Genomic DNA, 60,948 nt, shown 5'->3' with positions numbered 1-60,948 from the left:
TTTGGTGCTTAAACTCAAGTGCCTTACTTTTCACACCAAGGCAAGGCAGGAGCATTACACGCTTTGGTGTGATACCGGGCAAGTTTATAAAGATTTAAGATGATGTTTTCATTAAATTGCATTCACGTCATAAGAATTTGATTGTAACAGAATCTGAGAGAAACTTTCACACCCTCTCTATGAGATAAATCATAATGACGTGTCGGGAGTTCAACCATGAACACTTACACAAGCTGCACGTCACTCTATCTTCATTTATCTTTCTATTTCATTTCCTCCCTTTTATTTTTCTCAAATGCCCTCACTCCTGAAAGATTTTTATCTTTCTTTTTCTTCTTGTTCTTATTCATCTTCTCATGCTTCACATTGACCACTCCACCACTGCATCATCCACAATATATGTTGCCTTACTTACATACTGTATACAACCTCTCCATCTTTAACTGTCTTAATCTCTGTCTCTCCCTGTCTCTGTCTCTCTGCTTGAGTCTCTTGAGTATCTACCCTCACTGCAGTTTCTCTCTCCCTCCCGCTGTTTGGCTTAAACTCCCTCTGCTTCACTGAAGATTCAGAGGCCGATGCCCAAGGACAAAACACTCTTAAAAGCACTGCCTTTATACTAAACACTGTATTTGTATTTAGCATACACCTGGGAAAAGCAGGAGAAAATGCAGACTCAGACTAGCTGCTACAAAATGGGAGAGAAATCAAATGCTCTGTTCACAGTTTAAATAAAATCCTGAACTGAATCTATCTCTATAAATTCTACAGTCGATTTTTTTTACTGTGTTTTTCTGCTAGGAGGAAATGTGCGTGCGTGTGTGTGTGTGTGTGTGTGTGTGTGTGTGTGTGTGTGTGTGTGTGTGTGTGTGTGTGTGTGTGTGTGTGTGTGTGCGTGCGCGCGCGAAAACCAGGGAGTGGATCCTCAGGAAGACAGGGCTCAGCTCTTCAGCCCACAGGGCTTCTTTCTTTGTTGCCCTCCACTTAAAGCAGCAAAAAGAAAAACAACTGAAGCACTTTTATATTGGTAAAAATGCTCATGTCTCCAGTGGCCTTCTCTGGACTCAGCTGCCTTAAGAAGGATGCTGTAATATTCACCAGGAAATTCACAGTGTAGGATCTTTCTGGTATCTTCTTGCATTATACTGTAACTTGCCTCTTATCCATGAGATCTATACAATGTGAACTGTGCACTCTAACGGGATCAAAACTCTGCCACCTGAAACTGTAATCATTGCGATGCCACTTGCGAATACGATTTTGACAAGTAGGCCATGCTATACTGAGCTACATCATACTTTAAGATTGACATGCTTGTAGTTCAACACTTACTAATCTTTTCTGTTTGAAATAAACCCCACAGCCACCAAACAGATGAACTCAGTGCTTCTCTATATCAGCACCACCCACATTGTTCATTGAGCCAAATGAGACCTTTTCAATTGATTTGTAACTCGATCGTGTTAAAAGTCTACATTGATCTATATGTAAATGTATGTAAAATCCAATCTGTGAGTGTTTTGTTTGATCAGTTTGGTGCCATGTACTGTATACTACCAGCATTTTGAGAGGCAGAGCCTGCCTTTCAACAATTTACTTACACAAGCACTTTACTTGCCTATTTTAACTTTGAATTATCATTCTAATAAGGAGAGATCATTAGGAGTGGAAATTTGTTTTTGAAGTAATGACAGTTTGACAAAATTCTGGTGATGAGAGGCTGCTTCGTTGAACAGTGTCCCAGATGGGTGGAGGCGACAGAGAACCCCCGGATTTCAAACTTTTTATTTTGGTCGCGCCAAATCACGACACAAAACATGTCAGGGCACTTAAGACAGGAACCCAACAATTCCCACATGAGCGACAGCTGGAAGGAAACACTCCATTTTAACAGGAAGAAAAACCTCCTACAGCAGGAAGGAAGTCTGAAAGGCAGAATGACAGAATAAGTTATGATATTTTAAAAACGGGGATGAGAAACTGATTGGCTCAAAAACACAGGCAGAGAGATCATTGGGAAAATAGGGTGACAAGATTATGAATGAGTGATTTGACAACGTGGGAAGCAGAGAAGATATTATCTCCTACAGAGGGGCTCTCATCATGCATGATGACCACTCCCAAATAGACCCCCTGATTTACAGTGTCATCTATGTCCATAAATATAACGGAAAGTGATGACACTGCACTTGTGATGCTTTATTATTAGGGCTGAAAACATAGCCATAATCCTAATGGTCATTTAAATTGTTCCATTAAGATTCAGATCAATTAAGGTCTGAATGGCTGTGCATTTCACCGCGAATAAAATGTGTTTAACTAACACCACATGAACCAGCATAGAGGAACTATGAATCTTTACAGCTGAGTCATTCTCTTCTTAGGGCCTCTGCAGAGGTGAATCTTATGAATATGTTTCACTGTGCTACATGCATTGATGGCAGCTACCTTGCACATAAATAAAGATATCTATTACACTCTTGCAGTAACTTGAGAATATACAGCAGACTCAGTCTGATTAATATTTAAAATGTGTATATCCTGCTTGGCTGACTGTGCCAGCTCAGCAGCACAAGTTCACAAGGACTGTAGCTTTCAGTCAAAATGTGGGAGGCTCACCGTTTTCATTGATGTATATAAAGCAATCAACGTTGTGTGAGAGCTGGATTGGATGGGGAAAATGCCAGTTTAAATTTCAGGGCAGTTTTGAGTGACTGTTGGCCACTTTGCACTTTGGAATGTATTCATTTGACAGCTGCTTAACAAGGTACAGATCTGTTAATGATTTCAAAGCGGACACCGTTTATTAAAATATAATGTACAGGTGAACAAAACAACATAGCCAAACATCTTTTTTAAGGAGCGTCTCTTTTAAATGGAGACAAACCCACCATTTACAAGGAAAACATCTGAAGAATTGGCTGTGGGGTTAAAAAGTTGAGGTTATAGTGCAGCGTTTGTTGGGATCTGAAAGACAATATGGATCTATGGATGCATTCCTTTTAGGGAATTGGTTCCTTCTTTAGACATCTTTCATTTATTTCATGTGGAAAAGAGTATTTTAAAGGCTTCAGAGCAGAAGTGAAGAAAAGTTTTAAATTGAGCATATCCTTTTCCAACATTGGCAGCCGTCTCCATCCCTGCTGTGCAGGTTTGCAAATTATCAGCACCCAAAGCAGGGAAGGGAGTGAGGAGAAAAGTTTGAGTCTTGAATCTAATTAGGATGGAGGACTGGCCCTCAGGTTACGCAAAACATCTGTCCCAAACTGTTATGTGAGGAAAATTCACACCTTGAATCAGTCACTGCACACCGGAAGGGTCGGAACTCTGAACAATGTTTACCTGCCATCACATCCAGTTTGATGTCAAAGAAAAGGGGAAGAAATACAAAAAAAAAAAAAAATGATGTAATGTCAACATGCAAGCAGGGTTTTATTAAGATTTATACAATATAATGTATCATCAATTGTGTAGGCAACAGACTTTGAAGTAAAAACTGAACAGTACAAACTGAAACCGCACTGAAACTGAAAAAAGTCAAATAAAATGAAGAGCAGTTATAAAAATATGAGGTTTACCAAGCCGTTTGTTTTCCTTCAGCCTTCCTGCTGTGCTGTACTTTGGTATACACTTTTTTTTTCTATTATTCTGCAGACCAGTGCAGGCAGACACAAGCTGTTCTTATGTACAAATACGATTCTGACAAATCAAAGACACTCATCATTATGGGAGCTTCTTTCTTTGTGCTTCACATTGTACCTTCATCCATCTCAGTCCCTCGTTCCTCCTCGTGCTGTTTCTGCTTTTCCGGCCTGTGTGCTTCCTTCACCAGACATTCCTCATCTGTCCACCGGGTGTCCTCAGTGTGCACCTTTCCCCCACACACCTGTGGCTCATCAATCATCCTTAACCTGCTACCTGATTTCCCACCTGCTTTCTGTCTCCAATTACCACCTTTACACAATAACTGGAAGTTTCTGTGTGCCAAAATGTTTTAAAGCTAAATCCCTCACTTGCTTTCCTGCCTCAACCTGTTGCCAGTTTATCTGCCTATTCATGGCAGATTTATAGCAACCGAAACAGATTTACCCCTTCAGGTATCAGTTGTTACCCAATGTGTGCTTGCCTGTAAGTGTCCTAATACTTATGTATGCAAATTATCTTCAGAGTGAGTTTAAATGTATGTTACTATTGTTACATTTGAACTGATTCAAATCTGTAGTGTTTTTTTATTTTTTATTCTTTGTTAGCCTTTTCCAGATGAGTATCATTGTGATACTTTGGGGTGTCCCATTGTGCTAAATTACATGGTGTTCCACATAATTTAGTCCATTGTATGAAGCACAGTGTATGAACTTTTCTATACAGTTAGGTGTTCTCTATTCATGTGATTTATACAAGTGCTCAACTTGTCCTTAAATTGATGGTTTATAGATCTGTAATGATAAGGGTGCCAAAAGGTTTCTTACTAATGAAAACAGGTGATGCATTTTGCCATCCTTATCAAACAGTATTTGGAGAAGTCTGGATGATATCTTTTCAACAGTATTTGCCAAATGTTTCCAGCTAATTTCTTGCTTTTATCTTTTAAATCAGGCCTTTTTTATTCACATGCTGTATAGCTCTGAAAATAGTGAAAGCACTTAAAGTCCAATACTATTGTTGCTGTAATTTAGAGAGAAACAGGGTGTTAATTATAGATTACAATAGGCAACACAACTGGAACCTTTTTGTTTTGTCCTTTGTTTAGGTCCTTATAGTAATGTTTACACTGAATATGAGTCTGTTCGCAGATTTTTTTTCTATTTGGTTTTTAAATGACAAAGTTCAATTATTTAAGGGAAAAAAAGGGAGGGGGGCTGTTGCTACACACCCCTCTTTAGTGTTCAGGAATAGTCTGCTACAGAGGGGCTCCACTTTCCTTTGGTACCACTGTCTGTGTCCATGTGAATTTATTAGAATAAAAAAAAATTACAAATTAAAAAAAGAAGCTATGGCTGATAAAGACATTTTGAAAACACATTCAGTGTGGAAAATATATATGTGAAACTGGATTCTTTTGTAAGATAAAAAAAATATATTATTTGCAGGTATAAAATGGATGTAATGTCACCAGGACAGACATAAACACACACACACACTCACAGCTCGACCTTAGAAATCCACTTAGAAATCTTATTCCTAATTTAATTACAGCCTGAACTGTTTGTTCTTTTGGCATTGTGGTTACATTCCAGGTCAAGTTGTGACAGCGCAACAAAATTCAGCTTCACAAGAAGATTTTCCAATTTTCTGAACAAATATCAGCTGACTTACAAGTGGAGACGCTGCTTCTTTCCTGAAGTTACTGTTAATTCAGTCTGGAACACCCAGTCTTCCCAGCACTGCCTTAAAGAAAGGTTAAACCTTTTTGGCATCTCTTTCCAGAGACTTGTGGTTTGAATAAGTCACAGCAAGATAAACATGAACCGTAAATAGTCTACCTATGAAAAATAAACTGATACACAACCAGCTGTAACTCCACACAACAGAGAGACATGTGTCTCATGCTGTGTATCAGAATAAAACAGGTCAAATCTATGTCCTTTCTTTAAAACTAAATAATGATGAAAGTTAATGTTTTGTCATAATATCTACATATTATATATACAGATCTACATATTCAGAAACCAGGAAAGTAAAAGACTTTCATTTCACTGGTGTGTTTAAGCAATCATCCATTCCAGGGCAAGTCTGCTCATGTTCAGGTGAAATCGTGACACCACTCCACCCTCACTCAAAGTTTCTTTTAAAACGCAGAGGATGAGTCGGTGGTTCTTCTTCCATCAGATACGTGCCCCAGAGCTCCAAACTCCAAAGAAATCTCCACTGGATGAAAGACATTGACCAGGTGCGTGTTCAGGAGAACATCATGGTAGGTATAGATTAACTTTTTTTTACCGTGTGTACAGCAGCGCTCTGTGTTTTGTCTAATGTGATCAACATTGATTATGATGCAGATAAAAGCGATGACTTTCCCCTCCACTGCGAGGAGACATCACGTTTTTGCCTGGGTTTCCATTTTCTGGTTCAGCATTACTGGTGAGTCTCAGAGCATGAAAAGTAAATCAAAAGACATTTTTACAAAGCCAGTTCTTGTTAAGTGATTTAAAAGGATAGAGTATTGAGTTTTACAAAAAAAAAAAGAAAAATGTGCTCATCATTACATAACGTTGATACAATTCTCTGGTATTAGAAAAAGCCACATTGAAAATGATTGAAAATGCAACCAGGAGACCTCCAGCTGAGACGGTAGCACTGTATCTGCACACTCTAATATTGATTACTCAGTCAGCTTCCTGTATTTCTGGTAAACCTTCTCATCTTCAACACCATTCTGGAATGAAAAGAACCGCTTGACATTTTGGGAGCCACGCTAATTTACTTTTTTGACAGTTTGAAAATGAGTGAAATGCTTGAGACAGGAAATTAATAAGAACTTACCCAGTCTATAGACTTTAGATCAAACCTAATGTATGTTATTGAAAACTTGCAATGCTTCCATTGATTTGGTAAGTCTTGTTTTGTAAATCGCATTTGTGTTTTGTCTTGCATTTGAGAGGCTACAGGCAACTGTCTTCTGTGGAAAGACAACTTTAAAAAGTCCAAGAAGACCACAATCCATTGATTAGCACATCTCTAACTGTTGAAGAGGACAGTTTCATGTTTGATTGAAATGAAATCTGCACTCTCAGCCTTGAATAGAAGCTTATAATTCCACACCCAACACTTTGATCTTTAAAAACAACAACTCCCCCACTCATAGCAGCACAGCATTTATAGCAGTTATAATTGTTTCTCTATTTGTGCTAAGCTAAGCTAACTGGAAGTTGGTATCAGCTGTCCAGGAGCAGACATGAAACAGGAAAGTGGTCTAGTCTTCATCATACTCTTTGCAAGAAAATAGATTACCATATTTCCCAAAATGACAAAGTCTTCCTTCCATAAAGTTTGATTAACATGACCATATAGATGGTTTAAATTGTTTTGCCCTAAATCAGAATTGAATGTAACCCAGACACCAAATGTCCGCTGACTACTTTCACTATTATTGCCATTTAAAACTTAATTGTCATATTGCGAACCCTTTTAATTACTTAAAATTGCTGTGTATCCATATGATTTTCCAAATAAAATGTGACCAAAAATAGATCAGTGATGTGATTTGAAGGGATTATTCATGTTTTGCTCTTCGACCTTGTCATCTCTCTTTGATAACTCAGTCTGTGAAGGTGTAGAGCTGCAGACCGAGTCCCAGGTGGCAGCCCGGTGTGGAGAAAACGTGACACTGACATGTGATGCCATCTTGTCAAACCAGACGCAAATCAAATTACTTTCCTGGGTGGCTTGGAATCGAACTGTGTGTCAATATGGAAGTGACCAAGCTGACCATGAGTTTCAGTGTGAAAGCACAAACGAGTCTTCCAGTCGCAGACTCACTCTGAAACTCATCAACATTATGCCGGTCAATGAGGGACAATATCTCTGCAAGGCACGCTCCAATAAAGGAACAAAGTCCAATACGACTGTTCTTACAGTAGGAGGTGAGTTAGCCATGTTTTAACATGTTTTTTGTATTCTTTTATCCGTCTAAAACTCCTTGATATTTGCAGAGTGCCGCGGACGTTCTGGCTCCTCCCTGAATGATTTGTATGCCAAGTGCTGGTTCGATGGAGTTTACCCCAGGGGCGTGGTCCACTGGTTCCAAGAAGAAACTAACTTAACGGACTCTGCCAGCACACAGGAGAAGGAGGACCAACATGGACTTTATAATGTACTGAGTACAATAAATGTAAAGAAAGGACACTCGAGCCAGCCTTATCACTGCTCGCTGTGGATACCTTCTCTCAACAAGCATCTCTTTAGTCAAGAACTACCTCTTGGTAAGTCACAGACTTCATCAGGAAGTGTAGTCAATCTGCAATGGATATGTATAGCGGTGGAAATCGTAATGGTGATTTGTATGATGTAAACAAAACGGCATAACTTGACTTGAGAAATTTGAAATAAGCCAATAACTGAGACAGGGAATTATAATAGGTTCGGTGTGTTCGACTACGTTTTATCCTACCTATTGCATGTTTTTTTTTTTTTAATTTAATTGGTGTACAATACTGCTGCTATAATGATTGTTTCGGTCTTAAGTGGTTATACTTCAACAGATAAAGATAATTCACCGATTAGCAAAATTCTAGCTGGAGAGGAGGATGACTGCCTTGAATGGAAGCTTTGATACACTGATCTCTGAAAACAAACACCCCCACTTGATGGCAACACAGCAATTAATAGTGCACCGTGGGAAACCTGTTTTCCCACAGTCTGATTTACTGTTATCATTTGATCTCATGACTGCACTCACGGTTAGCAGATTCTAAAGACATAAAATACTTCCTGCTGGTCGACTTTAGAAAAAATCCCCACTTTGCAGATCCAGCAAATCAAAAAACGTTCAGTCTTGTTTTACTGGTGTCTTTATGCTTACTGTATCAGTAATTCAATGCATTTGTTTACCAGATGGTCGGAAGAGGGCAGTATTTCCATTCAAGAATAAAAGAACTGATTTAGTGCCTTCACACACACCTCCCAAATACAGTACATTGTGTGAAGGAAAGCTCTGTTCAGTGCTCTCATTTGATTGCAAATACATGAAACTGGAAGAAAATGTGATCTGACTTCTACTCAAGGAAATGCCAAAGCTCCGTAGTGCAGACATGATTCATGAATGTCTTGGCATCTGTTAATTTTCTGAAAAGATCCCTTGCAAGGACTCAAATTAAAGTAATACACTGGAGATTTGTGATGAGCAGTGGTGGAATGTAACCAAGTATATGTACTTAAATAAAGGGTTCAAGGGCTGTTTTAAGAAGCATTTATTATGTTGACCTCCTTTGCTTTGATTTGTCTGTTAAAATATTTCTCATATTTGTATTTGCCACTGACATACTGCTCATGATGTATAGTTTAAGTGAGCACTAATCTGTAACCCAGTTCCTGATGATGATAATCGTTGTACAAAATACAGTTGATATTGTGTAGATTATGTTATTTTTGTAATGTCTGCTTTGAAATTATGTTGCATTAAAATTGAAATGCAATAAATTTGATCAACGTGAGCTTTATGAGAATAAGACATGCATTTTCTCTTCTTTCACTTTACATCTCTACTAAAGCCCTCCATCCAGTCTGTGGGTGTACACCTGACCTCCTGGCCAGATGTGTTTGCTCTTCTGTGGTGCAACTATGCTTCTGTGTGTGAAAAGGTCGATCTGTTTTGCAAGTTCAGAGAACTGTACGCTTCTTTCTCTGATCTGTGGGGCGAGGGTTAAATTGCAAGCAGATTTTTTTTTCTCAGGTGGAAGCTGAGAAGTAAACAATAAGGATTGGTCTGTTATGGGTTTTTTTTTTGTAATTCAGCCTGGGTATGGTAATTCATTTCTGGTCAAGTCAAGTCAATCAAGTGGCTCACATTTAGTTGAATACAGTTACAATAATGAGTCACCGACATACGATCAACAGTCGGTGAGCCGAGCTGTCAGGCAGGAACATGTTTAGGCATTATTTTGCACAGTTCTGTTCTTACTTGTGTGAGTGATGGTTACACAAACAGGGGCAAATGGCATTAAGAGACATTTAAGATTAACATCAAGGACCAAACTGAAGAAAGTCAATACCAACACACCAGTGCAAAAGATAAAACTGTTCTTTCTGCAATAAAGTCAACGTGTGGATGTTAAGATAAATGACAGTGATGACAGCCTGTTTGTACAACAATACGAAATGTGCCTTTCTAATATGCTCCACGGAGGAAGACAGAAAACCTTCATTAGGGAGTTTTGGTAACCCAACAGACTGGAGCAGGAGATAACAGGCAAGAAAACATGACCTGAGGAGGCACTCACTCCAGATTAGTTACTGAAGACAGAACACAGAGACGAGACTAAATTAGTCTCATTGGAGTTCAATGAGACTGGGAAGCAGGCAGTAGATCGTTTCTATAAACATGTACTGCACATTAGAAGAAGGGTGTTTATTGTAAACTACACTGTGCTTGAGCCGGTAACCAGAGAATAAAATCTATCACTTTCATTTAAACCTCATTTTCCAAAGGCACACTCAAGCCTGCATGTGGAAAAGCACACTCAACACAGCATTATCAGCCCGGAGAAGAACAATTTGACCTTTTGGGAAATATGCACATTCACTTTCCTGTCCAGAGTGCTGTAAAGCAAATTCCAAGATTTGCTTCTCAGTACATTATATACACGTGTGAAATGAGTTGCTGAAAGCATGTGCAAAGCTTTTAAACTTTGTAATGTGGAATGTGGAGAAATGTGGAGTTAGACCATTAAACAGTTTCTCACCAGTCTTCAGCTCACGTTTTGTTTAGGCGGAGCTAAAACCTAACCTATCTACGTCAGTCTCTGCCGCTACCATCGGCAGTCTCGTCCAACACTCAGCCTAAGTTCTGTGTCCTTGTTATAATTATACTGGAGAACTTTTCCACAGTAACTCTGCTACATTTAGTCCGCGGTGCAAACCGCTAACGTGATTTTATTCAGTGTAGAATAACTTTATTTTGGTGAAATGGGAGCTAATGTGCTAATTAGCGTCTATTGAGCTCGTAGCAGAGCAGAGTTCAAAGGAAAATGCTCCGATGTTTTATGCGTCTCAATATAGCTCCGATGAGGAACTATAATATATGTAACTCTGTATTTTACATGTCGGGGTGATGGTGAACATGGACCAGAGGAGATCTAGTCCTCCCGATTAATGAGGGTTGTTGTTTTTGTACTCCGGTGTAATGTTACGATCACCGACCCTCTCGGTTACATGTACCGGTACCGGTCCGGATAAACGAGCCTGACTGCATGTGGAGGAGGCTGCAGAGAGCAGGAGGAGGTGGAAGAGGAGGAGGAGGAGGAGGAGGAGGTGGAGGAGGAGGAGGAGGAGGTGGAGGGACATCAGTGGAAGAGTATGATGTAATGAATTGACATGTGATGTAATGCACCGTTGTTCATGTTGTAGTCATTACAGAACTAAATCAACTCCTCCGCTCTTATTATCTCCACTGTTGTAATGCAGGTCGTTAGAAGTAGTTGGAGACTCACTGTCTTCTGTCTCTGGTGTCCAGTTTGACTCCTGTGTTACAGCTCAGGCGGACAAGCTGGATTTGATTGCATCTGGATGTTTCTCTCATTGGACAGATAAATTCTAATTTTATTCTGTTTTCATAAATCAGGCTGCTCCGTCCACCAGAGAGACAGAGGACCAGTGGGACATCATGCATGAAGTCACCGAGAGGTTGGATGTCAGACGGACCGCTTAGTGGGGAAAAGAACTGCAGCCACAGGACTGTCATACAGAGCACTGAACACCTTCCAGCGAGGGGGCGGAGCTTCAGCTCCTTCAGGACACGCCCCCCCAGTCTCAGAGCAGAGAGGACTGTTGATTTTCTCACGATTTCAAAGCCTAATTTAACAAACTTGTCTGTGTTTTTTTTTTTCATTCAAATTTGGATGGGTAGTTAACAACCCATACTTCTGTGGTGTGATGAACTTAAAACTCATTTTCATTTCTACTTTACAGCATCTTTAAAAGAACCATACCAGTCATGTCAGAACAGTAATCATGGAGCGCAAACGGTTAGGTCAGAGTAGCACTTTCGGTTATCTTTCGACAGAGCCTCGCTAGCCGTTTCCACTGGTTTTCAGTCTTTATGCTAAGCCAGATCACGTGTCTGCTGGCTGTAGTTACCATACAGACAGGATTGTTACCGATCTTCTAATCTGCAGTAACCTTTGTTAAGGAAGCAAATGTTTCCTGAAAAGTGTCAAACTGGCAGCGAAGCTACTATAAGAGGTTTTCCTCTTAAGAAAAGTGAGAACAGCCGTGTTGCAACGGGCCGACAAGAGGCTGGGCATAAATGCACGACTCGGGATAATAAAAATGCAAAGCCTTTACTTAGGTTATGTTCAGAGTACAACACAGAAGAAGCAAATCAGGCAAAGGCAAAATCTAGAAGGCAATGGTAAAAAAAAATCAGAAGTACAAAAAGGGAAAAACAAAGCTCAGAGTCAAAAACACAGATAGGGATCAGAAATTTGGAAAACTCACAAGAACACTAAAAACAGTGGGAAAAACACCTGGACAACAGGAAAATGGCACTGACTGACAAAAACACAGAGATTACATATGCTGCATTCAAATGTGGTCGGGTTTACCATGTAGGTACACGAGAAGAGTCCATATGAACCTCATGTGGTATTCACAATTTCTTAACTCAAGATTTTCTATGAGCCCCGAGTTCACAAGTTGTGACATGTTTGTTGACATTTACAGAAATGCCAGAGACCAAGAAAGTTCAGTTTTCATTGGATGTTAAGCTAATATTTTGTAATTTTGGGTCATGTATAGTTTGTCTTCATAACTTCGATATTAGCCTACGTCTGAGGAAGATGTTGATCTTCTCAATGGCCTCATTTTTTTCCTCTGTGCATTTGCATTTCCTGCATTACATTACCTGCATGCTGGCTTGATAAGTCGTTGGCGTCTGTGACTTCTTGACGCCCTTCATGGGGCAACAGTGTTTTTACGACTTAACCACTTGAACGCCAAGCATATGATGCACACGACTTCCCATATTCTAACCACAAGCTCATAAGTTCCATTTGAAAGCAGCAATAAACAGGAGGGCGGGAAGACAATTGGACACAGGTAGAAACAATCAGGGTGGAAGTGAGTAATCACACACGAGGGCAGGAAGTCAAAATACCTGAAACGAGAGAAGATTGAGAAACCAAAATAAAACTTGAAATAAAGTTAACGAACAGAAAATATGACCTAGAGTTCGATGAATTTCACAAAATGCCCTGAAAAGTTTATTTCTTCTAACATTCAAGTAACAAAACAAAAAAAACTTTGGTTCACAAAAAAGTTTCAATGTTCCACTATAATTGAATCACTAATATTCACATAAAATGATATCTTAAAGCAGAGAATGTTTACCAGTCTGACACTGTCCAGATGTGTCAGAAATTATGAAACACAGTTAATTACAAGAGCCAAGTGTGGGTGTCTGTTTGTGCTGTCATACAGAGCAATGCATGAAATTATGTGGGCATTCATCAGAAAGGCAGTTTTGTAAAGTAATTATTGGAGTTATGAAAATGTAAGCTGTTGATTTTGTTTCACTTGAGAAGAAACATGTCACTAGTTTTCTCTCACTGGACAGGAACTGTGCAGCGGTGCGATTCAACACCCACACACACATGAACCTGTCTGAAGTTGTTTAGAATAGGAGAAGTACACTGCGGAAAGTTTCCTTCTGTGTGTGATTCACAGGTGAGCCATGTCATCGCCTCCTGTTTAAAGGCATCCTGGTACTGTAGAGCTATAAAAACAATGACGCAAACCACAAGAGGATCCATGGTTACATACTATCCAGATGTTCAGTGTTAGTTTAGCCACATCGCATGAAAGATTCCTTCAGCTTTAGAATCAGAAGTGCAGTACAGACGGCTCAGAGGTGCCAAAGGGGCAAGATTGTGTGACATGATAATGGTCAGAGGACTGGATCAACTCAAACCTGAGCTCACAGCCCCCCTTACCCGATTCTAAGAATAACACACTTCTCTATGACATTCAGTCTGTTATTTGCTCTCTCTCTCTCTCTCTCTCTCTCTCTCTCTCTCTCTCTCACACACACACACACACAAGCATTACATAGATTGAGACTCAAACATAGCAACATTTTTAATGAAAAACCTGAAACCAGCTGCAAGTCATGCAACATGAATTTGAGAGAAGAAGTAACAGAAAACAAAAAGTACAAAACAAATTGTTTCAGATTAACCTGACACATAAGGTGCTACCCCTGAAATGCGAAAGTATGTTCAGCCACACATCTGTATGAGTTGTGTGTGCAGATGGCTGGTCACACTTGATGCATTTAGGAAACGTTGGTGGTAGCATCTAGAGCTAGCCTGCTTGTGGTGTTTAGGTGACATCTGTTAACTTGCTACAGAAAACAACCTGGGTTACACTCTCCCCCTCTAAACTGCATGGAAATTAAGAATATGTACGTGTAATATAATTGTCTTTCTATGAAAATGGATTTTATAAATTGGTGTCGAAAAAAAAGTATTGTTCAGGTACTGACAGTGAAGTCAAGGAATTGGTACTGACATTTTTTTTTACCAATACCCAAATCATATATATGCATCATATACTTTCACAGAGATTTTGATTCGTCACAGCAGAAAAAGAACAGTTGTAAATAATATAATTGATGATGGAAGATAACTGCTTGAGTTTCAGGGTCCTGGTCCTGTCACACTGTCAGAACTTATGGGGCTACTTGACTAACGTGTTACTATCTCATCATGCAGGAAAACCACAGGTTTCGACACCAAATGTCAAATGTCTACTTTAGAAGGCATTCAGCAATGCAAATGTTTCTGGTTGTAAATGTCCCCCCCATTCAACTAAAAAACAGATTTAACTTCAACTTGTCCCTAAAATAAATTTGACAGTGATTATAGGTATCATATTTTTTAGTCACAGTGACAGTTTTGACATTGAAACACGAACATGAACATAATACGTAATCAGTAATTGAAGCACAGCCGCAGGAGCCCCATAAAAAAAACATCAAACATTTAACAGTTACATAAGCTTCCAATTATTTTATGTAACAGAGGTTGTTGAGGCTCCTCCTCGTTGATCCGATTCCCCGGCATTCTTCCATCTGAGGACGCTGAGCACCATTACCTCATACAGCACATCCTCAACTACATCTACTGTGTACGCACTTTACAGGTCTACTGTGAGCAGCGTGGAGGAAGAGGTAACACCGGCAAAAGAAATGAAGAGAGCAATCTCTGCCAGTAAAACAGCTATTTAAACCGTGCATTGACCCAGGACTCATACAGAGACTGATACAGAACAATAACAAGAAATATGTCAATGTATTTGGCTTCCTTGGACAATAATAATGTGTTACAGTTTCCAGGTCTCTACAAGGTGTGTATAAAAAGTGTTTGTATTAAAGAACTATTACTTTTGAGCATCTAAACTACGTTATCATATTGGTGAGTGAATATAAGGCAATCTATCTTCATTCATTTCAAATATGTAAAAATATTTTTTTCTAATTAACGCTGTTTAATTATGATAGATCTGGGTGCTCTAATTATGAAATATAGGTGTTCATAGTAATTCATCTTTTACTGTCACTTGGCAAATGTTTGGTTTTGATATGTCTATTATGCTGTAATCCTAGTGTTTGTATTATTAACTGTGTTTACTGTATGCAAACATGTTAACTGTGGTGTGTATTAAGTATGGGGCCCGGATAGGTAGCTGTTTTTAAGGTAATTACTGAGGCTCCAAATGAAGAATTATTTCATGACAGAATTATTAGTTCATGACACTCGAGGGTTTTCACAAGCCTGCCTTGGAGACAGAGTGCAGTGTGTGTGTGTGTGTGTGTGTGTGTGTGTGTGTGTGTGTGTGTGTGTGTGTGTGTGTGTGTGTGTGTGTGTGTGTGTGTGTGTGTGTGCGCTTTCAGTGCAATGGATGTGGGACAAACTAAAGAGTACCTTCAGCAACAGAGTCATCCATTCGAGCGATACGGGAGGTCCTTCTTACCGGGTGCCATCAGACTCTACAATTCATCAGCTTTTGCTCGACATGTGGTCACAGAACTGGACTAAACTTGTTTTTGCACTAACTACTGCTTAGATAATGAAGGTTATTGAGAGGCAGGTGGAGATTTTGTCCATAACCTCCACCGCTCAGCACTTGTGTGACAGAAGTCAGAATCTTTGTACTTTGGCACATTTAAATGTTGTACTGACCTGTACATTCACACAGTGTACTGCGTATTATGTATATTTTTAACTCTGCACTTAAATCGTATTTTGCCTTGTATTAACTGTGTTGTATTTTACATACCTGGCAGCTACGACACTTTAATTTCCCTCAAAGGATTAATAAAATAATCTGTTTATCTATCAGCCTCCAGTCATGGCTGCCAATAGCGCAAAGGCATACAAATTATAAAATTGTAAAAAAAAAAAGAACAGCATTGGCAGAGCCTTCCTCCATTTCAGTCGCACTGAGGCAAATAACACCAAGGTTGCTGAGTGCCTGAAGTTATCTACAGTGCTGGAAGAATGAATTCACTTTGAAGAAGGTCTTAAGAGGAACGATGCAAAGCTGAGGCCTTCAAAACAAAAGCTGAGAGGATATCTTTATCTCTGGGTAGAATGTGCTTAGAGATAGAAAACAGACTCTCGCATCTATTTGGTGATTCATGGTGAAGTCCCCATGGGACTTATTATTCAACATTTCAACAACATAGCTTTTTGCATAACTTGCTAATGGTTGACTCTGGTGAGAGGGTCATTGACGTCACTGAGATTCTGTAGCTGGCAAACATTTTTCCATCACCCAAAAATGGACATTCGAGAGGCAATCAGAAAATTCGGAGACAGCTCGTGTTGCACGCATATGGTGCAGAGCACTGTCAGGTAGTGTTGGGGGGAGCAACGATTGTGTCGTGGCGGGCGAGAAAGTTGCATATTTTCAATGCTTTGTGAGCGGGCGCGTTCCCATGTTGGAGAAACCCAAGTGCCATCGTGCCAAAGTTCCTGTCCTTTGCACCAAGTGTTTTCCCTTTGACGCCTCAAAACATCACAGCTGAACCCGACGCTCACAGTCTGATGCTGGAGGACAAATTCACTGTGCACAACAACGCCAATGACAAAGAAAACTCACCTGGTTGCGCTCCTCTGATGAATTCTAGACTTTCTTTTAATCTTGGACAGCTGCTTCATTGCTGTAGGCTCTCTGAAGCATTTCAAGGGTCTCAGTTGCAGATTTCCCAAGATTGACACAAATGTGTTATGCACCCTGGAGAAATCATAAATGCACCTGGATCAATGATTACAAAAGAATGTGTTACTCAGGTGCTGATGTTGATCAAATGATGAAACTTGGAGTACTTATGCTGCATGTAGTGAACCATTTAACTAGCGCAGGTCAGGACACCGAGACTAAAATTTCTTCAGCAGAACTTTACTGAGGTTAAAGGCATCGGGTACACATGCAGACACAATTGTTTACAGTCTCTTAAATCCAACACTCGAGCCATGTGTGTGTGTGTGTGTGTGTGTGTGTGTGTGTGTGTGTGTGTGTGTGTGTGTGTGTGTGTGTGGTCTGTACAAAGAAGAAATTATGATTACTGACTGGATAAACAAAAATACACTGAAATGGTACAATTTACTTACTTTAGGTCATCTACACACACAACAGGGACAGTTTAGTCTTTAACTGATCCAGCTGCGGAGACTGTCTGGTCTGGGGAGTTCCAACGCACAGATCAGTAAAGTCCTCTCTTTAAAGGTGATGTAGAGACATTACCAACCCATGAAATTAGCTTCTGTTAAATGATTTCCCTGACAGATCTAAAAGTCAGGTGGTTCTTTGTGGATCTTCTAAATCCTCAAACTTCTCATATCCACGTTATGGCCGAGTACCATTATTTCTTTAAGTCTGAATGTTAAGGCTGTACACTGTGCATCCCAAGGTTATGCAATCAGATTCATGCACGCAACCTGAAAGGAACATTTTGGTAAACTTAGGACCCTATTTTCTCGTCGGTTTGGGTCTACGTGAATGATGGGGTCAACATTTTCTCTCCAACTCTTACTCACATTTTTAACATTGCCTTCTTGATGCAACTCACCTCTTGTGAGATTTCAGAGACTTCTGGTTGAGTTTATTAATCTTTTAATAATGTTGTCAGAGAATTACATTAAGAATCTGAACCTGTGTCTGTGGCAAACAGAAGTAGTTTTAGTGGACGTACATTGACTGGGCGCAATTGCCCAAAAGGATTATACTGCAGCCCGTTTCGCTGCTAGCTCAAGTGCACTACACTTAGACCCAAAATGATGGGAACAGAAGTCCTGGCTGAACAATTTCAAGTTTCCCTTTAATTTCAGCAAGACCAAAAAAATTACACCTGGGTGTCTCTCTATGTGTGCATCAACATTTGAATCCTTTACTGTGTGATAATGTTTTGCATACACAAACTGTATCCATATTAGAGGTCTTGAGAACTTACACACCACCAGGTAGTGCCAGGAGGTTCAAGCATTTCTTATTTTTCCTCTGCATATACGGGTTCCCAGGTGAGATATATGTACTGGACATTTCCACTATATATAAGTGCACATTTCAGGTCACAGAGTGTAGGGCACACCAACATTATATGACATTGAGTGGAAGAATAATATGTTTTATCCTCTAAATAAAAAAATGAAAAAAACAAAAACAAAACTGTAGACTATAAAAAACTGTTAAATTACAAGATCAAGAAGGGATTTTGATCAAACTACTGATTGTGTTTATAATGATATCATAATAAACAAAAATATATTATTTATCTATGCTGGTTATTTATATCGCGACAGCAGCAGGAACAAAAAAAGACAAGGAAATGATCAAATCAGGATTTATATCGATTTGGAATCGCTCTGAGCAACACAATTCGATAGACAACACTGTCAATTTAATTTTTTTTCACCTAACAATTTTTATTTTTTTAAAGTCAAGTATGTTGTGAGACATCTGCAGACATTTTGATATGAATATTAACAGGAATTGTTAATTGGTAAAACAGCAGCCTATGCTTTTCTCTCTTATTTAATTTCATCGGACATGAAACATTTACAGTATGAAGTTTATGGTCTTAATTCTATGCTCATTTCATTTCCATGCTGTTTCATACATGTCCATGAGCGGAGATAAAACTGAAAATAAAGGTGAAGGGCTTTTGAGAACTTGGCAGGATTCTATTCATTGTGAAATACATTCAAGGCCAAGTGTCAATTTCTTTTTAACTTCTAGCTTCTGGACTTTGGGATGTAATTTAATTTCCACGTGGTGGAGAGTGAAATTAATTTTCGAATTCGATCACACTTAATCATTAAAATTGACATTTCTGTCTGACTGGTGGTGGTTTTAAATGGTTAATACTGCTCGTTATGGCATGAAGCTGAGTGCTTCCTTATTATGCCTCGGAATAGATTAACATGGAAAATGTGAAAAAATAATGTTATCACAATAGTATCAAGTCTTTTTGTCATGTGGTTGTGATTTTGTGGTAATGACAATTTGCGGTGCAGGATTTTTTTTTTTCCGCAATGTTCATTTCACTAAACCCATCCTTGGTGCAGCAATTATTCAACCATAGCATACAAATCCCTTCTAGGCTCGGGTTAAGATATATAACACATTCATTTGAATAATAATTGGGGTCTGATATCCTCATACAACCAACGTGATTTTAGTTTCATGCAAGATGGTCAAAATGTGTTGTTGAAAACCTGTTGTATAAAACAGAAGCAGGCACCTATATGTTTAGTCTCCAAACCCGCTCAGTCAGCAGTGCAGACTTCTGAGGCACACAAAGACTCCTCTTCATCGCTAACCGTGACACAGAGGAGAAGCTGCCGGAGCTGCCTTGTCACAAATTTGTTGACGTTGAAAAATAACGCTGAAAGTGGAGAATTAGCTCGACTGGCTGCATTTATTTCAAGATCATGAGGAAATATGTCAGGTAAAAATACCTAAAACGGAAAAAAACAAAACTGATTCAGGGACAAAATATTAGATCAAGAAGATTGGTGTTTATTTTAAATAAAACTGCACACAGAGATGTTTTCACTCAAATTCTGAGAAGACCCTCTGCTGCACTGAGGTGTAATGACACCAGTTAACACTGGGTAATCAATGTTTTTTTTTTCCTGCCCCCTCCTCCACCACACCATTTATTATCCAGGACATGATGTACCAGAGCCAAAGAACAAATGTCAGAGGACGTGCAGCCAAACTTAAGAGGTTTGAATACACACCTGCATGTGTGCTCTCATTCTGTCCAAAATCACAAAGCCACTCAGTGAAAACGGCGGATTAAGAGAAACGGTAAGAAATTAGAAGGCTGGTGTTACTGAGCCTGTTTTCTGGTTTGTACATCTTGTCGACGTTAAAAAAAAAAAAACTTAAAAAAAAATATGAGAACAAGTTAAGAAAAATAAATGAAGGAGGTTTTCATCCTTTGACAAACAACCACGTGTGACCAAATTCCTGAAATAATATAAAACCAGTTTGTATCCACGCTCGGCTAAAACCTGCCAGGGTGGATCACCACTGAAGCAGGGGTTTTAAATCCTGCTTTTTCATCGTGAAATCATTGAAATGGCTGCCGTCCCCACAGGCAAGAATCCACATAAGCTTGTCAGTTGGCTCCCTTGTCCGGGTCATTATGCATGTGCCATGCTGTCTCTTGTGCAAGACAGACGGTGGAGCAGTCTGCAGAGTCAGACAGAGGTGTTACATCTATCTCAGGAGATGTTACCCTAATGGTTAAATAGCCAAAAAATAGTGAGACAGTCCATCAAAGTCAAGGTGATTTGACCCGAAACCCTCCAGCCACTCTGGAAAGAAGAGATTCTTAAATAGAGACGTTAGACACGGTGATCTGCCAATGTGATCCTAAAAAGAACATGAACAAACTGCTCTCTGATTCTGGTTTATAGAAACCAACTGGTTGGGATTAGTAGCCTGCTGAAGCAGCTTTACTCCATGAGCAAAACAGTGTGGCTCCCCACTGAAGAGCAGAGTCCTTAAATTGCCCACTGAGCTCAGCTGGAAAGATCAAATGACTTTGCAGCATGGTGCAGGGTTTCTGGGTCCACCTCAATAACATCTTTTGTTTCACCATGTTTGTCGATGTCATGCAAGAAGGGTTGTTAAACTCCTGTCGGAGTTACACCCTCATATTATTTACTATAAGGAGCTGTTTGTTTCTCCCTCCATGTTCCTGCATGCAGTACAAATTTTCCAGCTGCGGCTTGTTGGCCTTTTCACCCACGTGCATGTCGGCGCCACTCAACCAACAAGGTGCAGCGGCGCTAAATGTTTTCACATTTAACAAAACATGATGACTGTTTGACTGACGGGATAGGCTGTTCCTCATATCAACACACCCTGCCAAATAAACACACGGAGACACACAGAACTCACATGACATTATCAAATGCGGTTGTGTAATTTAAGTGTCATCAAACACCTTTTTTCCTGAAATTGGATCCTTTGTTTTGCACACAGTGAAGTTAGGCACACTGAATAACCTCTATTATACACAATGAAACAAACTAAAATAATGATTTTCTTTTATAGTTGTTCTCGAATAAAACTCGAGAGACCAGCGTACAAAGATCACCAGGTCTTCAGATTGTGTTTCTCCCTCCCCTGTGATCAAATGAAAAAGGTCTGAGAACAGCTTGTTCCTCCCATTACCAGAGCCGGTAATCACAGACCAACTGCTCTGAGGGACCAGCAGCTCAATACTGCATCACAGCCAAGATTTAAGTCGGCTGCTGCCAGTCCACCGTTTGTCTCACATCTGCCTCTAGCGTGAAAGAAACCTGAAGCAGAAGCACAAAAATAAGATACATGATGTTTAATATGATGAAATCACCAAATTCATACATTTAAACGGGTTCGTGTTTCCTAAGAAGATAAATATGGCCAGAGACTCAAGAAAGTTACAACTACCAGTTAAATACAATATAACGTAGTAATTATACCCAATTCACACTGAGGGGCCAACCAGGGTTAAATGTTGATTTTTTTGTTTGTTTTTTTTTTTGTTATTGTTTTTGCCCGACTCGGCTGGACAAGGTTGAAATCGAATGTGGGTGACACCAGGTTACCGTGTCGTCTGGTCCCAGCACATTTACAGCCTGAGATCATTGTTATGCATGTTACCAACGATCGTCATGACCACGGACTAACATGTGGTGAGTAAGTAGTGATGAGTTAGAGCCATGCAGCTGCAGGCAGTCACGGTAAATTGTCTGCACTTACATAGCGCTCGATCACCCGAGCAGTTTCAAAGCGCTTTAGAGTTTGCCTCCCATTCACCCACTCATACAAACCAACAGTGACACAGTCTTGCCCAAGGGAACTTCAGAAAGTGGACAAGCTGCGCCAGGGATCGAACCTCCAACCTTATGATTAGAGGGCTACCTGCTCTGCCATCTGAGCCATGTCTATCCATTTCAAAGAGAAGGTGGGAATAGAGGGAGCTTCGCCTTCCAGCTCAGCTCCTTCTTCAAAACTACAGTTCGATACGGCGATTGCATCTCCAGACACTACTGCCAGCCTGATGACATTCAAATTAAATTACACATCAAACTAAAAGCCCGATAGAATTTCATACATGATCCAGCAATATGCCAGGTATCGACCTAGTCTTGCTCTACTAAGAATCAGATGGCTGTGTGTACTATGGATGGGGACACTTTTAGCAAAGCACCTACAAGTAGCTATCACCTACTCTGCAGTCATTTCAGTTGACTTAAAATCATTCAAATGAAATTAATTAGAATAAGATTAACATGCTTAACAATAAGATTACTGCACTGTATGCTGGCAGCTCAACACCAAATGTCAGACAAATGTTAGTGCCAAGGTTGTGAACACAGTAGAGTATGTAGCTGTTATTTTGTTGGTTTTCAGATAATTGCAAACTCCATGCGGCTAAAACAACATTATATTTCAATAATAAATTCATTTTACACCACGTGCCACTCACCCTTCTTTTATTGTCATTCCTCCTATTATCCTTTTTTTTTTTTTTTTTGCCCTTTTGTTCTGTGTAGACATTATCCCTGTGGGTTATCCTGAACTGTACCGATAAGAATGAACGGTTATGAGAAAAATGAAATAGGCTGGAACTGTCTCTCTCCTTGAGCTTTCAAACGTTTCATCTTTAGAGAGGGAAGGATGCAGGCTGGGTTAAGATGGAGGTCAAGAAAGCCCAGATTCAACATCCCTAATGAATAAGAATACCATCAGGAGATGACCTTAAAAATGATTCTAGTAGACATTAAGCACAAAAGAGAAACAGTCTCAGCTGTGTTATGGCAAAAGAACAAGATTTTCTCAGCAGAAAATCAAATTTATACACCTGTAATCGAATAAAAAACACAGGTTCACACATGTAATCAGATAAAATGCACAAACTTGACACAAACATGTTGTAATCTAAGCTGAACAGGCCAAGAGGCCAATAATCTTCCAAATAATGTATAACCTTTGAGACACGTACAATAAAATGTGATCATAGTAAATCATAGTGTGAAATATGGTGGCAGAAAATGTGCTTTCAGTTTGCCCAATTAGACAATATTACCCCATTACTTGCCATTATCATCCTTTTACGTGAACAGTTGGACTCAGTGACGAAATGTCTGAAGTAATGAGCGGCACATTTCTATTCATAAGTCCCTTTCAGCTCAGGTAATGGATTCTGTGGTGTCATAGCAACAAGTGACAAAGTCTGGGGAGAGAGTGCGTGTGAGAGATCTGATGATGACAGCTGCATTATTTTCTTCTTCTACTATTTCTGAATTTAATGACGACCACTCAGCTTCTCTCACGGACGACATTTGGATCTTTACAGCGCCACGAACAGAAAAAAAATATTGAACACATTTATTGTAAGGCAAGAAAGGATTTGTTAAAACACGCGTGGACTTTATGTTAAAGTAGGTTTTGATTGTATTGTAATGAGAACAGTTGTGTCAAAGAGATGCGAGACAGTGACTTGTTTGTTAAGAGTGTTCCTCTCTCCTCACGCTGATGTGAGCAGACAGTATCAAAGACACGTGTCCCTTTGTGACCATGTCTCATGAGTGCAAATAAACAAAGCAGGTGACTAAAAACTAATCTGAAATGAGAAAGAGCTGAAATAAGCCTGCAAATAACATATTTGAGCATGAAACAAAATAATGTTTAAGATAAAAAGGCTTTTAATTTGTTATAAGTTGAAAAGTATGAAGTCGTCCTCATGCAGAATTCAATGCTATAAACTTTGAAATCATGCTTTCAAGTGTTTACATTGTTCCCCGTGTGGAACGGGACATAATTTACATTCAACAATATTGTGTTCTGGAGATGAAATGACTTTTTGTTTTGGGCATCAACAGCTAATCAGTGGCTTATTGTTTTTCTCTGGGTGGTCCACTCAGGACTGCTTGAAATATATGACCTTTTAAATATGACAATCACAATGATTGCAAAGGCATTTATTATTGTATTCAAACTAGTATGGCTGGACTCGCACGTGGAGCAGAGACTGTTTAAAACAATATTTAACAAAATAAATTCAAATTTGTAAAAATTGGCGTAAATTTAACCAAAACTGTCTTAAAAAATCTTTATCTGTAGTTGAGTGATCGTTCTATTGAGGATGTGAAATTAAAAGTACGTTCAAATCTGAGCTTCTGACTTGTTAGAGAGCCCTTGACTGATCTCCAGTCATTATCCCGCCAATATCTACAGCATCCTATGGGATTTTATTATTTTGATATAAATATTTTCTTCTTTACAGACAACCACAAAAACAATTATATGATTTTTTTTTTTTTAATTTTATTTTATGGTTAATTTGCCTTCCACAGCCAAGAAATGTAATCAGTTGTCCACTCATCCAAAATGAGGCTGACAGAATATTTAATTTAGTCAGAAACATTTGTTTATGTAGAAAACAGTTTCAAATTAAACTCTTCATCAATGACCTTTGAAGAAATTATTAAAAAAAAAAAAATATATATATATATATGAATCACCCTTTTCCCCCATCAGAACGTCAAAAATAGAGCCTGGTCAATACTACAGAAAATTATTACAGAAAAAAACACATGAAAAACTCGTGATCACACGTGACCACAAACAAAAACATATGCAACATGTATTTTTCCAATTGGAAACATGTGGTTTTGGAACATCTTCACGGTGTAACATGTGAAGCCCATGTAGATTCCCATGTGAAACCTTTTCCACATATTTTCTCCATGTTGTCTAATGTTGCAACATGTAGTAAACATACATTTGATTACATCTGCAGCTAATATTCAGCATGCTGTTTGTCAATAAACAAAGATCTTTGTGTTTGGGGATCGTGTGCAAATGTTTCTTGCATCGCACACAAAGAACTCTCCATCACTTTTTTTCTCTCTCTCTCTTCTCTAGTTGACATGCGTCTCTGATTGGCTGCTGTAAGTTGAAGAGGGAAATGCTGCCTTCTCCTGATTGGCTGGCAGCAGAAGGGGGCAGGTAATGTGTGTAAATAAATACAGAGTGCAGCCTGACAGGCACACACTATCATCATCATCATCTTCTTTCACACTGCCACTTGCAGCTCCATCAAGGAAAAGGATCCGCAGCCAGAGGAAAGACACTTCGGAGGAAAACAACACCAACAATGTCATTCGAAGTGAAAGAGAAGACGGCAGTGCGTCTGGTGTTTTTGGGGGCAGGTGGAGTCGGGAAGACGGCCCTCATCCAACGCTTCCTCAAAAACACCTTTGAGCCGAAGCACCGGCGCACAGTGGAGGACCTCCACAGGAAGGAATACGAGGTGGGGGGTGTCAAAGTCACCATCAACATCATGGACACCAGCGGCAGCTACTCCTTCCCCGCCATGAGGAAGCTCTCCATCCAGAACAGCGACGCCTTCGCGCTGGTCTACGCCGTGGACGACCTCGAGTCCCTGGAGGCGGTGAAGACCCTGCGGGAGGAGATCCTGGAGGTCAAGGAAGACAAGTACACACCGATCGTGGTGATCGGCAACAAGATCGACCGCCACGACGAGCGGCAGGTGTCCAGCAAGGACGTGCTGTCCACGGTGGAGCTGGACTGGAACAACAGATTCTTGGAGTCTTCGGCCAAAGACAACGTCAACGTCCTGGAGGCTTTCAGGGAGCTGCTCCAGCAGGCCAACCTGCCCAGTCGGTTCAGTCCGACGCTGTGCTGGAGATGTGAAACCTTCCCCAAGGAGAGCGGCAAACGACCTCCCATGAACAAGACAAACAGCTGCCTCATCTCATAGTGATGTTGGAGCGGCAACAACACGAAAAGAAACCGAGAGAGACAAGCTGTCCAAAAGAGAATGGGAGGTCTTTGCTGGTGGGGATCTGACTGGACACAAACAAACCAAGAGACATTGTTAAAGGCGTGAAGAGTCGATAAAATGTTTCCTCACGAGTCCCCACAGCAGCATCGGAGCCACAGAAACGCTGCAACGAGGATGAAATGATGACAACAAACGCAAGACGGGGTCGAATGTGGTTGAAGCTTTGACCGTGAATATCCAAGATGAAAAATGTCAAACATGGTGACCGTGTCTTTCTATCTGCCGTTTTTATTTTGAGGCACTGTGTTATTGGTGTTAAAACAAACAAACAAACAAAAAAAGGTGCAATAACGGTGAAATAATCTGTATAAACGCAAAACTGTTTGTGTGTGATGGTTTTAGAAATCTGGTGAATTTTATATTTTTGATCATCATGTATGTTGTGAATTCTTGTGCAACTCTAGTAACTTCTTTATATGAAGGGAGTTTGTCTTGTTCACTACAAATTCTAGTTTTTTTGTTTGTTTTCTTACTATAACAAAGACCGTGGTGATGTTTGATGTTCTTATTCAGTGCTTATTTTATGATGAATAAAATATTTTCCTATGACTATCTCGTCTATTCTATACAGCCACTGAACAGCATTTTCTGCAGAATGTTTTGTAATTTCTACTGCTCGAACTTTCCTTCATGTGACAGACAAAAAGGCAGTATGTATATAGACATTGGAAAGTTATATTATTAGAGCCATGACTGCTTGCACTGAGAGTAATATAAAGTTTACAGAAGACGCCACAAATCTCACATTAGAAAACAGCTCCCATTAAACATTTTCACTACGATCAGAGAAGTCTCCTCTAAATAAAATGTAATACAGAATATATTCAGCCGGCTGCTTCTTTAGAAAACTCGAGTCTGTCGGAGCATTTAAAAACATTTATCATTTAAATAGTGGGTCAGATTCCCTCCCAGGTGTATCATGTTGACAAACTGGTATATTTATTTTCCTGAGAAAAGTCCTGGTCAAACCAGATATGGAAGTTTTTGAAAGACTGAAAAACATAAAACTTCCGTGTCACTTGACGGAGATTTTTGCTTTTCATATCAAACTCAATCAAAAGTCGTATTAAAACAAACAAAAAAAACGATTCCTTACGCTCTGTTTAGTCTTGCACTGCCCCCTGGTGGTGCAGCAGCAGATTATGTTCACAGCCTCTATGTGTGCAAAGTGACAATGTAATGAATGCTCGCTGCAAGTCAATCCGAGTACGCAGAACATCATGGTACCAACTACAACACCATTACAAGAAGATGAAAGACTTATGTCTCCAATAACTGCTGCAGTACACAAGATTAAAAAAAATAACAACTTTTCTCGGAACTGTCTGTAAAAGTAGCTACTGAGAACGCAGTTTGATGTATAATGTCCTTCACATGTATTGTTCTTGTGGTGTTTTGTGTCCGTTTTGTTCTGACATGCAATAAAGAGCCATGAAGGAAGAGAGTCTGCAGCTTTTCATTCTAACCAAACTGGTGGGGCAAGATTGATTTCTGGATTTAAAAAAAAAAAAAAAAAAAAAAAAAAAAAAAAGCTCCAGGATATTCAGATGATGGTTCAAATATGGGGGCTGGCTCTGGATCGGGCCCCAACTAATCTGACACCGTTCATGATGACATCATTAATGAACTCTCCTTGTCCAACTGTGAGATTTCAGGGGCACATGAAAGGTGCACTGTCGGTCGGTGTGGGATATTGCAGACTAAAATTACAATAAGTACTCGTAACTGACATTTTTATTTCTCTAAAGGTCCTTCATATGTGTTGTTGACATTTCCTGTCGGGCCACACAGAAAAAGGAGACAGAAAGGTATGCTTCCTCTTTTCAACACCGTTCAGACAAGGTACATTGTTTCCCCGGAATGAGATGAGGAAGTGGCCTGTAATTATCATCATCTCTGGTTCCTCTTTGTTCTCCGTTTAAACACACAGCTGTCTTCAACAGAATTCACAGCGACACACGGACGCAGACACGGACGCAGACACGGACGCAGACCTTCCTTCTTAAACTCGGGTGTCGGTCAACAAAGGCGCGAGGCTCTGTCGTCGACAGAAATGTATCGTCGGTTTGTCTCTGCTCCTGGACTTGGTCCAAGCTCCTCAGTGCTACGTGGATCCCTGAGAAGTTTTGAACAAGTGCAGGATCTCTGACGGCGCCTACATCAGACCGGCCGAAGACCTGAAGCTCAAATATGACCTGGTATGAGTATTAAATTCTGATTAATCAATACATTTATTTTACTCAGCTTATCTTTAGTTGTTTCTTTTTCATCATGTAGGCAAGTGTCAAGATAAAGAAATATATATATATATATGTATGTATGTGTATGCATGTGTATGTATATATTTGTATATATATATATATATTTACATATATATTATACAGAACAACAAATCCGCCTGATGTATACAGATTATGAATTTCTCTTGTCTTCTGTCAAGTTAAAGCAAAATCATATTCCAAGAAATCTATCACGGTTTAATGCAGGCAAAACAGATAGTAGGCGACAGGTAGATTCCTAATCCAAACTAAAACCTAATGAAGTTTAACTCGTGTAATGACTGCTGTAATAAGGCAGCATCAACGTCACGTGCGCCGCGGACGAAGTCTTGCACCCGTAAGGTCGTTCACCAGAGCACAATAATAAAATACCTTATTGGTAGAGACAAGGCACAAGAAGAGGCAACAGTTTTATTTTCATACACATTGACAAACACGAGTCAGACACAGGGTTGAGCTGAGGGAATCAGGAGAACAGTAAATACAGAGAAGACAATGCACTACGGGACAGACGCTATTTGAGCTCGTATACATTAGCAACGGCGTTTAGACCTCAACTCTGCGCCAACGCAACGTCAGCGTGTCAAATCTTCAGCTGTCAAACACTCAGCCATTAGCACATCAGGGCAAATCCAGCATCCGACAACAGTGGTTGAAAAGGAGCAAACACGTACATTACTGCTGTTTGGAAGACGTTCTCGAGAAACCGTTTTTGTTTTTTTTGTTTTTTAACATGTGCAACAGGAACACAAGAGCAGATCGTTGTGCATTGGCGCGAGGCATATTTATTTCCCTGTGCAAAAGGCTCAATAAGTAATGCCTGGTGAGCGTCGCTCTGAATGTGCTCAGTAAGGTGTGTCTGGCGGAATCACGGCAGGTTTAACGGAGACGCCGCAAATATTTTGAGACCAACATGCAGACCATCCCGCTGCTTCTGCACGTTAGCCAATGAGCCAGAAGTAACAGGAAAGCAGTCCCTCCTTACTGGACTTCTACAAAGAGATGCACCTAAAAGCATGGATCAATTCAAAGTCTACTGATCTGCTCAACTCTGATTATACGTATTTCAGGAGGGCTTTTCAGTAACCAGGAATGAGCAAACGTTGAAACCTTTCAAAGGAGGATGGGAACACGGCTGCTGCATTTAAAACATTATGAGTAGTCCGCGTAACGTTCAGGGAAATACTTGTTTCGACAGAGACTATCCAGTATAAGGCAGGAACAACACACCCAACCACAACGAACCAGACCAGAAGACCTTTCAAATGCCCCCAGACTCTTAATTAAATCACCAAATATCAATATTACAGTAACCGAACCAAACCGCAGCAGGTTCCTGCAGCAGTTGGCAATAATGCAGCAGCTGTGTTGCGCATGTCTGCATGTTATTCACATGCAATGTGTTGTCACTGCCAGATAACAGTTACCATCAACAGCATTGGACCGGCCATGTTCAGTCAGTTACCATGGAGATGTGGTACATTAAAGAGTCAGTTCACCCGATCCCAAAAACGTGAAGCATTTTCTCACTCGCTGCCAAATGTAGCCGGTCACTGTCGGGAAGTCTGCTGTTCGTGCAACACAATGGAAGTGAATGGAATTATATTTGTGGTGTCCAAATCTTCTAAATACTTTAAATATTTCCCCATAAATAGTTATTCACTGCAATCCACAGCTATTGATGTAAACGCCGTAGTTTTTCAAAACCTTCAACATTCAACAATATTACCATTATGAACACCACAAATTCAATTCTCTTCAACTGCATAGAGGCAGCAGGTGTCTCAAACGGATTTCTTCAAAACTGCTGTAAATAAAGCCAAAGCTTTCTTGTTAGCTAGATATTAATATGGGTAAGAGGGGGGGGAGGGTGGTGTAACTGATCATGTAATAAATACAATACAAAACGATGGCCTGTTTAGTTCTGCAGTTCCTGAGGAACTTCTTTTGCCACAAAGGACATTGTAGAAAAAATTCCCACAAACGCTGCAAAAAAGCTGCACCTGTGGACTGTAATTTTGCCCACTTTATTTTGTGGTTTGAAGCAACACCACCTTAAATGCAAATAAATCACAGCTGCCTTGATTACAAGAGTCAGCAAGAGTGTTGGAAAAATAGTTGGTGAAGCACAAAGTCCCTTTTCTGGAGACATTTGTCTCTTCTTCTTTGCAGATTAAGCTCAAAAGATATGATGTACTGTAATGTATGACAAAATAACTTTATAAATACATAGCATCTTTTCTTCAAGTTAGAAAAATGAATGAAAGCAGGAAGACAAGGAGAGAACTGAGGCTTTGAAAACAAAACTACAATTAGTCTCGCTTGCCTTTTATGATTTGTTCTCAACAAGTCACCAAATGCATTTTTTTTTTTTTTTTTTAACTTAACAAAAGAAATACATTGAAGAACATAAATAACTTTGGGCATTTATAGATTTTTCAGTTTCCTTAAATTAATTAGCATACATGTAATCCTCACTTACTCAAATACGAGGAACACGGCATTCGCATGTTGTCACACGGGGGGCGGGAAGGACCTGCTGTCACTCCAACACCCACCTCAGCTGTCACTACGACGCTCACTAGTCGTCCACGGTGATGTTACGGAACAAGTAGGCCATGGACTCTCCATTGTGGATGCGGCGGATAGCCTCGGCCAATATCATGCTGACATCCACGGTCTTGATTTTTGGACACTGCAGCTTCTGTACTTCGTGGGGCACCGTGTTGGTCACCACCACCTGCAGAACCAATCAACACAAACTTCTGTATTTACACTTCGGGAGACAGTTTGCTTTTACATTCAAAAAGGTCTTTTCCTATCGTTTCTTGACATGCTGATTTCATGATAGCTTTCGTTGACAACTTTTACTTTTATAAAAGAAAAAAAAAAGATACCAGGATACTCGAGACAACAACAAAACTATAATATATAGTCGTGGAATCGTTTCTGCGAGAGAGAAAAAAAAAGAAATACATTCCGAGATGTTCCGATAGTTTGAAAAAGCAAATGGTTAAACATTTACAGCAGCCAGACACAAAACATATTTCGACACAAGCGCACTTGTCAAAATATTACACAAAAATAATGTTGTTAGGTTTGAAGTGAGAGAACACCACATATACAATACAGGTCCAAATAAAGACAATACAGTATTTGGATGACCAATAATGGACCCGAACTAGGATCACAGTTGAAGTGTTTAGTATTTAGTTTGCTGTATATGGAATCAACCTGTTTCTGTAACTGCTGTGGTGAAAGTTTCCTCCATGTTTCTGCTAGTAAAACTTTCAGTTCATCCACACTAAGATTTGTTGTGCTCTGTATGTTTTGGATCATTTTTTTCCCAATAAAAAGACTCATATTTGTGGATTGAATAATTTGGTGGATTTCCCTTTGTTTGCATCCAAAATTCCTCTGTTCAGCTATTCAGCCGAGTAACGTCTGCCTTAGTACATCCTGTACGATTGCAATCCCAGTTTGCATCAGGATCATAAATCATAAACATTAAATTATATTTTACGAAAAAGTTAGAAAATGGAGACGTAAACGGTGACAACTGCTTTGTGAACACTGGATAGTTAAGAGGAACTGAAACGCTTCCCTTACAGAAATGCAACTGTTGGATACAACGATTCTTACCTCGTTTTAGTTACGGTTCATTGTGTCTCTGAATAATTCCGAGAAAAAAAACTTCTATTTGGGGGAAGTATCTCGTGTCACACCGTGTTTGTGCCGAACAGGGGAGGGCGAATGAACGAACAGTTTCTGAACCGGTTCTCCAGTTTGTCATTTCTCCTTCAGCTTTGTTTTTGACATTTACTCGAGCACGATAATAATAAAAAAAAAAAAAAAACAATAACTCCACAGCAAAGAAACAGACGTACATTATTGAAAACGGTGCGTTTAAGGTGTTTCTCACCTCATCAATGGCTGATTCCTCTATGAGGCGCGGAGCATCAGCAGAAAGTAAACCATGTGTGGCCATGATATAGATTTTGTAGGCTCCTCTCTCTTTCAGGATCTCTGCAGCTGCAACAAAGTCTCCTACATCATCTATAATATCATCCTGCAAGAAGAAAGAAAAGGAAAATGTTCTCAATTGCACCCCTTCGTTTGCTCTGTTTGTCTTCTCTCATCAGCTGGTGATTGACCTGCTCAGCACTCGTCACCCTCAGAGATTACGTTCAGTTATCTTATTGGATATTTGACCTGAATCTACTTCCTGTTTTGCACCTATAAAAAGGTGGAGCGTTACATTTGGCGAAAGTAGCCAAAATTGTTTGTATTGTTTGGTTCCAGGGGTGGAACGATTAAAGGGACGACTTAGTGGATAAATTTAGACACTCGGAATTTGGAGATGAAAATAAAGTGGCAGACAACAAGAGAAGTTCACTATTCATGAACTAGTGAAGAAATTCAGACAAAGCCATAGTAGGTACGTTTGCTGACAGCTAAAATTAGCCACCATGAACCACTGGTTACACCAGACCAAATACAGCTGCAAGAGAAAAACCACCGAGTGTTGAACTGAGCATTGGTATGTTTTTTACTCATGAATTCAATTTTTTTTTAAATGCAGGACAAAGAACGTGTCATTACTTGTTTAAAAAATATATAATAAAAGTATTTTGTTGCGGTGTGAAAATGTGACCCAAACAGCAGGAATGGTCGTTCTGACAGCTGTTCATGTTATAACTTCTGTCATAGAGGCACTCAGAGTAGAAATACTTTGAATCACTCGAAAAGAGAAGTAGAAACGATTGCGAGCTGCCAGAGTAGCATCTTACCACGATGATGGCGATTCTCCCGCCCACGTCTCCGACAACCGTTATAGGTGGTTTCTCCTTGGCCATCATCACTGAAACGGAAAGCAGACCCAGTTACCCGTGAGAACACTTCCAGGAGCTTATGTGTAAAGCATCTCACCAAATCAAAAATAAATCTTAGTAGATTGGGTAAAATGGGTTGAGAAAATGTTTTTGTGATTTAAGCAAATCTGCACCCCAAATGATGTTTTTTTTTTTTTTTGTTTGTTTGTTTTTTAATTGAATGATGTAAATGCAAAAGATAAGCTACAATACATATAAATGGCAATCAAAAGAAGCCAGCGGTGTGATTACTTATTACTCTTTTCCCCCCATTCTACCCCTCCTACCCTCCCACCACCCCCGGAGATTAAAATGAAATGCCAAACATCGTACAGAACATGCCATGCAAAGATCAAAAGGGTTTTTCTGCCCAGGATACCCAATCAGAAGAAAATGTATAACTGCCCGGACACGCACAACCTCAGGCCCAGGCTGTGGCAGGCATAAGGCAGCCGTCTGCATATGAACCAGATATGCACCAGACAGTCTTACTTCACATGGGACAACAGTGGCAAGCACTGATGAGGGTTTCTTCATACACACTTGCCAATGTTCTGGGATCAGTCCTCAGTCGAACATCAGTGATGCCAGCGACTACTTTTACATGCACACAATAGTCAGATTACACCTCATGAACATATATATAACGTAAATAAGTCAATACTGATATAAGGACAGCTTCGTTTGTCTTTGGGAGAACCGTGACAACGTTTGTTGCTCACACTATGGAGTCTATACATCTAATGATGCAGGTGTTCCCGGCCCGAGGCAACAAGCAGCGCCAGTTAGTTTGCTCCTGACAAACAATAAACGCCCTGGTCTCATGTAATTTCAGCTGCAAAACTACCGTGCAGCTTCTTTTTTTTTTTTTTTTTAAACCTCGATGTACATATGCTCGATATGAACATTATAACATAACATGTTGAAGACAACATGAAGGCACTCTATCTTGGGGAGGATTGAATAACTAATATAAAAGAAAACTGCAGCCTTTTGAGTATTGCTGTGCATGTAAATGTAGACAATCAAAGGGTTTGAGGAAACAATCAACTGGTAAACAATCAGACAGCCAAGCCGATTGTGAAGGAAAAGTATACAGAAGCAGAGAAAAGGAGGAGCATGCCTTGCAGAACACTTTGCTGAATACCGTGAGTCGCACAGCATCAGAAAACCTGGCAGTGTCTTTTCTCACTATTAACCAAAAACAGCAAAAGCCATGTCGTTAGCAGTACACACACTTCTCCAAAATACATCGTCTCGACAGCTTGCTGATACAACTAGCTACCTGAGAAATGTTTGGTCAAGAAAAATAATTCAAGATCAATAAAACCCATTAATATTAGTCAGAATGATCCTCTAATGGAGCTTAATAGCTTTAAGGGTTTTGTTTCACAAATTTTAACAACAGGTTGGCATGTCCAAAACTATATACGAGGTATTAAAGTGTAATATCACATTAAATACTACTGTTGACAAAATCAGTTCCTTTTGACCACTGAGGAAACATATCAAAGCTGGAATGCTTGAATGCACCAACCGTTGCATTGATAACGTTTCTTCTTCCCTTCACTGAAAGTCAGGGTTCAGAAGCGTGCTTTCTTGTTTTCATCACATGCAGTTATGACCAAATGTTAATCAGGTTTTTTTAAGAGCAGGTTTAATATGGGTGCACCATGTGTTGATTGGCAAGATGAGTCCAGATATTTAAACTACAAAATACGACGAAAAGAAATGTTTGGCATGGTTTGATTTATGGATTTCAAAATAAAATCTGAAACGCAACAACAACGACAACAAAAAAAGAAGAGGGTTTTGGCCATCTTGTAGAACTGGCTGTCTGGAATCGTAGAAAGGTGCAGGAAAAATGAAAGCTGTTTATTTCAAGTCAAACATGCCATGCAAATAGAATATTATACGGAGCACACTGGAGCTGATTGGCCTGAAAAGGTTTTGTCAGTGCAAATTGTCCAGGTACTAATAATCCACATTTGTTCACAGAGTCCCCCTCCTGAATCCAGACTGTGTTTTCACAAGATGCAACACAAACCCTTTTATCTACACATGCACGAATTGAGGAACCATTTGAAGAGGAATCATTTCATAGTCAGATGGAAATTAATTTTACGGTCGTACTTGGAAGTTCTATGCCAGGGAACGGAGCTTGTTGTTTGCCTGCTATTATCAACAAATAAACACCACGTTAACACAAATGCACAAATATTTGACATGACAAACACATGATGCCAAGACTTGGAAAATCCTCTCCCTAATTCGACAGCAATTTTAAAAATAACACAACAAATTAAACTATTATTATGTGAAACAAAGTGTTTTTATGGTTGAAGCATTTTGTGAGTTACAGTTCCAAAGGAGGATTTTTTAAGTCGAGGTTAAGAATAAAAACACAAGCAAGAATAGATTTTCTTTTTTAACCAAATAATAAATACTGGACGCAAATACGGAGTCATTTGCCAATGACACACTTAATTGATATTCGATCAGACTCAACCGTTAAAACTGTCTTGCCCGGAGTTAACCCTGCAAATATGGTAAAAGCTGGATGCCAAAATCACATTAGTTCTCACCAAAAATTAAACTTGATATATTCAAAGTATGTGCGAAGAAGCAAGCAGGGGACTGTGCCTCGAAGATTATTTAGTCGTTTCCTCTTTGTAAGTTAGAAACTGCAGCTTGCTGAGGATGCAGCATGAGTAGAAGTCGTGTGTCTGTGGAATTAAATCATGCAGCGACACAACAATCATTTTCCCTGAGTATGGTAGATGGTATGAGTGAGAAACGGCATATTCACCAGTATTAAAACAGATTAGCAAAAAATAAGCGCTGTAAATTGGTTGCAGGCGCTTTAACATGTCACAGTAGGGGAAAGTCCAGGTTTGGTAATGACGGCTGCATCCCACTTAGAGGAGGTCCAGCTGCTGCGCATGTTGGCTCACTGTCAGGGCTCACTGGGCCACTGTTAATGAAATCCCTTTCACCTGCGCTTTTTCTGCTCTGACATGTCAAAATGTCAGCTGTGAAAAAGGTCTGTGAACTTATGAATACAGTGAAGTGACTTATTACATTTTTAAGCGCCGAAGAGTTTAACTTATAATACATTTCTGGCTGAATAAAAAAAAAAAAAGCCATGGTGTGATCAATAAAAAGGAATCTACCTGTACAAAATAAGACACAGTGACGTATTATCTGTATAACTAAAACGCATCAAGTTTTAGAGAAAAGTTTAAAGAAGTAAACTTCTTTGAAAAGATGGGTGTTCTTACAAGGGAGCTCCAGCCCTGTGTGTCCGCTGGTGTTGCGTACGCATGGTGGGGAGTGTCTTCCGTCAGCCATGTCCGACTCTGAACACTGAGCCTCGCCGTGAATCACAGCCAGACCCAGACGCAGCCGCTCCGCGTAGGACTGAGCTCTGTAAAAAATAAAAAATAAATAAAAAGTCCGAATGCAGCGGTGAAATGGAGCGCCGACACTTTATCATTTTACTTTCATCAGTTACTTTCTATGCACATATTTCGTTCGGTTCGTTGCTTGAATTCTGAGTTCTGGCATAATATAATGTTCGTTCAAGACCATCAAAATCTCATTTTATCATAAAAATGCAGGCCCATTATCACAGGTGAAGTACATGAGTTTTGGTTGTTTTCCATCATCAGTTACCTTTTGGCTGCAGCAGGGGACTTTGCCACAATGATGGCGTTTCTGTAATCAGGAATCTGACAGAATGAAGGAAAAACAGATGTGAATGTTTTCAATCAGATATACACAACATATTTAATATATATGGATTTATTACCACTTATACTTAGATACATAAAGCAGACATCAAACAGGATTGTCACCTCTTCCTGGATGTATTGAATCAAGAAAGGGGAGGCACGCAAGTTATCGACTGGAAAGCTGAAGAAGCCCTGGATCTCCTTCTGATGCAGGTCCATGGTGATGATGTGCGTTAATCCTTCCGAATAAAAAGACGGGTACAAATTAAACTCAAATAAAGACACTTTTAATAAATCACAGCTTGAGATTTGTTTTGTTGTCTTCACCTGCTTTAGCTAACATTGACGCTAACAACTTGCACACTATCGAGCCCCTCTTCCTCATCTTGCACTGCTTGCTGTAGGGGAAGTAAGGAATAACTCCAATGATGTTCTTTGCACAAGAGGTCTTGAGGGCATAAGCCATGACAAGCAGCTCCATGATGGCCGTGTTGACATCCCTGGTTGCAGCGGAGACGTGGAAAGTAAAAGTAAATCAGTTGAATGTTGGTGAAGGATGATCCACCGTAATCCTGCTGCAGTGGCAATGACACGCTCACCTTGGTATGGTCTGGATGATGAAGATAGTTTGTCCACGGACAGATTCTTTAACATCCACTCTAGTCTCTGAACAAAGACAATAAAAGCCATGACATCATTAATCCACATGAAATGTAGTTTCTGTAAAAGTCATCACAAAAACTCCCCATCTGTCACATTCATTTAGTCATCAATGACCACCGACTGGCAATAAATACTTGGTCCCTAAAAAACAAACTGTACGAGTAGAGAATAGAACTGGAAAAGAAAAAAAAAGGTCACATCTACGCATCCGAAGACAATTAAAATATGAACTCTGTTTAAGGGGGGGGAGATCATCCTGCATGAAGTACAAATGCTCTTTACCTTTCTGAGTACACAAACAACACAGCCACTGAAAACTAGATGTGAATCAGATCGGCAGCCAACACGTCAGAAGATTCTTATTCCAGCGGGAGACGGAGAAACGTCTTGGTGTTCACCGAGGAGAAGATCTCCAACAAAGTGGTGAAACCCTCCTCACCTCTGTTAGATTCTTGAAAGACCACAGACTTCCCCAGTTCAACTCCCAGCCGCCTGTAAAAAAACACACAAAAAAACAGGAGCACAACATTGCAGCCATATCGTGCCCTTTTTGTTGTTGTTGTTGTTGTTGAGATCCACCGATCATCGGCCTTGTTTCCGTGTGAAACCACCGCGGTTTAAATCACGTCATTCACTCACCAACGACCTGAAATCCGTTTCTGAAGCACTCAAAGTGTTGGCGGTCAAAAGTCACATGTTTATATTTCATGCATCAGAGTGAGTTCATTAAAAAAAAAAACACACACACAACTGGCGACTACAGTTAGATGTTATTCCCCAAACTAACACGCCTCCGTCCTCGGCCTCAGGTAAGAGAGGACACATCGACATCAGGTTAAACATTAACACGAAGGTTTAAAGTACGACACTTACTCCGTGATCTTCTTGGCCAATTCAGTGCATGCTGCGGAAGAGTTCGCGGAAAAGACCCGATAGCCACTTTTAGCGACATTCATTCTAGTATTTTGTTGGATGTTTAATGTCAGACAGTCCTCGTTTCGACCGACCGCCGCGTCTGTTGCGATTTGTTTTTGTTTTTTTTTGTTTTTCCTAATGACGTTATAGTTAGCTTACCAAGCTAGCTAGCTGCCGCAAACTAGCCTGCCGCTACGTGAGCTAATTTACACGAAATAAACGTCAGTGCGCGACAAAAAAAAAAAAAAAAAAAAAAAAAAAAAAAACTTGGCTAAACCATCCCTACAAAGTAAATATAAATGAATTTCATCTGGCTAATAAACTGTGGGGTTTCACGGACAAACGACTGCACCTGTCTCTCAGGTAGCGCTGTAGCCCAACAACTGTCCACACAATGAGAACTACGGCACGTCCCTTGGGTCAATTTTGCCAACGGCGGATAGCGGATCATAATATATAGTTGATTAGTGCCATGTGGCGATTTTGTCAAAGTAACGCAATAGCATATCAAAATTCTATATAGACATGGAGTATAGAATAATATTATCGTAGAGTTTGTTTTGTTTTTACTAAAAGTGTTTATGCAAAGCAGCTGGTAAAGGTGGGACTATTTTTTTTTATATACGCAGTTAGTTAATGATGGATTTTCCAAGTCGGCCTAACTTGTCACTACAGCCTTAAAATAAGCTATAAAGTTCAATATTTGTCTCTGAATGCCATAAGATGGTTGTATAAAGCGCATACATGGAATTACTTGGGTCAACTCTAACCAGCTTTTACTTTACTGCATGCACTTTGTCCAATCCACCATTATCGCTGTTAATTTTGGATTATTTATCAAGTGAGAATGAATATGAATATATTCCTGAATATTTTCAATCCAAATATACCTTTGCTACACAGTTTTGCCAGTAAAAGTTTAAGAGGCCCACAAAAGCTTAAAATTGAGTTGCAAAAATGTCGGGATTTTTTTTATTTTTGGGCGGGGGGTTATGAGACATGATGTAAATGTATTTACACACGCAGGCTTCTGTCATTTTGAATAACTGTATGACAGGTTTAACAACCATCATATTGTCATGTATTAAATCCAGATATTGGGATTGTTAGTCAGACTCATGGTGCTTGGAGGAGAAAAACTGTGGCAAAATGTTTTTTTTTAAGGTTTCCTGATTAAACCAAAAGCCTTTTGTATTGTGTACCTATTATTTACCCTCAGTATCTGACAGATAAGCTAACATGCACAGTTAATGATCGACTTCTACAAATAATAATAAAAGTAGAACAAATTTCATTCATCTCAAAATAGTGTTCGAAAGGACCTATGAAGCAGTATTACCCCAACTGTCCACCAGATGGCATTACTCATTAGCTCTGCTTCTACTGAAGAGTAATGTCTTTGAATGTAACACAATGATTCAATGAGATCCTTGTTTTCCTGAGGAGAGTTGGCTAAAGGTATTACATTACTCATGAACTACAGTCTACTCTATTAGATTCCTATCGTGTGTACACTTGCACAGGCACAAGTGATCACAAAGGATTTACAAAAAAACATGTGGGTTCCTCTGTAGAAATATAAACCAGTAGAGTAAAAGTAGAGCACACTGATCTAAATTCATTGGTCTGTTCATGCACAGTTCTGACAGGAACAAACTGATCCCAGACAAACTGGTTCGATGGACATATTAAGCCTGCTATAATGAGATTCATAAACTGATTATTGACAAACTCATTGTATTTTATTGGGAGTAGCCTGATCTTATTACAACATTATATTATTTCCTATTGTAATTAGCTGATAATGGGCTATTACACATCCGTTTTGAAAGGTTACTTTTAGGCCACAGCAATCCCGGAAATACAACATGTGTCTACCTTCAGCCCAGTTTTTTTTCTTGATCGCTAATGGCACACTATCAAAGACTCTGTCAATGTTTAACACGGGGCTGTACATTACACCTCCCCAGGAACACAGTTAATATCACCTCGGTCTTAGCCTCTGTTATAATATCTGATGTATTTTTACTTGGTCTCCTTCAACAGTTAGACTACGGGTAAATGGATTCTGTTCATAGAGCCCTTTATGGAGTAGAATAAGAACATTCCGAAGTTTTTCAAGCTGACCACACAAGTAAGGTATGTCTTCCCCCCTGATAATGCTGGAAAATGTATGTTTTTTATTAAAACTGTGCAGTGAACAGGAATGTGTGGGTCTCTTAAGGGGGTGGATATACTGTTTAATGGTAAGAGTAAAGCCATGTGAAATGGACTCAAAACATGCTGGTATACGACACAAGTAAGGTATGCCTCCCCCCCTGATAATGCTGGAAAATGTATGGTTTTTATTAAAACTGTGCGGTGAACAGGAATGTGTGAGACATGTGTGGGTCTCTTAAGGGGGTGGACATACTGTTCAATGGAAAGAGTAAAGCAATGTAAAATGGACTCAAAACATGTTGGTATACAACACAAGTAAGGTATGTCTTCCCACTGATAATGCTGGAAAATGTATGGTTTTTATTAGAACTGTGCGGTGAACAGGAATGTGTGAGATGTGTGGTGGAAAATGTATGGTTTTTATTAGAACTGTGCGGTGAACAGGAATGTGTGAGACGTGGGTCTCTTAAGGGTGTGGCCATACTGTTTAATGGTAAGAGTAAAGCTATGTAAAATGGACTCAAAACATGCTGGTATACAACACAAGTAAGGTATGTCTTCCCATTGATAATGCTGGAAAATGTATGGTTTTTATTAAAACTGTGCAGTGAACAGTAATGTATGAGACATGTGTGGGTCTCTTAAGGGTGTGGCCATACTGTTTAATGGTAAGAGTAAAGCTATGTAAAATGGACTCAAAACATGCTGGTATACAACACAAGTAAGGTATGTCTTCCCATTGATAATGCTGGAAAATGTATGGTTTTTATTAAAACTGTGCAGTGAACAGTAATGTATGAGACATGTGTGGGTCTCTTAAGGGTGTGGCCATACTGTTTAATGGTAAGAGTAAAGCCATGTGAAATGGACTCAAAACATGCTGGTATGATTAGTGTCTTGCACAGAACAAAGCAAAGTGAAAAGACGTCTGCCCTATTTCTGATGGATGTCATACTGTTTAATTCTCAGTTAGCAAACTGTTTTTACATTTACGTCGGCAGGGCTTTGTGAGAAATTCAATATCATTACAGGTCAATCTCCTGGATAGTGTGGAAAAGGTCAGGGTGTCTTATTTTAGCACCATAATATTGCATTGCATCACACGTCTGACTCTCTTATTAAGGATTTGTTTCCCATCTCATCACGTTTTCATCAAAGACCACCTACAAAGGTGAGGTGGGTAGAGGGAGAAAAAGGGAGAGAGGGAAGGAGGGAAGGAGGAATGCAGAGTGTAAAAGAGAGGGTACAGAGGCTCCTCCTCTTTCTCTGCGTGTGTTTCTTGTGCTTTTTCAGCCTGTTCTTCACTCACACTCTCGCTCAGCACAGATTCAGAGGTAGAGAGCAAAGATTCTCACTGGGAAAAAAGGTGGACAGGGAAACAACATCTTTTTTCCTCCCTCAACAGGAATAAAGACACAAACAAGAAAAAAGGTAGAAATTGTGTGTATTTTGGGGGAGGGGTACTCTCATCAGCCCTGCCTTCTGCATGTGCTCAGCTCACTACACACTGTGTTTCCAGATGGAGAGGATGCAGAGAGAGGGAGAGGTGGACAACCTGGAGCGACCAACCCCACTGACTGACAAGGAGAGGGTGGTAATCAAAGACTCCTGGGCAAAAGTCTTCCAGAAATGTGATGATGTTGGGGCGGCCATACTAGTCAGGTATTTCTCTCTGTAGTTTACTTTCTTGTCTACATGTTTGACGTTTTATATGCAGCTTGAGCACAGAGTTGCAAAGATATTCATCTAATTCAAACAAACAAACAAACAAACAATAATAATAATATTAATGAGAGAGAGAGATGATCAAAGTGACAAATGCTGTCTCAAAGGGGAATGTGCGGTATTTGAGCTATTTTGGTATTTATCACCAATAAACTTTATTATGGTTGTTTAACCATTAACACACTCTACTGTTCAGTAGCATTTCAGAAGCATATTCCAATTTTCTTTTGTTAATATTCATCAAAAAACAAATATATCAGAGCTGAGCACAAAAGAAAAAACAACAAGAAACAATTTCTGCAATTTGGCAATAAGATTGTATTTGGTCTGGGAGGGATTTTAATAAGGGATACACAGAAGGAAAAAGAGCTGGAAATCACATCATAAATTTAGAGGTGAATGTGTAAAGTTAATAATCGAAGAAAGGTTTAGAAGTTCATAGGTTAACACAGATTGTACTGATATGGAGGTAAATGCATGAATACATAAATAAATTTAAAAAATTAATGGCTAGAACAACTAATATTAAATGCATATATGCATACACACTTTTACACATAAATACATAGAGGCTAGATGGGCTAGATACATGAACGGATATGGACATATATATATGCACACACATACATACACACAAACATACCTCACTGAATTGAGTTCAAAGAAAAAAAAAAGTTTTTAATTTGTCTTTAGATTCTCATCTCTGCAACTTTATTTCGTTCACACCTTTTGGGTCAAATTTGCCTTTTGCCTCTTTTCACCTCAGTGATATTAGTGCACCTGCTATACTGCCAGAAAGCCTGCTGATGCTTTTCTGTCACAGACAACCTGTTTTTACCAATAACCTGCAAAGAGATCTGTCTGAATGAAGTCCATTGTTGGAACTTCTTCGCTCAGAATGTAGCATCGCTAAACTTTAATAATCTAATTGACTTTACAAGTTTCCAGTCAGAAAACAGTTCATATGCGAAATTCTCACCTCACAATTTTTCTTGATACTAATTTAAAGTTGTAGACGCAAAAGATAAATATTGCAATCCATCATTCTGACATATTTGGCTCTCTTAGGGCTCCCTCCCTTAAAGAGCAGGTCATGTTTTGAATGCCAGCATAGAGAGCCAGGCAACCTACCGCATCGTGATTCCATAACACACCTTTTTCTCTGAAAACAAGTGATGGCAGCGTTCTCTGTTACAGGTTCGACAGGTGTTTCAAATTTCTAGTCTTAAATCAATCAGTTAAACATTCACTATATATAATTACTTTTCAGACCTGTTGGATTATTCCTGCTGTTGTTACAGTGACTGTCTTCCTTAAACAGTTACAGTGATTTCCAAGAAAAGAAAATGTTGAAAAATCCAACCATCTGTAGGGATTTGGAAAAGGTGTGAAGGCTTTGACAGGCTTTTATGCGTGACAAAATGCACTGCATGACACAGCATGCCTTCATAATCCTCTCTGATTGCAGGAGGTAAAAGCTGAGAGGGAGGAAAGCATTAACTCAATTTACAGCTTATATTCTGATTTACAATCCATCACAAAGACCCCGCAACCTTCAGGAATTTGAGGAATGAGGACTGATTGATAAGGGTGACCCTGAGAAATTCTTCTTTTGCCAGTCGGAATAGAGCCTATCACTGTGTTGAACCTAAACACTATTGCTAATCCTTCAAACTAACTCTCTTTTTATAGGGTAACAGATAACATCCAAAGTAGAAAATCATGGTGCTCTGTTTCTGAAATTAGAAACTTTTTCTGAATTAAGCTCTTTGGTTATTCTTCAAATAAGATAAGAAAGGATTAAGAGTCCAATGACCATATAAAATACTAATGAGGCTATTTATATGCAACCACAGGTCAGGACAAGACAGAAAGATTAAACACCACAGTTCCTCATTAGTTTGTAGTGAAACTAGGAATTTTTTTGCAGCGGCCCGCTGCAAGAAGAGCAAAAATATTCCTAGCAGGGCCTCCCAAAGCTGGAAAACTAATACAGCACCTTCTAACCTCTGCCCTTTTCAGACATTTAAATTGACAAGTAAAACTTACATCTAGCCATCTGCTTCAAATAAAACAGCAACCAGATGCATTGGCCCTCTTCCCAGACTGTGGGAGGGGGTGGGTTTTTAGGTTCCTCTCTGATAATTTCCCATGATACCTCTCAGGGTCAAGCGGCTATAAAGACAAAGAAAACATCTGAAAGAGCACAGTGTGAGTCAGGATGTACAAACAGACATTCAAATCGAGACCTCGAACTTGAATTTAAATGGGAACAATATCATATTTATGCAAACAGAAACATGAAACATTAGCTGTCTTTGCAGTAATTATAATTGCAAAGTCAAATATTAAGTCAAAGAAGACATCAAGTGTGCCCATCATAGCCTTAGTGAGCAGTGACATTAAATTGTTTACCTCTCTAATTAACACTTTTCCCCTTTTATAGAAACTATGCAGGGTTGTCAGGTCGTTAAGCCATGACAGAAACTAAAGTAAGCAAAATAAATATTGGTGAACAGCATGCTTATTGCACAGGTGTGGCTTGGACTGGTCAGCATAAAAGGTCACTCTAAAATGTGTAGATTTATCATCCAACACAATGCCACCAATGTCACAGGTTTTAAAAGAGCAGGCAGTTGGCATGCTGACTGCAGGAATGTCCACCGGAGCGGTTGCCCAGAAACTGAATGTTCATTTCACCACCATGAGCCGTCTCCAATGTTGTTTCTGAAAATTTAGCAGTATGTCCAATCGGCCACACAGCTGCAGACCACATGTAACCACACCAGCCAGGCCACATCTCGTCTCCGATTGTCTGACAGAAACCACACAGATAGCTGATTCAACAGTTTATTTGTGCAACCAAACAATTTCTTCAGAAACCCTCTCAGGGAAGTTCATCTGAGTACTAACTGCTGTCTTGAGCTGACAGCAGTTCAGTGTCATAGCTAACATGAATGGGCAAAATCTCACCTCGGATGGCCTCTTGCACTCTGGAGAAGTGTTCTCTTAGCAGATTAATCCTGGTTTACTCCGTACCGGGCAGATGGCAGACAGAGCGTATGGCATCATGTGGTCGAACAGTTTCCTCATGTGAACGTTGTGAACAGTGGCACATGGTGGCAGGTAGGGTTATGTTAGGGGAAGACATTTGCTATGGACAGCGAACCACAGGTGCATTTTATTGATGTCAATTTGAATACACAGATAATTTGTGACAAGATCCTGAGCTCCATTAATCTGCCCATACATCCTCTGACATATTGCAGCATGATAATGAACATTGCAAGGATGTTGCAATGATCTATACTGAATTCTTGGAAGGTGAAGACATCAGAGTTCTTGGAAGGCCTGCATAGTCACCAGTCATGTCCCCAGTTGAGCCTGTTTGGGTTGCCCTGGATCGACATAGGTACCAAAATACATGAAACATAGAAAAAAATATATGATAAACTGTGTTTACTGTAAAAAATAATTAATGATGAAACTTCATATTTTAGAGAGGCCTTTTATTGTGACCTGTCCAAGGCACACCTGTGCAATAATCATGCTCTTTAATCAGGAACTTGATATATGCTATACCACACCTGCCAGGTAGATGGATTAACTTGGAAAGGTAAAGTGCTCACTAACACAGATTTTAATACATTTGTGTACAAAAGTTGAGAGAAAGAAATCTTTTGTGTATTAACTTGTTAAATAAAGGAAAAATTGTACTTTCTTTTTGGCCTACTATGCTGTATTATATTCAATAGCTATTGTTTAGTATATCTAAAACTTTACCTCTGTAAGGAATTCTCTCATTCAGACATTTTCCGTGACGATTTCTCAGCCGCTTTTCCTACTTTTCTAAATTCTTTTCAAATATATGAGATCCATAGCACACAGTAACTGGTAAAAGCAAACATTTATAGGGAAAGCATGCAGCACTCCCATGTGAGAGCAAGTGTTTACTCATGGTATCTTGCCAGCTTGAAAAATGAACGTGGGTTTGTAAGATCAAGCTGGTGCAGGCTTAAAGGATGATGAGAATAGTGCAGATTCGGCAGCTGCACATCGTACACAACATATCTCTCGTTAAACTCTCTAACCCTCCTCCTTCGCAGGCTGTTTGTCAACTTCCCCTCATCTAAGCAGTACTTCAGCCAGTTCAAGGACATTGAGGACCCAGAGGAGATAGAGCAGAGTTCCCAACTGAAGAAACATGCTCATCGGGTAATGAATGCTATCAACACACTGGTGGAGAGTCTGGACAACTCAGACAAGATGGCATCAGTGCTGAAGCTGGTGGGTAAGGCCCACGCTCTCCGACACAAGGTGGAGCCTGTGTACTTCAAGGTAAAGTGTTAGTGAAAACAAAACAAAGTGACACATGCTTTAAAAGATTGGGATGCTTGTGATATGACAATGGACCATATATAGAGAGATGTATAGATAAGAAATTTCAGTGAAAAACAGTTAAAGCTGCTTTAAAGGATTTTTGCCAACTAGACTCTGAGAGGCAAAAAGACAAAACTGAAAAACAAGTTGTGTCTCAAATCCATACCACAAATACTAATTCTATACTGTATACCACATTCTCATCATCATAGTCTACTGTTTTACCTGTTAGTATACAAATTAATCCAAATGATCGCAGAAAATGACGCGTATGTCAATGTCAAACATCAATCAATCTGTAAGCTTGAAATGTCACAGCACGCTTTACAAATACACACCATCACCCAATAGTTTATTTTCATGTGAGCCCCCGTTTCCCATTGATCCATTAAAAGAACACTCAAAGATCTACCATATATGCACATTGTCTGGTTTGCATATAGTTAATTTGACACCTTTTCAGTGTAAACATCCTACATAATAAAAAAAAAAACTACTTAGAGTTATGTACAGAAAGAGCGAGACTCCCACAAGTTTCCTTGATCTAGGTTTACAGCTCACTATCAATAGAGCCAAACAGTTCAGTTAAAACATGAGAAAAGCTGAGACATGCTGTATGTCAGATGAGCAACAACACAAAACACAATCATTGTACACAATAATACTGTGTTAATGAAATGATTATGAGAAGGTCCCAACAAATTTCTAAGATCAAATTCTTTTGTCCTTAGAAGTGAAATTAACTATTGAAAAAACAAATGAGACTGTATTTTGAGATTAAAAAAAATATTTTATATGTTGAACTATGTAGGCCACTGTGCAGTCAATTCTTGTAAACTTGTGAACAGAAAGTGCTGCCAACACAGTAGTTAACCAACACAGCTGTTTGGACTGTAGCAAGGTTGGTGCTACCGGGGTTTCTCCTGGACACAGATGACTCGCTCAGTCACACGTTCGGGTGTAAATGCATTTATTCGCCCCGACCACACACCAATGTCTCTGTGCCAACGCTTTCCTCCCAGCTTCCTTCTCCCTGCTCACTTTATAGGGGAGCACTCGTCAGTCCACATTTGGCACAGCTGTGCTCATTACGCCTTCCCGGCATCGTTCCCTGAACCACTCCTCCCACTCTGTACCCCCTGCAGCTGAGCTAACCACACCCCGCCACCACATGGACTAATAAAACAGGATTTGTAGGATATATTCATAAAAATGCCACTTTAATTTAAGTTACTGTCTGGAAAGTTTTCAATGTGAATTCAATCATAGATTTGTATCAATAACAATACATGAATACATAAATAGATAACTAATACATGAAAAAACACTGTTAAGCCCTTGAGCAGCTGAGATCTTTGAAGCGTTAGATGATAACTCTTTGTCATTTAAAGATCGCACGACCTCTTGTTGACTTAAACTGAAAAACATAGAGGCAGACTGAATGATGAAAATGGAACGTGGCATTTGACAAATTGTTGATAAGATTGTTTACGGAGAACCACAGTGTTCCTAGTATGGATCCGTGAGGGATGCCTTTTGATACAGGAAGGGAGGAAGAGGAAGCAAACTGTGTACAAGCTGAGAAATTTGAAGCCTGCCTGCTGCTGAGATAGAACAAATACTACTGGTGTCAAAAACATTGTTCACTGATAAACTTTAGCTAATTTGGAGGTTTGACTGCAACTCAGGGATCCCCTCATTTCAGCAAAAGAAGAACAAAGGCAGATTTGCAGATATTACAATTCTGATTGTTGGAAAGGGTATAAGATTAAAAATAAGTCATAGTTTCTGCTATGAAGTCTACATCCAACTTGAGAAAGTCAGGATCAAGCTTGTCAGGAAATGTGCATTTGTTAGGATCAATGCAGTTGCTTTAAGGCTGTATGGACCATCATATCAATAAGAGTTAAATGTTTGAACTCTAGAATTAAATGATTGCTTTGGATATGGATGTAAACCCCTAAAGGCTCAAATTAGAAAACTGAGGTAGATTTGTTTGTGTCTTGCTCAGATTCTGAGCGGTGTGATCCTGGAAGTCCTGGGAGAAGAGTTTCCAAAGGTTGTCACGCCGGAGGTGGCCACAGCGTGGACCAAGTTCTTAGCAACGGTCTGCTGCAGCATCTCAGCGGTCTACGAGGAAGTTGGCTGGACGAAGCTCTCGACCTCAACGGGATAAAATTTTTAGACTTGGATCGCGCACACGGGGATCCTTCTAACTTTTGGCCTGATGCCTCATGAGTCAAGAATCAGTTGATTGTAATCCGGGTTTACAGTTTGATGTAGTCTAAAATAATCATGGGCTGTGGAACATACTCTAATATAAACAACAACAATAAGAACATGTACTCTGCCTCTGTTGTGGCTAGCAGTGGGTATGCATGTGTGTGTGTGTGTGTGTGTGTGTGTGTGTGTGTGTGTGTGTGTGTGTGTGTGTGTGTGTGTGTGTGTGTGTGTGTGTGTGTGTGTGTGTGTGAGTATGTGTGTGTGAGAGAGAGACAGCGAGAGAGAGAGAGAGAGAGAGAGAGAGAGAGAGAGAGAGAGAGAGAGAGAGAGAGAGAGGAAAGAAGGAAGGAAGGAAGGAAGGAAAATACTTAAAGCTGCTCTCCTTACGTTTGTAACCCATTTAAAGGAGACGGCAATGATAAAGAAAATGCAACCATAGAGCCAACAGTGGACGAGAGGTCACATTTGAGTTGGATGTGCCTTCTACCGAATGTGTATATCTACAAATTATAATGTAAACACCATTCTTTCTTAAACATAATGATGTTTTTCAGATATGTATCAGTCTGTATCCACTCGTGTCCACTTTATTAGATATGAATACAAAGACATTTTTACATTTTTAACAGTTAATCGTAACGATTGTACATCGTTTTTAATTATGACTCACATTTGTATCTGTCATTGACTAAACTTTGAAATAAAAATACAAAAGAAAACCCTCTAATGTCTCAACAAAGGTTTGCATTCTTTGAACTTTATTTCTGCTCTAATCTGACTCTCCTGTGTTTCTGCTCACTGACAAGTCAACAATATTACGCCTTTTCTCCTTCTTGGCCTACTGCTGCCTTATTATGTGCTTGAGTCAACAGTGATACGTATAAGTGGTTTAGCTGCTGACGGTCCCTATTTATACCCCCATTTATCTCACTATCCTCTCTCTTTTCATGATATATTGTAGGAACACTGCACTTGACCTGCAGGGATGTCATTAGAGGGTCTGGTATATTTAGCCCTTTGATAGCCAACGTAGATCCAAGTTTGAGCACAACATCAGGGAATCAGGAAAATCCAGACATACAGTAATTGAACTGACACATTTTATTCTCTAAACCCTGTGAAGCTGTCATAGGCCTGCCCATGAAATGCTTCCCTTTCTTAACAAAAAAGTACAATCTAGCAGTTGATTTGGCTTGCTGTGCTAACAATGTGGTGTTGAGGTGGGTTGTTTTCAGAATAGCAGCACACAGCATGCTCTGTTTGCCTCCCAGTTTTGCCAGCCAGATCTCACCCCCCCTCCTTGATCCTAGATAATCCTCTGTGCTAATCTCCCCAATCATGGGAGGGAGCCAAGCGGAAAGGCAGGAATAGTCAGATTGTTACACCACAAACTCTGCCTTTTACCAGTCCAGCCTTTCCAATGGGGGAAGAAGTTCCAGGGCTCTAAAAAAAACACCAGCTGGCCCGAAGCAAGAGATCCTTGGGGTAGAACCATGTGTACAACTATGATGGTCCTCACCACCATCGCTCTCATACTGCGGCAGAGGTTCTCCAACAAAATCAGACCGTGAGTACAAACCTTGGGCATTTTTTGATTTTTGGCACCAATGCAGAGTGATCTCTTGTGATGTGTTCCGACTCCTCCTGCTTCTTATCAATGTTCTGTTTTTGGATTTAGATTCAGACAATACCTGAACAAAATGACAAATTTAACATCATTAGCTTTAAGAGCAGTAATACTTCATAAAAGCAAATTATGTAAAATACTTCCACCTATACAAAATTATGAGCACACACATACACAATGACACAAAAAAAGTGCATATGTGTTACATGTGTGGGAGAAAGTGTGAGAGAGGGAGAGACTTATCTGCATCATTGATTTAAAACTGCTCCTGTGCTTATTTTTGGGTTTGCCTTGAGCAACTGTGTGTGGATTAAGTGGTTAGATACATAACAACAGTGTATTGCAGCTTTTTTAATGGAGAGATGAATGGAGGAGAAAACATCAGAGCTCTCGGGTTCATGGCTACTAATTGACTCAAAGTGCAATCTCCTCAACCCCCCCTGGCCCTCCTGACCCATTCACACAGCAATAGCTAACAATGCCGTGGCTACAGCACCATGGAGCGTGGCACCATCCAGCTCACACAATTAAGAGTGAAGAAACAGAAAAACCTGCTTTATATTTTAATGAGTTTACATCCTCCATCCTGAAGATGGCGTTTTATTGACCATTTACGATTACGTAAAGATAAAGGTATAGCATTCAATATTAAATTCTTATCATATATTATGTTCTTTATCACCCATCACAGGCAGAGAGGAGATGCGGAGAAAGACGTGCCATACATGAAGAGCAATGGAGCAACAGAAACACCAAAATGACAACAGTGAACAGGACAAGGTAAGGAGACTAAAATAAATTTAGTCAGTGAAAGCACACAAAAGAAATGTGAAGACAGATTGTGAAAAACAGTAGATGTCCAGACTCTTGGGATTTAGCATTGTTCATTTCAAAACATTTGGCATTTACAGTTTTAATGATGCATCATTCAGCGCCTTCCTTTAGATCCTCCCGGCCTGGTAAAAAATAATACATGCTCCCCAAATTCATCACTTTCAATTTGTAATGTAGCCTTTATGTTAAAAAATAAAAATAAAAACAAAAAACCATCAGGGAGGCTCCAAGCCCAAGCTCAGATAACCCTTTACAACCCCAGACAGTCCACAATGCAAAAAGAATCAGAAGTATTTGGAGATCTGCAAGGGAACGCAAAGTTTGGTCTACATACCAGTAACATATACCTCCCCAAAACTTCTCACACTTGGCAGGAACTCAGGCTGAGAATAGGCTTGTGTTTAATCAGTTATCACTAAGGCAGCTGTTTTATCTTTCGTCATAACAGTAGTGAGGTAAACACTCTGATTGGCCAACATAGCGCTTTGCTGGAGGATGTGGCGTGCAGCAAAAGGTGACCCCGGTCCACCTTGTTTGCCCAAAAACCCTCGGTTTCCGCTTCCAATGTGGCTCCATTTAAATGAATGAAAGGGATACATGTTTTTGCATGTCTGTCTGACCTATGTCCCGCTTTCCACCTTGCTGCATATATTACACACTACTTCATGTATTAGCTCTGAGCATTGGGGTTGGATGGAAATCGTGCAGAATCGTAGAACATGGTTGTCATTCAGATACTGAGCCAAGGAGAGAAAACCCTGATCACATCATTGGGGTTATCATGTTAGACTTGATAAATCTCCTCCAGAGCCAGCTACAGCAGACGTTTATACAACTTAATACAGGCTGAGCTGTAGTTACCATGAAAGATTACTGTACTTTAACCTGACACTTCACCTTCAACAATACATGTCTAGTGGCAGCAGTTTGGCGATATTTCCTCCAAAAAATTCCATGTTAAATTTATCAAACAGTTCTCAAATTAATCCAGAACTAAAACTCCACATAAGAAAGTAAAAAATAAATAAAAATAATAATAATAATAATAATTAAAAATTAAATATATATATATATACAGTGGTGTGAAAAAGTGTTTGCCCCCTTCCTGATTTCTTATTTTTTTTACATGTTCGTCACACTTAGTAAATGTTTCAGATCATCAAACAAATTTAAATATTAGTCAAAGTTAACAAGTAAACACAAAATGCAGTTTTTAAAATGAAGGTTTTTATTATTAAGGGAGAAAAAAAAATCCAAACCCACATGGCCCTATGTGAAAAAGTGTTTGCCCCCTAAACCTAATAACTGGTTGGGCCACCCTTAGCAGCAACAACTGCAATCAAGCGTTTGCGATAACTTGCAATGAGTCTTTTACAGCGCTGTGGAGGAATTTTGGCCGACTCATCTTTGCAGAGTTGTTGTAATTCAGCCACATTGGAGGGTTTTCCAGCACCAACCTCCTTTTTAAGGTCATGCCACAGCATATCAATAGGATTCAGGTCAGGACTTTGACTAGGCCACTCCAAAGTCTTCATTTTGTTTTTCTTCAGCCATTCAGAGGTGGACTTGCTGGTGTGTTTTGGATCATTGTCCTGATGCAGAACCCAAGTTGGCTTCAGCTTGAGGTTACGAACAGATGGCCGGACATTCTCCTTCAGGATGTTTTGGTAGATGGTAGAATTCATGGTTCCATTTATCACAGCAAGTCTTCCAGGTCCTGAAGCAGCAAAACAGCCCCAGACCATCACAATATCACCACCATATTTTACTGTTGGTATGATGTTCTTTTTCTGAAATGCGGTGTTACTTTTACGCCAGATGTAATGGGACACACACCTTCCAAAAAGTTAAACTTTTGTCTCATCAGTCCACAGAGTATTTTCCCAAAAGTCTTGGGGATCATCAAGATGTTTTCTGGCAAAAATGAGACGAGCCTTAATGTTCTTTTTGCTCAGCGGTGGTTTTCGTCTTGGAATTCTGCCATGCAGCCATTTTAGCCCAGTCTCTTTCTTATGGTGGAGTCATGAACACTGACCTTAACTGAGACAAGTGAGGCCTGCAGTTCTTTGGATGTTGTTGTGGGGTCTTTTATGACCTCTCGGATGAGTTGTCACTGCTCTCTCGGGGTAATTTTGGTCGGCCGGCCACTCCTGGGAAGGTTCACCACTGTTCTATGTTTTCTCCATTTGTGGATAATGAGTCTCACTGTGGTTCGCTGGAGTCCCAAAGCTTTAGAAATGGCTTTATAACCTTTTCCAGACTGATAGATCTCAATTACTTTCTTTCTCATTTGTTCCTGAATTTCTTTGGATCTCGGCATGATGTCTATCTTTTGAGGATCTTTTGATCTACTTCACTTTGTCAGGCAGGCCAAGTGATTTCTTGATTGAGAACAGGTGTGGCAGTAATCAGGCCTGGGTGTGGCTAGAGAAATTGAACTCAGATGTGATAAACCACAGTTAAGTTATGTTTTAGCAGGAGGGGGCAAACACTTTTTCACACAGGGCCATGTGGGTTTGGATTTTTTTTCTCCCTTAACAATAAAAACCTTCATTTAAAAACTGCATTTTGTGTTTACTTGTGTTATCTTTAACTAATATTTCAATTTGTTTGATGATCTGAAACATTTAAGTGTGACAGACATGCAAAAAAATTGGAAATCAGGAAGGGGGCAAACACTTTTCCACACCACTGTATATATATATATATTGGATTTTGGTGCAAATTCAAAATATTTGTGTGTGTTTAGGGTGGGGTCACAAAAGGGGCTCCAGACAAGGGGGAGAAAGTGGAGCAGTGGAGCATGTTGCAGACGCACAGATGCATGAAAAGCCAAGATGCCTGCCCCACATTTGGCTTTTAAGTACTCACTGCTACACTGCTAATACTAAATGATTCAGAGGCAGAACAACAATCCATCATCTCTTTGGAGGGTTATTATAAATACACTCCCTCCCTGCAGCTGCACTGTTTAATGCAGGTGTAAAGATGTCAATATAAAGTAATAAACCACTGCATGGAGATTTTATACAGGTCACAGGCCTCTGATTTGTTATTTTGCACATTAGCTGAGTCATTTTGTGGACGTTAAGAGTATTCAGCTGCCCCGGGTGTGATGTTTTCTAAATCATTATTTTCCTACTTCATTCATGACTTTGCAATTTACAGCGTCATGGGATGTGCTTCAAAACGAATAACTTCAAAGTTTGACAAATGGCTAGGTGATAAAACGCTGCTGTTCAGCTGTGTTTAGTAAAGAGGTATACATGTTTTCCTATATTTACATCAGTGAAGCTTTCATTTCCCTCTCCAGCACAGATGACCAAAGTTTGAAGTGATCAGTGTTGTTATTACAACCTCAAAAGAGAATGTCCAATGTCAATTTACACTTCAAATTCCAAGTGGCAATAGGGAACTCCTTCAAAGTATTATGACACAATGTAATGCAATTATTGCAGTTGGTTCTCTGATTTCTGTTGATACATATCATGTAACTACATTTGCACTTTTGCTTCACAATTAATTATCACTTCTGAATACGTAAAAGGCATTTTCTTGGCTGTTTCATGCATTACAAAGTCATGTTTAAAATAATTTACAACCTGACTGAGATGAGATATGCCTACTCACGTAACTTTATCACAGGATTAATTTACATGTGCTTTAACTTATGACTGAGCAGCCATACGTTGGATTTGTGCTGTTTAATCAGTCAGGATAACTGCAGTCATTAAACATGTCATGGCAGAGGAAGAAAACATCACAAATCACAACTCCCCACTGATACATCAATTCAGTAATGATAAAACAAGATATTCATACATATACAACATTCCAGGACTGACATTTTAAAGACCTTCATCTATATCTAATCCCATCGGAAAACCCCCCTGAAAACCCTGTTTTTGTGTTCAAAGAAGCGCAGGAATGCTGAAGACCCAACAGTTTCATAATCCTTACAAGTATGCACAAAGAGCATAGATCCCTGCCCCACATTTGGCTTTTAAGTATTCACTGCTACACTGCTAATACTAAATGATTCAGAACAACAATCCATCTCTTCGCAGGTTTATTATGAAAACATTACCTCCCTGCAGCCACTGTTGAATGCAGATATAAAGGATCCTAATAAATGACCTAACCCTTGTACTCAACCAGAGCATGGTTTAATGCAGGTCACAGACCTCTGCTGTGTTATCTTAGGCATGTAGTCAGTTGAGTCATGGTCCATTGTTCTTTTAGGGATCATTATCTTTTATCCCCACATTATTCATGGTTCACATGCTAGCCTTTGCTTTTCTTGTGCTCTTCCCTCCTATGGACTGTCCATTATTGTAAGTCTGGTAAGCCTCAGCTGTGCTTTTTCATTTGCTATGTTTTACCAAAACCAGAAACAAGAGCACAAGTTGTCACAAAAAGCAGCAAATCTTAATTTATTTTGTTTTGTTTTTCAGTGGCCTCTGATGTCAAGACGTATTTCCTGGCTACTACAGAGACTTCTTGTGATCTTGTCTTCTCTCAATGATCTGACTCTGATTCATCTGCACTTCACTGCAAATGCCAAGAATCCTAGGAGGAAAATAAAAAAAACTGTGAGGCCTGTTTCATCATGGCTTCCACTGGTCTGTCCAGCAGATGCTCTCAATGCTGGAACAGGAAATGACACATGGGTAAAAAAAACCTGACCAATGCTGAATTTACAAGATTCTTGACAGCGCTGTTTGTTGTAGAACCAAATTTTGGAGTTCAAAGTTTGAAATTCTTGCGTTGTGAAAGATTCAAGTGACATAAATGTGCCTCCACATAAGAAAATGCCACAATATACTCTTTGATTCTGTGTTTTTCTTGCTTTGATGAATCAAAGGATGTCTTTTAAATGTATGCTTGAGGGGTGGGAGAGCTTTGATTCATCTCTCATGCATTTATTGTACTGTATATGGCATGGAAGACAATCCTGTGAACCTTACAGCTTCATGTTGTTCTCACAGAGGAAGCTCAGACTGAGTAAAGCAATGAAAGGCATTTGTGCATTTGTGTCCCGCTGTGTGCTACTGAATGTCAATGAAGGTTGTCTCTCATGTATTAAAAATAACTGTGTGTAGTTCCCTTGTGATTTATTAAAAAGTTGAAAATGTGTCTTTATATTTACGTCAGTGAATCATTTATTTTCCTCTCCAACACAGACTCCCAAAGTTTGAAGTAGTCAGTGTTGTAGCATTTAAAAAAAAAAAAAGCTGACATCACAGAAAATGAAGAACTCCTTCAAAGTAAACTGATCACATGGCATGCATTACAAATAATCGACTGAAATAAGACGTGCACACTCAGTTAACATTACAATTACCACAAATGATTTATTGAATGAATGTTCATCTAACAAATGTTGGAAGTGTGATGTTTAATCACTCAGGATAAGTCAAGAGGGAAAATGCTGTCTGTGCAAATTTGTCATGACATGGGAACCAAACACCTCTTTGTAACGACACCCTGACTACTACATAACACACCACTGGTGCTGAGGGTAAGGATTAAGGTAGGGAGACATTTTATTTTTAGTAAAGTGTGTGTGTTATGTAGTTAAGTATGTGTGTCGTTTAGTGATGTGTTTTTGTCATGTAGTAAAGTGGGTGTGACCCTCCTGCATGATACCCTTTCATTAAAGAGCGGTAAAACTATTTCTGCATGTAGCTAAAGGCCAGATGTTTTTTTTTTTTAAAGCTATTTTTTGCTTGATGGTTGTAGAACAAACTCCTATTTTGACATAAGGAATAATTGGGGGATGTAAAGGGAATCAAGTGATATTAAAATGTAGGCTATGTTTAATCACAACTCTGACAGCACCTGAAAAGTCTGTTTTGTGGTGATGGAGGACAAGGGATAGTGTCCCAAACCAATTGCCCTAACAGGAGGGTGTTTTTCCTAATTATTATATAGCTGACAAAAAGCGCAGCATCAAGCTTACTTGCACCTTACTGACTGAAATGCAGGCTACAGATAAGAAATTCTTCTTTATTTTTTAACCAATTTGCCTTGACTAATTTTCCAACCTCTGATGCCACCTGGTGGTAGATCAGTTTGGTAGATTTCAGAAAGTACACCTCAGCACGGAGGTAAAACATTCGCTGACATTTAAAACAAACAACTTGATCTACTTTAAACACAACCCAAATCAACACATATTTCCTGGAACACGTTTCACGAAATTGGGTATAATAAAACTACTGTACCCACAATGCACCTCGAACGGTAAACAGGAAACGTATGTTTTGCCGGTTGGTACGATTGCGGTGTTGCTGCAGTGGGTCGCCTGAACGTAGAAACTCGTGGTTTTCTATTTACTTGATGTTTAGCTCTACTTAGTACTCATTAAGTATGAGCTAGACGACTGAGTTACCGTCGGTGTGCAACATGGCTGACGTGCCAGCTTATATCAGGCGTGAACGTGATTCATGTCGCCGTTCATTTACTTCGTGTCAATTGGGCGACTTTAAAATGCTAAAGACCTGCATGAGCTAGCTATACGAAAGCATGTCCATTTACGAACATTTTTTTTTGATCAAACCTGCTGGCTACGATCGTGTTGTGTCCTCAACGTGAACGCTAACTAGTGTAAACAGAGTGGTTGCCAAGGGAGACGGGAGATGCGTCATCAGATTGCGCTCGTGTGAGCAGGCCAGCTGCCTTTGTGTTGTAACGGTCTCATCAGCAGAGATTCATCATGGTGAGTGAAGCCGCAGCCGGTCTCTGCTATTTTTTAATGATTTATCGCGCATCGTGGGTAAACGAATGCTTTTTTTTTTCCTTTGCTGTGGACCCGAGTTTAGTTTGCAGTGTTTCACTTGTAAAAAAAAAAAAAATAACTGGTTATTTTTCACTGTTATTTACAGGCAACAAAGCCGAAGACTAAAGCCTCTAAAAGTAAGTTTGATCTCAGCTGTTAATTCACTGTCCATCGAGTGAGGTTTGTTTCTATTGTAAGCAGTGTCGGGAAGGTTACTTTTAAAATGTCATAGGATGCTGATTACTAGTTACCCTGTTGAAATATTATAGGTAATGCAACTGTTTTAATTACTTTATCAAAGTAATGTATTTTGTTACATTTTAGTAAGTTTTGATTTATTTTCTTACAGATGTTATAAACTGGGCAATGAAGCTGAAAATGTGCAAAAATATAATGTAAACTTGGCAGTGAAGACCTCACGACAGTCCACAACACTGATTACTGTCAAAATGTAATTACATGTTCTCCAAATAACTTGATTTAAGATTTGTATGTCATGATTTTAAAGTGATACCATCAAAACAACTCACAACTGACAGCAGTAAAGGAAAAATGTTCCCATAACCTCAAACCAAGTCAACATTCATGTCAGCTCCATGCTCAACAGGGCAAGGTACACTTCACAGTATTTTGACGACGACTCCTGAGTGACTTTTTAAGAAGATCTCTTCACCTCATCTGACGACACGGCCAAGTGCCCTGGCGTGGGTTGCTTTGAGCAATGCACACTGATTTCTCTATCAAACAAAAACAAGGCTCAACATTTGACACACTGTCAAATGAATGAAGCCTGTCTAGATCGAGACAGAAGGCATTCCTGCATGGAGAAAAGATGCAAAGCAGCAGAATAACAATTATGTTATAAATATGGGCCTAACCATTTTACAAAAAATAATATATTCAACCCCTTTGTTATTACCAACATTTTAATAGTAACTATTATTTAATTACATGTTTTTTTCCTCACAAAGTGTCACAGATTATAGTTCCACTTATTTTGTAAGTACATAAGGCAGTTTATTGTCATTGTTAAAAAAAAATACTACGAAATTGAGTTGGCAGCTCATCAGTTCAGCAGCAATGAACAGGGTAGAAGATGTATAAAAATAACAAAAAATTAAACAAGAAATGAATAAATAATTAAATAACATAACTCTGTTACAACCAGTACCTCATCCAGTGTGTCTCCGTTGAGTTTTACGAGCTGTCTGTAGAGCAGAACCATCTGGAGGATCCCACTACCTGGAGACACAATATAACACAATGTCACATGGACACAGTCAACAAGTGTAGCAGAGAAACAGGCACACAGTTTACAACTGAGGACTACATAACAGCAATGCTACAAAAAAACAAAACAACCAGAATTAGAAAATACAACAAGAGTTGAGTCATAAAGTGAAGTAAAAAGAAGCATATATTATCCATAGAGGGCAATGCAGTGTTAAGTGTAATAAGTTACAGATTTTGAAGCTGATGTTAAGTGTATCCCTTTGTGGTTTTCCCCAGGTTCATTCAGAGATGACGACCTGCTGGACAGTTTATTTGATGATAAAAGTAAGTGAGCACTGCTCTGCAGTTTTATTAACATCAGGATCAGCAGTATCTTCACTCTCATTGATGTAGAAGTGTGCTTTCATATTTCATTTTCACAATTTGTTCACCAGAACACCCAGTAAGGGGGAGAGCACCTCGCAGCGGACCACTAAATCGGTAAGTTGGAAAAATGCAAGAGTTATACATACTTTCGGTTACAAATTTTTACCCTTCCTGTTTGCTTGTTTTTCCAGGTCATCTGCCACTGATAACATCTTCAGTTTGCTAGCAGAGGAGGTGAAGAGGGACGGTGTGCACACTGATGTACGTATGAAAACACAATTACCGTGCCTTTTATTTATTTATTTTTTGGTCTAATTATTTTCATCTCTGCTCAAGGACTCTGACGTCTCAGCAGCTGAACCTAATGACATGCTGAAGACCATGCCGGTGGGTCGTTGTCACACGTGCAACAGCAGAGTTAAAGTTCACATTTAACGTGTCTGCGCACGGCCTTACATTCACTGACAGCCCCGATTGCTTTATTCTCCACCTCGGACAGGACATGGATGATGATGCGGTTGCTGACCTTCTTGCGTCAAAGAGAAAGCCCTCATCAGCTCCTGCACAAACAAAGCCGCCTGGTAATGACGGGCCAAAGAAAGACTCAGCTGTGTTAGAAAGTAACGCAAAACCAGAGGGAGCAGGTAAATCAGTGTTGTTGCACACATTATCTCCTCATTATTTAGCTTCACGTTATTAGCAGCTTTGAAGTTGACGTTAATAGCAGCAGTCAGAGAAAACTTCGTCTGCCTCCTCTTCACTCAGATGAACCCACCAGGGGAGGGAAGAAGCCAAACTCCGCACCTTCGTCCACAACGCGTAACTACAGGAAGTTCACCTTCTCTGGTGAGCGAGCCTCTCCGTCACATTCACGACCGAGACTGAGCTTAACGTAACGACGCAACGAAACAGGAGGGCAAAAGTGTTGTTGACTGATAGCTTTGCGTTCTTTTTTCTCAAACTGATGCTTTAACTCAGACAGTGTTGGTGATGATGAAGGTCTTGGTCAGACACCTCACTCTGAAGGTACATTAGTCAGGATATATGTGTTTCGCCTTGCAGCAG

The 60,948-nt window shown here is 39.7% G+C and overlaps 4 protein-coding genes and 1 pseudogene across 11 annotated transcripts in view; 4 read left to right on the top strand and 1 right to left on the bottom strand.

The window, feature by feature from the left end:
* Window positions 1-5,787: 5,787 nt before the first annotated feature.
* On the top strand, window positions 5,788-11,651 carry LOC138198356 (butyrophilin-like protein 2). Of its 3 annotated transcripts, XM_069149731.1 has the most exons (5): window positions 5,788-5,914; window positions 6,000-6,081; window positions 7,263-7,583; window positions 7,653-7,922; window positions 11,279-11,651. In XM_069149731.1, exons 1-5 carry the CDS (start codon window positions 5,873-5,875, stop codon window positions 11,326-11,328), a joined length of 765 nt encoding a protein of 254 aa, XP_069005832.1. In that variant the 5' UTR covers window positions 5,788-5,872; the 3' UTR covers window positions 11,329-11,651. The 3 variants fall into 3 exon arrangements, 1 of the variants encoding a protein (XP_069005832.1); XR_011178261.1 differs by lacking the exon at window positions 11,279-11,651 and having other exon boundaries at window positions 5,788-5,890; window positions 7,653-9,167; XR_011178262.1 differs by lacking the exons at window positions 6,000-6,081; window positions 11,279-11,651 and having other exon boundaries at window positions 7,653-9,167.
* A 12,253-nt stretch (window positions 11,652-23,904) lies between these two features.
* Window positions 23,905-38,969, bottom strand: LOC138198353 (phosphoribosyl pyrophosphate synthase-associated protein 1). Of its 3 annotated transcripts, XR_011178260.1 has the most exons (12): window positions 38,513-38,969; window positions 38,079-38,131; window positions 37,576-37,642; window positions 37,304-37,476; window positions 37,100-37,215; window positions 36,918-36,973; window positions 36,524-36,669; window positions 35,376-35,417; window positions 33,162-33,232; window positions 32,294-32,440; window positions 30,854-31,111; window positions 23,905-26,097 (listed from the first exon to the last, which is right to left on the bottom strand). XR_011178260.1 is itself a non-coding variant. In XM_069149727.1 (11 exons), the coding sequence occupies exons 1-11, from the start codon at window positions 38,593-38,595 to the stop codon at window positions 30,953-30,955; spliced, it is 1,113 nt and encodes a 370-aa protein (XP_069005828.1). In that variant the 5' UTR covers window positions 38,596-38,969; the 3' UTR covers window positions 28,769-30,952. The 3 variants fall into 3 exon arrangements, 2 of the variants coding, with proteins under 2 accessions (XP_069005828.1, XP_069005829.1); XM_069149727.1 differs by lacking the exon at window positions 23,905-26,097 and having other exon boundaries at window positions 28,769-31,111; XM_069149728.1 differs by lacking the exons at window positions 23,905-26,097; window positions 35,376-35,417 and having other exon boundaries at window positions 28,769-31,111; window positions 38,513-38,968.
* On the top strand, window positions 25,287-26,644 carry LOC138198354 (ras-related protein Rap-1b pseudogene; annotated as a pseudogene).
* Window positions 38,970-40,549: 1,580 nt separating the features above from the next.
* Window positions 40,550-49,769, top strand: LOC138198355 (cytoglobin-1-like). 2 transcript variants are annotated; one of them, XM_069149730.1, is made up of 4 exons: window positions 40,550-40,693; window positions 42,234-42,376; window positions 46,546-46,777; window positions 48,831-49,769. In XM_069149730.1, the coding sequence occupies exons 2-4, from the start codon at window positions 42,234-42,236 to the stop codon at window positions 48,993-48,995; spliced, it is 540 nt and encodes a 179-aa protein (XP_069005831.1). In that variant the 5' UTR covers window positions 40,550-40,693; the 3' UTR covers window positions 48,996-49,769. The 2 variants fall into 2 exon arrangements, with proteins under 2 accessions (XP_069005831.1, XP_069005830.1); XM_069149729.1 differs by lacking the exon at window positions 40,550-40,693 and adding an exon at window positions 42,035-42,145.
* An 8,022-nt stretch (window positions 49,770-57,791) lies between these two features.
* LOC138198350 (fas-binding factor 1 homolog) overlaps window positions 57,792-60,948 on the top strand; it is an 11,024-nt gene continuing 7,867 nt past the window's right edge. For all 3 annotated transcript variants that reach the window (XM_069149723.1, XM_069149724.1, XM_069149722.1), the window contains exons 1-8: window positions 57,792-58,224; window positions 58,391-58,421; window positions 59,794-59,841; window positions 59,952-59,997; window positions 60,075-60,144; window positions 60,220-60,270; window positions 60,383-60,527; window positions 60,649-60,729. In XM_069149723.1, coding sequence (XP_069005824.1) covers window positions 58,222-58,224; window positions 58,391-58,421; window positions 59,794-59,841; window positions 59,952-59,997; window positions 60,075-60,144; window positions 60,220-60,270; window positions 60,383-60,527; window positions 60,649-60,729 — 475 coding nt within the window. In that variant the 5' untranslated portion in view covers window positions 57,792-58,221. The remainder of the gene's footprint in view (window positions 58,225-58,390; window positions 58,422-59,793; window positions 59,842-59,951; window positions 59,998-60,074; window positions 60,145-60,219; window positions 60,271-60,382; window positions 60,528-60,648; window positions 60,730-60,948) is intronic.

Source organism: Embiotoca jacksoni, unplaced genomic scaffold, assembly GCF_022577435.1.
Source record: "Embiotoca jacksoni isolate LCO1_2020_lvr unplaced genomic scaffold, fEmbJac1.0.p SCAF_15, whole genome shotgun sequence".
Classification (NCBI taxonomy): Eukaryota; Metazoa; Chordata; class Actinopteri; family Embiotocidae; genus Embiotoca; species Embiotoca jacksoni.
The sequence above is the reverse complement of the archived record's forward strand: the minus strand, read 5'-3'. Positions and strand labels throughout refer to the sequence as shown.

Coding starts and splice junctions, on each gene's coding strand:
- LOC138198356 (XM_069149731.1), top strand. CDS start 5,873: ATGAAAGACATTGACCAGGTGCGTGTTCAGGAGAACATCATG. Junction 5,915..5,999: donor GTGTTCAGGAGAACATCATG/GTAGGTATAGAT, acceptor ATTATGATGCAG/ATAAAAGCGATGACTTTCCC. Junction 6,082..7,262: donor TTTCTGGTTCAGCATTACTG/GTGAGTCTCAGA, acceptor TTGATAACTCAG/TCTGTGAAGGTGTAGAGCTG.
- LOC138198353 (XM_069149727.1), bottom strand. CDS start 38,595: ATGAATGTCGCTAAAAGTGGCTATCGGGTCTTTTCCGCGAACTCTTCC. Junction 38,132..38,512: donor TTGGCCAAGAAGATCACGGA/GTAAGTGTCGTA, acceptor GTTTTTTTACAG/GCGGCTGGGAGTTGAACTGG. Junction 37,216..37,303: donor GTCAATGTTAGCTAAAGCAG/GTGAAGACAACA, acceptor TTTATTCGGAAG/GATTAACGCACATCATCACC.
- LOC138198355 (XM_069149730.1), top strand. CDS start 42,234: ATGGAGAGGATGCAGAGAGAGGGAGAGGTGGACAACCTGGAGCGACCA. Junction 42,377..46,545: donor GGGGCGGCCATACTAGTCAG/GTATTTCTCTCT, acceptor CCTCCTTCGCAG/GCTGTTTGTCAACTTCCCCT. Junction 46,778..48,830: donor TGGAGCCTGTGTACTTCAAG/GTAAAGTGTTAG, acceptor TGTCTTGCTCAG/ATTCTGAGCGGTGTGATCCT.